This window comes from Eublepharis macularius, chromosome 5, assembly GCF_028583425.1.
Source record: "Eublepharis macularius isolate TG4126 chromosome 5, MPM_Emac_v1.0, whole genome shotgun sequence".
NCBI lineage: Eukaryota > Metazoa > Chordata > Lepidosauria > Squamata > Eublepharidae > Eublepharis > Eublepharis macularius.
Window position 1 is genome coordinate 175,454,422 of NC_072794.1, and position 63,691 is coordinate 175,518,112.

The 63,691-nt window shown below is 44.6% G+C and overlaps 1 long non-coding RNA gene across 1 annotated transcript; it reads right to left on the minus strand.

The window, feature by feature from the left end:
- Positions 1-42,923: 42,923 nt before the first annotated feature.
- On the minus strand, positions 42,924-59,630 carry LOC129330762 (uncharacterized). Its single transcript, XR_008597071.1, has 4 exons — positions 59,549-59,630; positions 57,534-57,653; positions 45,674-45,788; positions 42,924-44,263 (listed from the first exon to the last, which is right to left on the minus strand). It is a non-coding gene; the product is annotated as an uncharacterized LOC129330762 (long non-coding RNA).
- Positions 59,631-63,691: the final 4,061 nt, after the last annotated feature.

Genomic DNA, 63,691 nt, shown 5'->3' on the forward strand with positions numbered 1-63,691 from the left:
GCTAGACTGGTGATGCGATACTGCGGACAACCGTGGGGAAAAATTCCTCTGATGAACCGATCTCTCTGCAACGCCCTAAGAAGAGGATCTAGCGTCAAGACGTACAGGAGAGGACTGAGAGGGCATCCTTGTCTAACCCCCGTGGGTACTGGAAATGGCGACCCTCGACACCCTCCGACGTTTGGTGTAACCTGCGCGTTCATGTAAAGTGCCTGTAGGAGCTTGATCAGCTGTTCTGGCAATCCATGGAATTTTAAAACAGCCCACATGTAGCCTCTGTCAACCCGGTCAAACGCTTTACTCTGGTCCAGCTGCAATATGCATAGATGTTCCTTTTCTTGCTGTAACCGGTCAAAAATCTGTCTGAAAACACAGGTGGTATGCCCCATTCGCCTTCCGGGTACAGAGCTGGTTTGTCCAACCTGCACTAGTGCATTAGCCAGTTTTTTCAACCTATTATTGAGGACCCTTGCTAGTATCCTGTAATCGGTGTTGTTAACCGTGATGGGTCTCCAGTTGCCTATCAGAGTCGGATCTCCTCCTTTGTACAATAGACTCATTGATCCGTGTAAAAAACTCCGTCCCACCCTCGCCCTCTGCAGCATCTCATTAAAAACCTCCGTCAAGATGGGAACTAAGTGATCTTTAAAGTTCTTATAGAACCCATACGGTAACCCATCCGGTCCCGGCTTAGAGTTACGTTTACCCGCCTGAATGGCTCGCTGGATTTCTTCTTGCTCGAAGGGCCGAGAGAGTTCGCAAAGATCTTCTTCGTTTGGCGGTAACGGTTTCTGCCCAAAGGCACTTTCTAGATAGGACTGAATGCGTACTTCATCAGGAGAGGTTTCCGAAACCGCGTAAAATTCTCTATAAAATCTAGAGACCTCTTCTGCTATCTGGACCGGTTCTCGAAGTAGTCCATCTGACGGACCTCCTTTTAACGCGGACAGAGTCTGGTTGTATCGAGGCAGGCGATCTTTTTGCCATTCTCCCTTCTCAATTAACGGCCCCGATGCTCTAGCCACCCGTGCCATATGACGCCGTCGACGTTGGGTAAGGCGGTAAGTTTTAATAACTTCTTGATTGCGTCGAAGCCGTTCATTGTCAACGTCAAGGCCCTTGTTCATTCTCCATCTGCATGCAAGTACGTTCTGGATCGCTCTGTGATATTGTGACAGTTCATAACTGCCCTGCACTCTCCTGGCCCGAACCGAAGCATATCGTATGGCATCTTTCGTCCTTTCCCACCAATCGAGGACATCCATCCCAGACTTTATACGCTTCTGGCATTCAAGCGTCAGAACAATTTCCGGTTCCATCCGAAAGGTCCTGAGGTCCGCTTCACTGAGTCGCCAAGCTGGTTTGTGTTTCCTCCTATTGGGTTGTCCTGCAAATAATACTTGAAGAATAGCGTGGTCTGACCACGGCGTCAAAATAATCTTACATCCCGTAAGGGGGAGAGCCGCTGGGGCCCATATTCTGTCCAGCCTGCTTGTCGACAGAGGGTGATAATAAGTCATCTTACACCCTAAGGTTGCTGTGAATTTACGTCGGAACGTTGCCCGGTGATGCGTAGGGAGAAAATCTAATTCCCCATCATTCTGTAGCCCCGCATCCATCAAGCCAAGGCGATCTTTAAGAAGGGCTTTCAGTCTTTTTTCCTCCATTGTCAGCTGTTTAAATACAAGGGCAGACGTTCCCATTTGAGCACCGGCTCTCAAATTAATTCTATCCTCTCGCTCGGAGCGAACATTGAAATCTCCCGCCACGAGTAGAGCCCTCTTTGTACCAATATGATCCTCCAATGTTTGCCACAGTTGTCGTCTATGAATTGCCTTCACAGGAGCATAGAGGGCACACAACCTAAACTTGCTGTCTAACGCTTTTGCCGGGTTTTTAAGATTGAAGTCCACTATTATAAGATGACCCGGCATAGCATCGATGGTCCTCACAACTTTAAGATCAGGATTGCATAAGAGAACCGCGACACCTCCCGTTCCTTCCTCTTCTTTCAAAGACCAAATTGAAGGCCCCCAAGTCCAGGAATTCTGCGCTGCACTCCTCTCCCTAGGAGTACTAATATTAGTTTCTTGCAGGACCAAAACATCAGCCTTTAGCCTCCTAATGTGGTAATAAACATCTTCTCTCCTCACCGACTGCCGTAGCCCTCTACAATTCCAGGTAAGTATGTTCAACTCCATTGGTATTGTTAATGAATATAAGATAGCAGCAATAGCAATAAAACCATAAGCCATCTTAAATCCAGTTCCATTGAACTTATCGACTGTCATTTTATCTTTCCTCTTCCTATTCTTTTCCTACAAACCTCGCCGGTCTTCCTCCGTGCCTTCCACTACAGTTTCTAAACTCATCGTCTCCACCTCCTCCTGCGGATCAGGAGGCGTGGCCTTACATGGAAATGACGCGCACGGCGTCAAAATGTTTCCCCTTGAGTCGGGTAAGCTAACAGGAGGAGGATACTCGTGCTGTTGAGGAACCTTTTCCTGGTCAGGAGGAGAGTCAGACTGGTCGCCTGTCACAGGGTTCTTTTCCACCAATGATATTCCACTTATCCACTCCATCGATTCTGTCTTCCCTCCTTCAAGGTCCTCGCTTATCTCTGCAATTCGCTCTCTAATTTGTTCATGTCTTTGTCCATCTGTATACATAGGTATCTGTTCCTGGTTCTGTGTGTCTCCCTGGTTCAGCATCGCCTCCTGTTCTGGCGCTTCTTCCACCATCATCATCTGGGAGTCACTTAACGGTTCCTCGGTAAGGTTTGGGTCTCGGTCCCTTCTTCTAGCCAGTTCACGTTGTATGCAGGTAACCTCATCTCTCCAATAATGCTCCTTTTGACTTAAACGTAGTTGTACCTCCTCAGATGCACCTTCTGCAGCGGAAAGTGCTTGGGTCACCTTTTGGATCTTTTCGTTGAGTTCTTCAGAAATTACCTGGAGTTCCTTTTCTGTAAGGTTTTCGTATGTACGGAATATGGCTTTCTTCGACTCTTTCCTTGACTCTTTCCTTGACTCTTTCCTCATCTTAGGTTTCTCCGATCCCGCCTTTCTATCAGTCTGCATGTCATCTCTTTGTTTTTGTTCCGGGTTGATACATGATCCGGTAGTAAAGGAGGCCAGAGGCGTATCTTGCGTACCTTCCTCTTCTGTCACATTCAAGGCTTCAAATCGGTTGCTGACCATCGTTCGTATCGGGTTATACACTCCCCGTCTTACCCTGCCTCTAAGGACATCGTGCGAAGTCCTCTTTACCTCCTGCCAACCCCCTTCATGTAAACATTCGTTACTGTCCTTCTCCCCGTGTTTTGCAGTAGCACCCTCTGAAAATTGGCTAGTCGATGAATCCTCATCTGTTCGATTTAAATGAGGGTGACAGCGAACGAGTTTTGAGTACGAGTTTGGATACCACTTGTTATAATGCGCGTCGGGACACAGAAGGTACGTGTGGCCTTGGCGGCCACAAAGGTTACAGACCACTCCAGTTGTACATTGTGTGGAGTTATGGCCCCTCCTCCCACAGACAGAACACAAAGGTGTGGCACAGTGTTGCCTAATATGGTCAAACCCCCCACATTGGAAGCATGCTGGGGGTTGCCCACTGTACCTGGTGATCCCTCTATCTCCTCCCAGAAAAAAATATTTAGGAATATGTTGTAGTTTACTCCTGAAATCTCTTTGCAAAGAGACGACAGTCTTATATTCGCCTTTCCAAATGCCCCACGAATTGAGGGCCTTTTGGGGGGGTAACAACACCTTGCAAAATCTGCCCAGCCATTGTTCCACATCCTCTGCTGGAATATTTGTCGTTCTGAATGCCACCGTCAGAACCCTCGATTCTCCTCGGAAGAGGGGAATAATGTCATAGTCACCAAAGGGATTCGGGGTCGACCTCATGATTTCTCTCAACCTCCCCCAACCCTTCTGGTATCCTCGTTCTGACACAAAACAAACATCGGTTTCCCTAAGCCCCGGCGGCATGATAACTGCCAGTATGTCGCCTCGTGGAATTCCCATTATCCCTAAAAGCACCTCCTCTATCATGTATTCTTCTGTGAGCTTTTGTGGATCTGAGCCTTTATACCTGAACCGAATAACAAATCTTTGCCTCGGATCAAATTCTCCTTCATCTTCTCTCATATTGAAGAAATCCTCTAAGAATTCTTCATCCTCCAGTCTCTCCTTTTCAAAATCCGTCCGACGGCGGGGGGGTTCTCCATCCGTTTCCCCCTCCCTCCGTGATCCCGGGTCCCTTGGCCTCCTACCGGTTCCCCTCAACATGTCTGCATAAGACGTTCCTGCGCTCCCAACGGAAGGTGTGTGGGCTGGTAAGGATTCGCTAGAACCCGTTGTTAGAGGTTCCCTAGAATCTGTTGTTAAAGATTCTCTAAAACTTGCTGCTGAAACCTTAGGCATTGCGTCAGGAAGAGTATTACTCGTAGGTAACCTAGGTGTTGTTACAGTTACTCCCGGGTTTCTAGGAACCGGTAGGACCACATCCCTCTTAGGTTCTCCTTGGTTTCCCAATGCTATCCCCACTGGCGTACCTTGTGACACATCAGCATCTCCTACTCCAATTCCCAAACCTTGGGCTCCCTTTTCAACCCTAACCGTGCATACCGATATTTGTGTATCACGTTCCCGCTTTCCGTTTGTCTCTGATGTTACATGATTGGAAGGATCCTCCTGCAAGATCACTGAAGTTCCTGCAGAAGGATTTACATATGTCTCAAATGTCTCATGTATGTTTTCTTTACTCACAGGTCCTGTATTAAGTCGCAGTTCAATCAATTCCGAATCCGTGTCCATGACGAAGTTCCCTATCGAGATATCTTCAGTCGTCACAGGTAAGTTTCCTTGCACGGTGATCAGAAGGGAGTCCTGTTCTGATTGCATGTCTGTCTGCATCGGTAGAACTGTCTCGTTCATAGTCCTAGTCATTGAGGTCAAGCTAACAGCTTCTCCCTTCCCTTCAGATGACAGGCTGGTCTGTGCTGTATCGGGAAGAGAAAGAACACCCGAAGACCCAGTATCCACTTGCGAAACATTCCCCCGCAGGGGTGCCTTGTCCCTAAAGTTTAATTCCCTGCTCTCCTTCCTTCTCCCCTCCCTTCTCCCCTCCCTCTGCGGCTTCCCTCCACATCTCTCCGAAGAAACTACTTCCTTTCTCTTAATATCCCTATCTGATATACATCCACCTTCCTTAGTAGGGGCTAACTCCATCTCCTCTTCTTCCTCCTCTTCCCTTTCGGAACTAGAGAGAGATTCTATGCCAGATAAGCCAGATAACCCCCCGCTGTCCTCATCTCCTCCCTCTCCTTCCTTTTCAGTCCCCTTTTCATCTTTCATCCCTCTCTCTCCTTTCTTCCTACGTCCCTCTTCATCTTCTAGAAAGAGCCTCTTATCCACAGAACAGAAACGACCGTGACCCTCACCCGTTTGCGGGAGACTCTGCGAAGCAGAGTCTCCCTGGCGACACATTCGGGCATCTTGTGCTGCTATCATGGCAGATAATTCAGCATGCGATGGAATCGTCACAGGATTAGCCAGCTGAGTCGTATCCGTCATCATCTTAGACACAGTTTTCCGTTCAAGCCTTCCTTTCCTGGGCGCGACACTCCTTCCAGTCGACGTCTCCGCCTCTCCCTTTAGTCGTTGAACACGGACTTTGAAAACATGCAACACTTGGACGCACCAGTGTATCAAATCTTTTTGTGTCATTTCTGTCGCTCTCTTGCCAGGTTCGTCAAGAAATCCCGTGCCTTCCGCCGGCGGTCTTTCTTCAGCACGATGACAGATACCTTTGAGAAGTTTCGTAAGTCCCTCCTCCGTCAACCAGGAGGGATAGGTCTCCGTCGAAGTACGACTCCGACGTCCTATGACAAGCCTATCAACGATGTTGATCGATAGGGATCTGGCATAAAGAAGATTTTGCGGCGGCGGCTCTTGTCCGGTTTCCTCTCCATCAGTAAGATAGGTAAACAACACCTCCTTTTGTTTATCAAGCAAGTCTATCATCGAGTCCTTGCTTCTCTTAGTTAACGAAGGCGTGGGTACCATCACCCATCCCACATGAGTCAACAGAAAACCCCAGAACTTTGCCAAATCGAGCTTATTCATTTGTTCTGGAACCAAAAGGTCCAGACCCTTAGACATGGGACCAAACTTTATCTTCTCCCAGGCATTAGTCAATTGGATCTCTCTAACATTCCGGACAGCATTAGATTCTATCCCTGGGGTTCCACATTCCATAGACAGGGCCGGAGACAAGTCCCCGATTCCAACCCCCTGTTTTGCTATACTCGTATTTTGCTCCTCTGAGAGCTGTCCATAAATATGTGTAGAACAATCTTCTTGTTCAAGACTCTGGGAAGACTGTCGGTCTGCATGTTCTCGGGCACCCTGTGAAGTTTGGGCCGAGTGAGATTCTTGCCCTTGCTTCTGCTTCTTTTTAGCCGGTTGTTCCTCCGGGGACGAACTGTGGTCAATGACACCCTTAGAACATTTCGTTCGGGAGGAAGGGACGATGTTTGAAGAGTCTTCATCGACTTGTGCCAGTTTGAATAAGTCCTCATAAACGTGGACCTTGTGTGTCTCTTTCAGTATTATATCAAGAAATCTGTCCTTCTGTTTAAGGAGTTTAGCACGCCGTTCAAGGTCCAGACAATCCACTAGGTGTTTATCCACATTTTGAATGGAAATTTCCGTTTCTTTTAGCTGGTAACGAGCTTTACGTAGTCCCTCGGCCCATCTTTGCCTTTCCTCTTCGGGCTCTCGGGGTAAGTCTGTGTTAGAGGAGACGATGTCTTTCTCCACGGGGATCTCCGAAGGAACAGGTTCCGATTTTGCTCTACAAGCTATAGGGGACTTAGCTAAATCCATCACCTCGTCAAGATAACGGTCCATACGCCGCTGAGAAAAATCATCCCCCTTTCCCAGGACAAAGGAATCCTTCGATTGTTTATAAGCTGCTCTTTGGCGTTGGATAACAGCGACATCAATAGAGTCAACCCGGGAAACACGGCCAAGATCAAGGTCGGAGTCGGAGGTAAGAATAAATTCAACTTCACTCCCTTGGTCGGGGCAGAGTCTTGACCGCCGTATGTCTTCCTGAAATTTGATGCTGTGTGAGGGGCCCCCTGTCTGTTTAAGGGCCTGTCCTTGTTTCTCCATTTGCACAGCAGCTGTTATCGGAAGTCTATCTCGGCTTTTAATAGATTGCATATCTGGTTCAGCCGTGTCAACATCTGGGTCAGCAAGCGGGTCCATCACATCACAACACACTGGTGTGTCAGAATGAGGAATGGGAGTAGAGGTCTCCTCGGGAGTAAGGACCTGTGTGATAAAGTTCTCAGTCTTCTGGGCCTCCTGAGTTATAAAGGTCTCCTCATGAGTAAGTACATGTGTAACAGCGTCCCAAGCATTCAGGGTTTTCGTAGGAGCAAAGGTCTCCTCGTGAGTAAGGACACGTGTAACAGCCTTCCCAGCATTCAGGATTTGCATAGGAGTAAAGGTCTCCTCGTGAGTAAGGACACGTGTAAGCACCTCCCTAGCATTCAGGATTTGCATAGGAGCAAAGGTCTCCTCGTGAGTAAGGACACGTGTAACAGCCTCCCCAATATTCAGGTCTTGCTTAGGAGCAGAGGTCTCCTCATGAGTAAGGACAGGTGTAACAGCTTCCCCAGCATTCAATTTTTGCATAGGAGCAGAGGTCTCCTCGCGAGTAAGGACACGTGTAACGGTCTCCCCAGCATTCAGGATTTGAATAGGAGTGAAGGTCTCCTCGTGAGTAAGGGCAAGTGTAACGGCCTCCCCAGCATTCAAGTTTTGCTTAGGCGCAGAGGTCTCCTCGCGAGTAAGGACACATGTAACAGTCTCCCCCACATTCAGGCCTTGCATAGGAGGAAAGGTCTCCTCACGAGTAAGTACACGTGTAACAGCCTTCCCAGAGTCCAGGGCGTTCTTAGAAGAAAAGGTGTCCTCAAGAGTAGGGCCACGTGCAACGGGTTTCCGAATGCTCCGGGTCTCCTCAGGAGTAAAGGTGTCATTCAAACTCTCACCCACCACGTCCAGGGCCAGGTCATCCCCAGACCCCTCTAAGGTTACAGCGGCCTCTCCTGTTGCTTGTTCCATTGAAAGCAATAGGGAAAAGGAATCCTCCTTTAAAGCGGCAGGGGTCTTCTGGGAGGGGTCAAAACCCAAACTGGGGGTCTGGTCTATATTCCCCAGGGGCCCTCGAACATCCTTACTGTCCGTGACGTCAGAAGGCACGACTCCCAAAGCGGATGGCAGCAGATGAAGTTGGAAGCCTTTTTCTTGTAGGCCATGCTGGGAAGCATGGTCTCCATTGTCTCCATTGTCTTGTATAGGCAAAAATTCGATCTCAATTTGGGGGTCCCCCCCAGGAGGGGGGGCCTCCATATTCGGACCCCCTGATGGGGGTACCCTTAGGAACAAACTCTGACCAAAATTGAAATTTTTCTGAGAGATATAATAGGTAAAAAAAGCGAAAATCCAAACCAGGAAGTGAGAGCTCCTTGATCGCACGTCTGCTATTCAAGGTGGGTGGGGTTAGGGTTAGGGTTAGGGTTAGGGTTAGGGTTAGGGTTAGGGTTAGGGTTAGGGTTAGGAAAATAGATTTTTTTTTTTTTTTTTAGGAAAATAGATTTTTATTTAATAATAACCATTCTACAAGAAACTGTAAGCAACAAAATCCAAGATGCATAATTACGATTGAAACAATAAATACAGATAATATATACATACATATATACCTACGTACATATTACATATTAATATAGGCATCTAAATATTTCTAGCATTAAATATTAACATTAAGCATAAAGCATTAAGCATCAAGCATCGACATAAATGTAAGCCATCAACTTTCAGGCTGTTCATGTTTCAAACTTTATTAACTTTATTAACTTAATTAACTGTATTCACTTTATTAATTATTAACTATTAACTATGAACTATCAACTATTAACTATCAACGTTTCACTTTATACTAATTAAGAAAATAAAAGAAAAAGAAGAATTAAGTTATACAACAGATGTCTATCCAACTTGAGAGAGGTCAAGGTAGGAAGCAATTATATCTGACTTCAAGGAACTGGGGGGTTGATCTCATGAAACCACCTCCACCTGCTCAGCCACTTCACGCCCTTCATCCTCTTTTCTTCCCACCTTTTAATTTTCGCCAAATAATCTGTTACAGTATGTACCGTTTCAACTAAGGGTACTGCCTTTTTGGTATACACCTCCTCCCTTCTGTTTTTCATCACAGTACTAACAAAGATGAGATTCACTAACCTAACCAGTGCCCAAGGAACCTTAATACCAGCCTTCTCACCCGGACAGCCCCCCTGCTCCCTGGGATTCCCAAACCCTTCTGTCGGCTCCAATCCCGAGACAATCGTTTCCCAGTGTTGTGATATCAGAAAAGGCCATTGCAATGCTCTGGCTACTCCTGCCCACGACCTCCTTACAGCTACACACTCCTTCACAACATGGGGGATGGTCTCAGGAATGTTGGTATATGGATTCAAAGACCTACAAAGCACCCTGGGGCAACGCTGTTGATCTTCTGTCGCCCCAAACTTTTTACTTCCCACATATAATATCTGATGGTAAGTCCTCCAACGAAGATCCCGTAGGGCATAAGGTATGGTCCGGTCACCGAAGGTGGGGATAGGAAAGATCTGGTTCCTCAAATACGAAGAAAGCGTCTCCTTCTTCCGTCTCTCTTCATCATAGGGTACCAACCGACTTCGGTGCATAACAGTCCAGTACAACTTTCCGGTAACTCCTTTAGTTCCCGGGCTAGTTCCCTTGACTTCTGAGGCTTCGATGCCATGTTTCTGTATCCCCTTTGCTACCTCAACCATAAAGTCAGGAAGCTGTACTTTCATCGAAGCCGTCAAGCGGGTCGGCAGAGAGCCTTCTTTCCACCATCGTTTTGCCCATCTGGTGTCTACCCAACTGTCCATAAAGAACTGTCTGGTGTACATTTCTTGCGTAATCAAGCCTGTCGCATTCTGCTGCCAAGTTCCACAGTTAAAAACTAGAAAGATGGATAGGAACCACAGTCCAATCTCCGGTAACCCAAGACCTCCTTCTCCGTGTCCTCTCTGAACGACTACTCTCGCAAGCGGTAAGTGGAGCGTCCCGAAAATCCACTTAAAAACCGCTCTGGTGATGATGGTTACTGTAGATTCCGGCGGAGGGTAAACTGTCGCTAGGTAATTGCCAGCTGGAATGCAATATATGGCAAAATATTGAACTTTTTGTGCTGTGGATAATCTCCATGTCTTCCACTTGTCCAGTCTTTCCAACACTCGCTGTTGCCATACAATCCAATTATCCCTCCAGCCATCAGCTCTCAAAGAAAAGGTGACTCCCAGGATCTTCAGAGACAGCATCCCCGTTCCTGTCCCGCTCGCTCCTTCGTCGTCATGCTGTCTGTTCTCCTTTCCTTCTACCTGTCCTTCCAGCTCCTCACGGTCTCTATGATCCTTCTCTGTAGGCACCATGGGAGTCACTTCCATTCTTCCCGTCCGCCCGTCGAGATCGTAAATCTGACTTTTAAGCTCGTTCACCTTTGCTCCGGAAACAATTTCGTAGCGCCGTAAATGTTCTCGCACCTTTAGCAGTTCCTCTGTGTTCCGGAGGATGACGTAACAATCGTCAGCGTGGGCTAGACTGGTGATGCGATACTCCGGACAACCGTGGGGAAAAATTCCTCTGATGAACCGATCTCTCTGCAACGCCCTAAGAAGAGGATCTAGTGTCAAGACGTACAGGAGAGGACTGAGAGGGCATCCTTGTCTAACCCCCGTGGGTACTGGAAATGGCGACCCTCGACACCCTCCGACGTTTGGTGTAACCTGCGCGTTCATGTAAAGTGCCTGTAGGAGCTTGATCAGCTGTTCTGGCAATCCATGGAATTTTAAAACAGCCCACATGTAGCCTCTGTCAACCCGGTCAAACGCTTTACTCTGGTCCAGCTGCAATATGCATAGATGTTCCTTTTCTTGCTGTAACCGGTCAAAAATCTGTCTGAAAACACAGGTGGTATGCGCCATTCTCCTTCCGGGTACAGAGCTGGTTTGTCCAACCTGCACTAGTGCATTAGCCAGTTTTTTCAACCTATTATTGAGGACCCTTGCTAGTATCCTGTAATCGGTGTTGTTAACCGTGATGGGTCTCCAGTTGCCTATCAGAGTCGGATCTCCTCCTTTGTACAATAGACTCATTGATCCGTGTAAAAAACTCCGTCCCACCCTCGCCCTCTGCAGCATCTCATTAAAAACCTCCGTCAAGATGGGAACTAAGTGATCTTTAAAGTTCTTATAGAACCCATACGGTAACCCATCCGGTCCCGGCTTAGAGTTACGTTTACCCGCCTGAATGGCTCGCTGGATTTCTTCTTGCTCGAAGGGCCGAGAGAGTTCGCAAAGATCTTCTTCGTTTGGCGGTAACGGTTTCTGCCCAAAGGCACTTTCTAGATAGGACTGAATGAGTACTTCATCAGGAGAGGTTTCCGAAACCGCGTAAAATTCTCTATAAAATCTAGAGACCTCTTCTGCTATCTCGACCGGTTCTTGAAGTAGTCCATCTGACGGACCTCCTTTTAACGCGGACAGAGTCTGGTTGTATCGAGGCAGGCGATCTTTTTGCCATTCTCCCTTCTCGATTAACGGCCCCGACGCTCTAGCCACCCGTGCCATATGACGCCGTCGACGTTGGGTAAGGCGGTAAGTTTTAATAACTTCTTGATTGCGTCGAAGCCGTTCATCGTCAACGTCAAAGCCCTTGTTCATTCTCCATCTGCATGCAAGTACGTTCTGGATCGCTCTGTGATATTGTGACAGTTCATAACTGCCCTGCACTCTCCTGGCCCGAACCGAAGCATATCGTATGGCATCTTTCGTCCTTTCCCACCAATCGAGGACATCCATCCCAGACTTTATACGCTTCTGGCATTCAAGCGTCAGAACAATTTCCGGTTCCATCCGAAAGGTCCTGAGGTCCGCTTCACTGAGTCGCCAAGCTGGTTTGTGTTTCCTCCTATTGGGTTGTCCTGCAAATAATACTTGAAGAATAGCGTGGTCTGACCACGGCGTCAAAATAATCTTACATCCCGTAAGGGGGAGAGCCGCTGGGGCCCATATTCTGTCCAGCCTGCTTGTCGACAGAGGGTGATAATAAGTCATCTTACACCCTAAGGTTGCTGTGAATTTACGTCGGAACGTTGCCCGGTGATGCGTAGGGAGAAAATCTAATTCCCCATCATTCTGTAGCCCCGCATCCATCAAGCCAAGGCGATCTTTAAGAAGGGCTTTCAGTCTTTTTTCCTCCATTGTCAGCTGTTTAAATACAGGGGCAGACGTTCCCATTTGAGCACCGGCTCTCAAATTAATTCTATCCTCTCGCTCGGAGCGAACATTGAAATCTCCCGCCACGAGTAGAGCCCTCTTTGTACCAATATGATCCTCCAATGTTTGCCACAGTTGTCGTCTATGAATTGCCTTCACAGGAGCATAGAGAGCACACAACCTAGACTTGCTGTCTAACGCTTTTGCCGGGTTTTTAAGATTGAAGTCCACTATTAAAAGATGACCCGGCATAGCATCGATGGTCCTCACAACTTTAAGATCAGGATTGCATAAGAAGAGAACCGCGACACCTCCCGTTCCTTCCTCTTCTTTCAAAGACCAAATTGAAGGCCCCCAAGTCCAGGAATTCTGCGCTGCACTCCTCTCCCTAGGAGTACTAATATTAGTTTCTTGCAGGACCAAAACATCAGCCTTTAGCCTCCTAATGTGGTAATAAACATCTTCTCTCCTCACCGACTGCCGTAGCCCTCTACAATTCCAGGTAAGTATGTTCAACTCCATTGGTATTGTTAATGAATATAAGATAGCAGCAATAGCAATAAAACCATAAGCCATCTTAAATCCAGTTCCATTGAACTTATCGACTGTCATTTTATCTTTCCTCTTCCTATTCTTTTCCTACAAACCTCGCCGGTCTTCCTCCGTGCCTTCCACTACAGTTTCTAAACTCATCGTCTCCACCTCCTCCTGCGGATCAGGAGGCGTGGCCTTACACGGAAATGACGCGCACGGCGTCAAAATGTTTCCCCTTGAGTCGGGTAAGCTAACAGGAGGAGGATACTCGTGCTGTTGAGGAACCTTTTCCTGGTCAGGAGGAGAGTCAGACTGGTCGCCTGTCACAGGGTTCTTTTCCACCAATGATATTCCACTTATCCACTCCATCGATTCCGTCTTCCCTCCTTCAAGGTCCCCGCTTATCTCTGCAATTCGCTCTCTAATTTGTTCATGTCTTTGTCCATCTGTATACATAGGTATCTGTTCCTGGTTCTGTGTGTCTCCCTGGTTCAGCATCGCCTCCTGTTCTGGCGCTTCTTCCACCATCATCATCTGGGAGTCACTTAACGGTTCCTCGGTAAGGTTTGGGTCTCTGTCCCTTCTTCTAGCCAGTTCACGTTGTATGCAGGTAACCTCATCTCTCCAATAATGCTCCTTTTGACTTAAACGTAGTTGTACCTCCTCAGATGCACCTTCTGCAGCGGAAAGTGCTTGGGTCACCTTTTGGATCTTTTCGTTGAGTTCTTCAGAAATTACCTGGAGTTCCTTTTCTGTAAGGTTTTCATATGTACGGAATATGGCTTTCTTCGACTCTTTCCTTGACTCTTTCCTTGACTCTTTCCTCATCTTAGGTTTCTCCGATCCCGCCTTTCTATCAGTCTGCATGTCATCTCTTTGTTTTTGTTCCGGGTTGATCCATGATCCGGTAGTAAAGGAGGCCAGAGGCGTATCTTGCGTACCTTCCTCTTCTGTCACATTCAAGGCTTCAAATCGGTTGCTGACCATCGTTCGTATCGGGTTATACACTCCCCGTCTTACCCTGCCTCTAAGGACATCGTGCGAAGTCCTCTTTACCTCCTGCCAACCCCCTTCATGTAAACATTCGTTACTGTCCTTCTCCCCGTGTTTTGCAGTAACACCCTCTGAAAATTGGCTAGTCGATGAATCCTCATCTGTTCGATTTAAATGAGGGTGACAGCGAACGAGTTTTGAGTACGAGTTTGGATACCACTTGTTATAATGCGCGTCGGGACACAGAAGGTACGTGTGGCCTTGGCGGCCACAAAGGTTACAGACCACTCCAGTTGTACATTGTGTGGAGTTATGGCCCCTCCTCCCACAGACAGAACACAAAGGTGTGGCACAGTGTTGCCTAATATGGTCAAACCCCCCACATTGGAAGCATGCTGGGGGTTGCCCACTGTACCTGGTGATCCCTCTATCTCCTCCCCACTGTACCTGGTGATCCCTCTATCTCCTCCCAGAAAAAAATATTTAGGAATATGTTGTAGTTTACTCCTGAAATCTCTTTGCAAAGAGACGACAGTCTTATATTCGCCTTTCCAAATGCCCCACGAATTGAGGGCCTTTTGGGGGGGTAACAACACCTTGCAAAATCTGCCCAGCCATTGTTCCACATCCTCTGCTGGAATATTTGTCGTTCTGAACGCCACCGTCAGAACCCTCGATTCTCCTCGGAAGAGGGGAATAATGTCATAGTCACCAAAGGGATTCGGGGTCGACCTCATGATTTCTCTCAACCTCCCCCAACCCTTCTGGTATCCTCGTTCTGACACAAAACAAACATCGGTTTCCCTAAGCCCCGGCGGCATGATAACTGCCAGTATGTCGCCTCGTGGAATTCCCATTATCCCTAAAAGCACCTCCTCTATCATGTATTCTTCTGTGAGCTTTTGTGGATCTGAGCCTTTATACCTGAACCGAATAACAAATCTTTGCCTCGGATCAAATTCTCCTTCATCTTCTCTCATATTGAAGAAATCCTCTAAGAATTCTTCATCCTCCAGTCTCTCCTTTTCAAAATCCGTCCGACGGCGGGGGGGTTCTCCATCCGTTTCCCCCTCCCTCCGTGATCCCGGGTCCCTTGGCCTCCTACCGGTTCCCCTCAACATGTCTGCATAAGACGTTCCTGCGCTCCCAACGGAAGGTGTGTGGGCTGGTAAGGATTCGCTAGAACCCGTTGTTAGAGGTTCCCTAGAATCTGTTGTTAAAGATTCTCTAAAACTTGCTGCTGAAACCTTAGGCATTGCGTCAGGAAGAGTATTACTCGTAGGTAACCTAGGTGTTGTTACAGTTACTCCCGGGTTTCTAGGAACCGGTAGGACCACATCCCTCTTAGGTTCTCCTTGGTTTCCCAATGCTATCCCCACTGGCGTACCTTGTGACACATCAGCATCTCCTACTCCAATTCCCAAACCTTGGGCTCCCTTTTCAACCCTAACCGTGCATACCGATATTTGTGTATCACGTTCCCGCTTTCCGTTTGTCTCTGATGTTACATGATTGGAAGGATCCTCCTGCAAGATCACTGAAGTTCCTGCAGAAGGATTTACATATGTCTCAAATGTCTCATGTATGTTTTCTTTACTCACAGGTCCTGTATTAAGTCGCAGTTCAATCAATTCCGAATCCGTGTCCATGACGAAGTTCCCTATCGAGATATCTTCAGTCGTCACAGGTAAGTTTCCTTGCACGGTGATCAGAAGGGAGTCCTGTTCTGATTGCATGTCTGTCTGCATCGGTAGAACTGTCTCGTTCATAGTCCTAGTCATTGAGGTCAAGCTAACAGCTTCTCCCTTCCCTTCAGATGACAGTCTGGTCTGTGCTGTATCGGGAAGAGAAAGAACACCCGAAGAACCAGTATCCACTTGCAAAACATTCCCCCGCAGGGGTGCCTTGTCCCTAAAGTTTAATTCCCTGCTCTCCTTCCTTCTCCCCTCCCTTCTCCCCTCCCTCTGCGGCTTCCCTTCACATCTCTCCGAAGAAACTACTTCCTTTCTCTTAATATCCCTATCTGATATACATCCACCTTCCTTAGTAGGGGCTAACTCCATCTCCTCTTCTTCCTCCTCTTCCCTTTCGGAACTAGAGAGAGATTCTATGCCAGATAAGCCAGATAACCCCCCGCTGTCCTCATCTCCTCCCTCTCCTTCCTTTTCAGTCCCCTTTTCATCTTTCATCCCTCTCTCTCCTTTCTTCCTACGTCCCTCTTCATCTTCTAGAAAGAGCCTCTTATCCACAGAACAGAAACGACCGTGACCCTCACCCGTTTGCGGGAGACTCTGCGAAGCAGAGTCTCCCTGGCGACACATTCGGGCATCTTGTGCTGCTATCATGGCAGATAATTCAGCATGCGATGGAATCGTCACAGGATTAGCCAGCTGAGTCGTATCCGTCATCATCTTAGACACAGTTTTCCGTTCAAGCCTTCCTTTCCTGGGCGCGACACTCCTTCCAGTCAACGTCTCCGCCTCTCCCTTTAGTCGTTGAACACGGACTTTGAAAACATGCAACACTTGGACGCACCAGTGTATCAAATCTTTTTGTGTCATTTCTGTCGCTCTCTTGCCAGGTTCGTCAAGAAATCCCGTGCCTTCCGCCGGCGGTCTTTCTTCAGCACGACGACAGATACCTTTGAGAAGTTTCGTAAGTCCCTCCTCCGTCAACCAGGAGGGATAGGTCTCCGTCGAAGTACGACTCCGACGTCCTATGACAAGCCTATCAACGATGTTGATCGATAGGGATCTGGCATAAAGAAGATTTTGCGGCAGCGGCTCTTGTCCGGTTTCCTCTCCATCAGTAAGATAGGTAAACAACACCTCCTTTTGTTTATCAAGCAAGTCTATCATCGAGTCCTTGCTTCTCTTAGTTAACGAAGGCGTGGGTACCATCACCCATCCCACATGAGTCAACAGAAAACCCCAGAACTTTGCCAAATCGAGCTTATTCATTTGTTCTGGAACCAAAAGGTCCAGACCCTTAGACATGGGACCAAACTTTATCTTCTCCCAGGCATTAGTCAATTGGATCTCTCTAACATTCCGGACAGCATTAGATTCTATCCCTGGGGTTCCACATTCCATAGACAGGGCCGGAGACAAGTCCCCGATTCAAACCCCCTGTTTTGCTATACTCGTATTTTGCTCCTCTGAGAGCTGTCCATAAATATGTGTAGAACAATCTTCTTGTTCAAGACTCTGGGAAGACTGTCGGTCTGCATGTTCTCGGGCACCCTGTGAAGTTCGGGCCGAGTGAGATTCTTGCCCTTGCTTCTGTTTCTTTTTAGCAGGTTGTTCCTCCGGGGACGAACTGTGGTCAATGACACCCTTAGAACATTTCGTTCGGGAGGAAGGGACGATGTTTGAAGAGTCTTCATCGACTTGTGCCAGTTTGAATAAGTCCTCATAAACGTGGACCTTGTGTGTCTCTTTCAGTATTATATCAAGAAATCTGTCCTTCTGTTTAAGGAGTTTAGCACGCCGTTCAAGGTCCAGACAATCCACTAGGTGTTTATCCACATTTTGAATGGAAATTTCCGTTTCTTTTAGCTGGTAACGAGCTTTACGTAGTCCCTCGGCCCATCTTTGCCTTTCCTCTTCGGGCTCTCGGGGTAAGTCTGTGTTAGAGGAGACGATGTCTTTCTCCACGGGGATCTCCGAAGGAACAGGTTCCGATTTTGCTCTACAAGCTATAGGGGACTTAGCTAAATCCATCACCTCGTCAAGATAACGGTCCATACGCCGCTGAGAAAAATCATCCCCCTTTCCCAGGACAAAGGAATCCTTCGATTGTTTATAAGCTGCTCTTTGGCGTTGGATAACAGCGACATCAATAGAGTCAACCCGGGAAACACGGCCAAGATCAAGGTCGGAGTCAGAGGTAAGAATAAATTCAACTTCACTCCCTTGGTCGGGGCAGAGTCTTGACCGCCGTATGTCTCCCTGAAATTTGGTGCTGTGGGAGGGGCCCCCTGTCTGTTTAAGGGCCTGTCCTTGTTTCTCCATTTGCACAGCAGCTGTTATCGGAAGTCTATCGCGGCTTTTAATAGATTGCATATCTGGTTCAGCCGTGTCAACATCTGGGTCAGCAAGCGGGTCCATCACATCACAACACACTGGTGTGTCAGAATGAGGAATGGGAGTAGAGGTCTCCTCGGGAGTAAGGACCTGTGTAATAAAGTTCTCAGTCTTCTGGGCCTCCTGAGTTATAAAGGTCTCCTCATGAGTAAGTACATGTGTAACAGCATCCCCAGCATTCAGGGTTTTCGTAGGAGCAAAGGTCTCCTCGTGAGTAAGGACACGTGTAACAGCCTTCCCAGCATTCAGGATTTGCATAGGAGTAAAGGTCTCCTCGTGAGTAAGGACACGTGTAAGCACCTCCCTAGCATTCAGGATTTGCATAGGAGCAAAGGTCTCCTCGTGAGTAAGGACACGTGTAACAGCCTCCCCAATATTCAGGTCTTGCTTAGGATCAGAGGTCTCCTCATGAGTAAGGACAGGTGTAACAGCTTCCCAAGCATTCAATTTTTGCATAGGAGCAGAGGTCTCCTCGCGAGTAAGGACACGTGTAACGGCCTCCCCAGCATTCAGGATTTGAATAGGAGTGAAGGTCTCCTCGTGAGTAAGGGCAAGTGTAACGGCCTCCCCAGCATTCAAGTTTTGCTTAGGCGCAGAGGTCTCCTCGCGAGTAAGGACACATGTAACAGTCTCCCCCACATTCAGGCCTTGCATAGGAGGAAAGGTCTCCTCACGAGTAAGTACACGTGTAACAGCCTTCCCAGAGTCCAGGGCGTTCTTAGAAGAAAAGGTCTCCTCAAGAGTAGGGCCACGTGCAACGGGTTTCCGAATGCTCCGGGTCTCCTCAGGAGTAAAGGTGTCATTCAAACTCTCACCCACCACGTCCAGGGCCAGGTCATCCCCAGACCCCTCTAAGGTTACAGCGGCCTCTCCTGTTGCTTGATCCATTGAAAGCAATAGGGAAAAGGAATCCTCCTTTAAAGCGGCAGGGGTCTTCTGGGAGGGGTCAAAACCCAAACTGGGGGTCTGGTCTATATTCCCCAGGGGCCCTCGAACATCCTTACTGTCCGTGACGTCAGAAGGCACGACTCCCAAAGCGGATGGCAGCAGATGAAGTTGGAAGCCTTTTTCTTGTAGGCCATGCTGGGAAGCATAGTCTCCATTGTCTCCATTGTCTTGTATAGGCAAAAATTCGATCTCAATTTGGGGGTCCCCCCCAGGAGGGGGGGCCTCCATATTCGGACCCCCTGATGGGGGTACCCTTAGGAACAAACTCTGACCAAGATTGAAATTTTTCTGAGAGATATAATAGGTAAAAAAAGCGAAAATCCAAACCAGGAAGTGAGAGCTCCTTGATCGCACGTCTGCTATTCAAGGTGGGTGGGGTTAGGGTTAGGGTTAGGAAAATATTTTTTTTTTTTTTAGGAAAATAATTTTTATTTAAAGTATCACCATTCTACAAACAAACAATAAGGTACAATTTAAAACATTCAAAAGCTTACAAAATCAGTTTAAAAACTTTTAAATCTATAAACATCTCATCTTAAACATAAAACTTTAAATCTTATAAACTTTTAAACTTATAAACTTTTAAACTTTTAAACTTTTAAACTTTTAAACTTTTAAATTTTCATAATATTTTCATAATATCACACATAATGTTACAACAAAGAAAGAAAGAACATAATGCCATCAACATTCTGGCAAAGAACAAAGAACAACAAAAAAGTTACATAAACTACAAATAGTACAAGTAGTACAAATAGTCGAAAATAACACCAATTATTCAGATAATACAGATAAGGTAATTGAGGTAATTAAGATAATTAAGGAATTAAGGAACCGGAGGATTAACCTCCTTGAACCACCTCCATCTGTTCAGCCAAACTGAATTCTTAGAACCTCTTCCCTCCCATCTTTTGACCTTTGTCAAATAGTCAGTGATATAAGATACGGTTTTTTCAAGGGAAACCTTCATACCAGTATAAATCTCCTGTTTCCTATTTATCATTGCAGAATTAACGAAAATAAGATTTACCAACCTAACTATGGACCACGGAAACCTAGTTCCTGTATTTCGATGTTTATTCACTGGATCACAAGCAGTTTTGGGACCTTCATATCCTTCCGTAGGTTCTAATCCCGATACGATAGTCTCCCACGATTGTCTAATCAAAAACGGCCACCGAAGTGCTCTTCCTACGCCCGCCCATTCCTTCTTAACGGCCACACACTCTTTAACAGCATGAGCGATAGTTTCAGGCACATGTTTTTGAGGATACAGATCCTTACATTGCACTCTCGGACATCGTTGTTCAGCTTCTGAGGCTCCAAATTTCTTCGTTCCAACATGAAGTACTTGATGGTACAGCCTCCATCTCAGATCCCAAAGCGCATAAGGGATGGTACAATCCTTAAAAGTTGGAACAGGGAAGATCTGATCCTTGAGATAAGATGATAATGAGTCTTTATATTGTCGTTCTCGATCATAAGGAACCATTTTGGCACGATGTAGAATAGCCCAATAAATTCTTCCAGTCGTACCTTTAACCCCAGGAACACAGGCTCTAACTTCGGTCGCAGTAATCTGAAACTTTTGTATTCCCATTGCTACCTCTATCATAAAATCCGGAAGTTCTCTTTTCAAAAATACTGTAAGACGAGTTGGAAAAATACCTTCTATCCACCATTTTTGAGCCCACTTAGTCTTCTCCCAACTACTCATGAAGAAACAGGTGGTAAAAATTCCTTGCGTGATGACACCAGGCAACGGTTGTGGCCACGTTCCACAGTTGAAAACTAAAAAAATGGAAAGAAACCAAAGACCGATATTGGGCAATCCCAGACCACCTTCACTATGTTTTCGCTGACTAACTAATCTCGATAAGGGAAAATGAAGAGTTCCAAAAATCCATTTATAAAGTACTTTCGTTACAGCAGACATGATCGACTCAGGTGGAGGATAAACAGTTGCAAGATAATTGCCTGCTGGAACACAATAAGTAGTAAAATATTTGATCTTTTTAGCTGTCGACAACTTCCAAAACTTCCACCTCTCCAGTAACTCACAAACACGTCGTTGCCAACCTTCCCAGTTAGTCTTCCAACCCCCATTCTTCAAACTAAACGTCACTCCTAAGATCTTCAAATCAACAATCTCCTTGAATTTCCGCACATCATCATCACCACCGTCATCCACCTCTTTATCGCCATCTTTTCGTCGTTCACCATCACTTTCTCTTCTTTCACTTTCAGTTTCCCTTTCACTCTCATCAGTCCCAAACTCCATCGATCTCATCTTCATCATTCCCATCCGACCATCCAACGCATAAAGTTTACTCTTGTCTTTATTGATTTTTGCTCCCGAAACCACTTCATAATGATGTAAATGGTCTTGTGCCCTCACAAGTTCCTGTTCGTTTCCAAAAAGAATATAACAATCATCAGCATGAGCAAGAGCAGCAAGACGATAATCAGAATCCAATTCCGGTAGAATCCCTTTAATAAACCGATCTCCATGCACTGCTCTGAGGAAAGGATCCAACGTTAAAACATATAGAAGAGGGCTGAGGGGACACCCTTGACGAACTCCTGTTGGAACCGGAAAAGCAGGACCCTGGCACCCTCGAACGTTCGGAGTTACTGTAGCTCCTGTATATAACGCCTGCAAAAAAACAATAAACAACTCGGGTAGTCCATGTTGTCGTAAAACAGCCCACATATATCTTCGCTCCACTCTATCAAATGCTTTGCTCTGATCGAGCTGAAGAAGGTATAAATGTTCTTTCTCTCTTTGTAAACGATCGAAGACTTGCCGAAAAATACAAGTGGTGTGAGCCATCCGCCTTCCAGGAACTGAACTGGTCTGCCCGACACAGACAAGTTGATCAGCTATTTTCTTCAACCTATTATTTAATACCCTTGTAAGTATACGATAGTCAGAATTATTTACAGTCAAAGGTCTCCAATTTCCAAGCACAGTCGGGTCGCCACCTTTGTATAACAGACTCATCGCTCCGTGCAAAAAGCTCTTACCTACACGAGACGTCTCCAGCATTTTATTAAAGACCTCTGTTAAGATGGGAATCAGATGATCTTTAAAATCTTTATAAAAGCCATAAGGTAGGCCATCAAGTCCCGGAATAGATTTACGTCGACCAGCTTGCAAAGCTATTCGCACCTCCTCTTCTGTAAAAGGTTCAGACAATTCCCAAAAATCCTCTCTACACGTTGGTTTCTTTCCAAAAATATGCTCTAAATACCGACTAATAAAAACTTCCTCTGTTGGACAATCGGAAAGGGCATAAAATTTTTCATAATACCTGGAAACTTCCTCCGCTATATCAACTGGATCTTGAACAAAGTCATCCACCGAATCTGCTTTCCGCAACGAGAGTAAAGACTGACCGTATCGAGGTAAACGATCTTTTTGCCATTCTCCTCTCTCGATAAGTGGTCCCGATGACCTGACCACACGTGACAATTTCCTCCGTTGCCGTAGAGCCAAGCGATAACCCTTAATAATCTCTTGATTCCTATGAAGACGATCACGATCTACAGCTAAGCCCTTAGACATCCTCCATTTAGTCACCAATACATTCTGTATTGCCCGATGATAGGAAAGCAATTCACGTGTTCCATGTCTCTTCTTGGCTCGCATGGCAGCATATTTAATAGCTATTTTCGTTTTCTCCCACCAGTCCAATAGATCCATTCCAGGTTTCAGCCGCTTTTGATGTTCCAGTACCATGATTATGTCCGGTACCATATTAAAAGTCTTTAAATCCACTTCTCGAAGCCTCCACACAAATCTCTGTTTCCTTCTGATTGGCGATCCCGCAAAGGTAGCACAAAACATAGCATGATCTGACCATAAAGTAATAATAAGTTTACAAGATGTGATAGGCAAATCCGCAGGGGCCCAAATTCGATCTATTCTGCTAACCGTCAGCGGGTGATAATACGTCATTTTTGAAGTCAGCTGAGAAGGATATTTACATAAAAAACTCTCTCTGTGATGTGTAGGAAAATAATCTATCTCTCCATCCATCTGCATCCCGGTATCAACTAAAGTCAAACGGTCTTTCAAAAGAAATTTCAAATTTTTTTCTTCAATAGTCAATTGCTTCGGAACAGAAGAAGTCTTTGTAGTAACGAGGTTGCCCCTCAAATTAACCCTATCAGTCAACTCTGATCTTACGTTAAAATCCCTGATGACAAAAATGGACCGGCCAGTGTTAAGATGATCTTCGAGCAATCCCCAAAGTTCTCGTCGATGTACAGAATTCACGGGAGCGTACAAAGCACATAACCTAAATCTACTTTCAGGAACATTCATCGTCATGTTCTTTAAATTAAAATCCACAACAAGTAAATGTCCAGGTAACGGTTCGATAGTCTGCACTACCCTCAAATTAGGTTTGGATGTAAAAAGAACTGCTACACCTCCCTTCCCTTCTTCTGTTTTCAAAGACCAGCTCGATGGTCCCCACGTCCATTCCCTCTGTGCCGCGCTCTGATCTTTCGGTGTAGAAATATTCGTCTCTTGCAAAACTAAAATATCAAATTCCAGTTTAGCCAAATGATAATAAATATCCTCTCGTCTCCCCGACTGACGTAAACCCCTGCAGTTCCACGTTAGTATTTTAAAAGCCATCACAAAAATTATTAAAAAAGTAAAGGAAGACTCCACAAAATAAACGATGAAGAACTTAAACTCCTACTTTCGGTTGAACCATTGCTAGATCATCCATTTTATCCACCGCCTCCTGACATTCCGGAGGCGTGGCCATACGAGAAGGCGACTGATCAGTCATCGCCGTGATCATTTCTGAATCTTGTAAATTTACCGGAGGGTGATACTCATGTGTCTGCAAAAAAAGTTCTTGATTCGGAGGGATACCCGAAGAGTCACTCGATAAGGATATCCCTCCCGATCCCGATTGCATAGTTGTTTCTCCCTGAACAGATCCCGTACTCAACCATTCCATCCCCTCCATTCCTTCTTTACGAATTTCTGCAACATTTTTCTGACTCTCTTTATCCATATTTCCAGATGATTGCTGTTGTTCTTCCTCCATCGCAGACTGTTGTTCCCCCGTCAATTTGTGTTGTTGTTGTTGTTCCTCTTCTTCCATCATCTGCTGTGCCTCCTGTTCCCTCCTATGGTCTAATTCACAACTCACTATCGCCACCTCATCTCTCCAATAATGAAGTTTATGGTTCAAACGTTCTCGTGCGTCCTCCGAAATCGCTTTGGACCCCGAAACCTCTTGAGTAAAAAGCTGTACTTTCTCTCTTGCGGCATCCAAACGTACTTGAAGTTCATTAACAGAGAGGTCTGCTAAAGTCTTCATTTGAGCTTTTAATGATTTATTTTTTACTTTATGCTCTCCTGTCTGCTTCTTCTTAGAGACTTGCATCTTATCCTTATACTTCCGTATCGAAACACTCTGTTGTTGTGAGACGGTAGATGTCAAAACCGAGTCCTGTAAATTCTCTATCGTTCCCTCTGTCGTTCCCTCACGAAGTTCCGCTTCTCTAGTCATCGTCAATACCTGAAACCTATTAACTCCCATAATAGTTTGCAACACGGGATTATACACTCCTTGACTCACCATTCCCCTTGGACCAGTTCGGGACACCTTCTTTGCTTCTCTCCATACCCCTTCTCCATCGGTTAACTGTCTACCATTCTCATCTTGCTGTCGACTTTCTTGAGATGTTTCAGTTCCAATTCCAATTCCAAATCTGGTTTCAGGTACAGTCACTTCCATCGAAGTATCATCCATAGTGGAATCATCCATAGTAGAGTCTTGTGTCGATCGACGTAAATGAGGGTGCGAATTAATAAGTCTCTGATAAGCATCTGGGTAAAGCCGATTATAATAAGCTTCTGAGCAAAGCAAATACGAGTGCCCTTGCTGCCCACATAAATTACAAACTATCCCCACGCTACAATGAATCGCACTATGTCCTCGTTTTCCACAAGCAGAACAGAGCGGGGTAGAACAATGCTGTCTGATATGATCATACCCCCCACATTGAAAACAAGCAGGGGGTTGACCACTGTATCTTGTAATTCCCCTATCTGACCCTAAGAAAAAATACTTCGGAATATGTTTCAAATTACTCCTAGAATCTCTCTGTAAAGCAATAACTGCCTTATACTCGCCTTTCCAAATGCCCCACGCGTTAAATGACTTTTGGGGGGGCAGCAACACTTTACAATAATTACTAAGCCACCGTTCCACATCTTGTTCGGGAACATTGGTTGTTCTGAAAGCTACAGTAAGAACTCTAGATTCTCCCCGAAATAAAGGAATGACATCATAATCCCGAAGAGGATTATATTCGGACCTTACAACCTGTCGTAATTTGCCCCAAAACTTTTGATATGCCCTTTCTGAAATAAAGCAAATATCAGTCTCCTTAAAGCCCGGAGGCATTATGACCGCCAAAATATCTTCTTTTTTCACAGCTAAAAAACCCAACAAAATCTCTCCCATCATATACTCTTCAGATATTTTCTGAAAGTCAGTCCCTTTATATCGGAATCGTACAACATATCTTTGACGAGGGTCAAAATCAGCCTCTTCCTCTCTCATATCAAAGAAACTTTCTAAAAACTCCTCATCTTCTTCTCGTTCCCTTTCAAAATTAAAAGGACGACGAAGAGGCTCCTGTTGCTGCCCTCCTTCTCCCTGTTGTCGAAAGGCTTCAGCTCTACTTCTAGTGTTTTGCAATATTGAAGCATAAGACGGTCCCGGAGTTGCAGACATAGGGTTATGCATAAGAGAAGAATCTTGCTCTTGCATCTGCAGATTGTGTGTCGCACTTGCTGAAGAATTGGATGAAAGTGGTTGCGACTGTAACTGTACTTGTGACTGCAGTTGTGACTGCAACTGGGACCGGGACTGGGACTGTAACCGTGTCTGTGACCGGGACCGAGACCGAGACCGTAACTGTGACCGTAACTGCGGTTGTGGCTGCGACTGCGATTGCGACTGCGACTGTGACTGTGACTGTGATTGTAGTAGAGATTGAGATTGAGATTGAGATTGAGATTGAGATTGAGATTGAGATTGTAATTGTAAGTGCTGTTGCATTGGATGTGCCTGTGTTCGTGTTCGTGTTTGTGTTTGTAAAAATGTATCTAAATCTGTTTGTGAACCAGAACGTAATTGCGTATCTAAAGCAGCTACATCCCTTACATTACTCTCTCTAGATTGTACACCAGAAACTTGTGTAAATTCCATATTCCCATTTTCTTCAGTCCTAGAACCTCCCTGAACCTCAAATTCCATTACTTTGGAAGTTTCTCCTCTCAGGTTGGTTACTGGGGAATCCCCAGATACAGACGATCGAGATTCAACAGAATGTACAATTCCCTCTTCAGAAATAACAATAATAGATTCTTTCTGCAAGATCACTGAAGGCCTTGAAGAAAGTTCTACAGTATCAGCATTTACAACAAGAGCAGGATTTATAACATTTGTATTAATATTTGTATTTGTATTTGTCTGTATAGTTGTCGTTGTACCTGTACTTATGTCTATGTTTGTTGTCCCGTCAGAGACAAGAAATACGTCTTTTTCCTGTAAATTTCCTGTACTCACAGTTTGAACATGTCCCAGTTCAGTTTGTAAATGAATGACTGATGGTAACGAATGTCCCACTTCTGTACACAATCCTTTCATCGGAAGCGAAGATGAAGAGGAACTGAGGGACGAATCTTTTTTCCTCTTTTGTCCATGTCTCTGAGGCTTAGGCAGTAATTGTTGACCGCTAGCACCCTGAAAAGATTCTGCAGACTGCGGAGTCAATCGCCTTCGCTCTTCCGATTGCACTGCAGTAAAAGGAAAAGGACCAGAGACCCCAGTATCTACTCGACAAGTTTTTTCCTGACCTAACTTTCCCTGTATTCCACTCGATCCCTTTCCAACCCCCCCTCTATCAGTGACATTCTTAGTTTTCCCTCTCATCCTCCTCTTCCCCTGTTTCCGAATAAGATCATCATCTAAATCACTCCCCATACCTTTATCGTTCTCTGACCCAGTTAAAGAATCCACTCCTGACAAAACTTTATCACTCTCTTCTCCCTCTTCCCCCTTCCTTTCTTCCTGCCTCTTCCCTTTCTCACCCTGACTTTGACTATCAATAAAAAGTTTACGACTGACATTCTTGGAACGACTTAAACCCTCACCCATTAGCGGGAGACTCTGCAAAGCAGGGTCTCCCTGTTGAAGTAAACGAGCCTGTCGTGCCTCCGGCACCTCCGCCGTCGAAGAAACAGATAAGGGACACATCTCCGGATCACTAGCAGTCGATGAGGTCGTCATCTCAGACTCCGTCCCCACAGCAGACAATGTCCGTAATAAATATCTTCCAGCGGTCTTTCCTTGCCCAGAGGGAACCGTTTTCTGACTCGATCGATCCTGCTCCGTCTTTAACTGTTGAATTCGAACTTTCATGACGTGTATGGCCTGAGAAAGCCAAGTTACCATTTGTGCTCTCGTTAACTCCGTTTCCACCTTTCCCGTCTGATCATAAAATCCAGAAAGTCCTGTTTGCGATCCCCCTTCCAGAAAACGAAGAATATCTTTAAGTATAATCACGAATCCTTGCTCCTTTAACCAATCCGGATAAAGTTCCGTAGAAGTACGAGCCTTCCTCCCAATAACCAGTCTATCCACGATATTAAGCGATAGACTTCTAGCATAAAGGACCTTCTTGTAGAACTTGGATTTGATTGGGGTATCCCCAGTAAGATACGCCAATAAGATATCCTTCTTCTGATCCAACATACTGATAATAGCATCCTTACTCCGCTTGTCCAAAGCAATGGTAGGTACCATCGTAAGTCCCATATGGCTCACCAGAAAAGCCCAAAACTTAACTAAGTCCATCTTACAAAGTTGTTCCGACACTAAAATTCCAAAGCCTTCAGACATAGGGCCAAACTTAAGCGTCTCCCAATCTTGCCTCAAATGAAACTCTCTAGCATTTTTCGAAGGAAGAGATGGTCCATCCAGTCCCCCAAAGGAAGATTTACTATCCACGGAACCAGCGGGAGACGCCCGATGTTCAACAGAACGCCCTTTGGCATGACCTTCAGCATGATCTTGAAACAACAACTCCAGCTCTTCCTGTGAAAGTCCATCAAAAGGTTGAGAAGGTTGAGAAAATTGCAAAGCGTCTTCCTTTTCTTCCAACAAAGGAAGTTGAGCTTGAGATTGATCTTGCCTTTCTCTTTTCTTTTTCTTTTTCCTCACCGGTTGGTCCTCAGGAGACGAAGCGACGGTTATATATTCCTCAACTTGGGTATCCTGGGTATCCTGGGCATGCTTAGATACAGACGTTAACATCTCCGCCCCATCTGACTCCTTCTTAGAATCACGGGGAGATTTGCCCAAACCCATTTGCACTTCCAAAAATTTTTCGTAATGACGACCCTCCTCTTTTCCCGACCGTCTTAAATCATGCATTTGTAGAGTTGTTTTTGAACAAAAAGGAAACACAGGTGACAAAGCATCGTCCTTCATCAAAGGCCCCTCTGAAAAACCAGAACTAACTGACTCGCCAGATGTGGAAACCTGAAAAACAGCCGGCGACACGCCAACGGAGTCAACATCTGGATGTCCAGATGTTGGAACAGCCGGATCAGCGGACGAGGGTGTCACATCTGGGTGGCCAGATGTGCGAACATCTGGATCAGCGGACGAGGGTGCGACATCTGGAACATCTGGATGGCCAGATGTTGGAACATCCGGATCTCCGGGTGGGCCCACAACATCTGGATGGACAGATGTTGGAACATCTGGATCTTCGGGTGGGGCCACAACATCTGGAACATCTGGACGGCCAGATGTGAAAGTGCCATCTGGGCCCCCACAGCGCCTCCCGGCACCCTTATCTTCATCCAAAACAATCCTAGCACTAAAACAGGCAGTGGTAACATCTGTATTCCTATCTTCAACTATCGCAACATCTGGAACATCATCAGCACCCGACAGCATCGGAGAGCTACTCACCGCCCTTCCATGGATGCCTCCTGTCTGCAAGATACCTTCTAATACTTGAGTTGCTTGAAGGGATTCCATTTCAGACGATGCGAGCAGCAATTCTTTTTCTGACGATGCGAGCAAGAGTTCTTTTTCTGACGATGCGATAGGCTTCACTTTCAGGCCTTCTTCTTGCAGGCCTCTGTTGAAATGTTCCATAGACACTGAAGAAAAACGATCTTCTGGGTCCCCCCCAGCCGGGGGGGCCTCCATCCCAGACTCTTTTCGAGGGGGCCGCTCTCCTCTACAAAGATCCAGTCAAAAATCCAAAAAAGAAAAACTTTAAACTTGCCAAAGCAAGGAAAAAGTAAAAAGTTTTCAGGAGCCTCCAACAAACACAACCTCTCCCTCCAACTGTTAGGTTTAGGTTTAGGTTTAGGTTTAGGTTTAGGTTTAGGTTTAGGAAAATAGATTTTTTTTTTTTTTTTTAGGAAAATAGATTTTTTATTTAATAATAACCATTCTACAACAAACTGTAAGCAAGAAATTCCAAGATGCATAATTACGATTGAAACAATAAATACAGTTAATACATACATACATACCTACATACGTACATATTACATATTAATATAGGCATCTAAATATTTCTAGCATTAAATATCACCATTAAATATTAACATTAAGCATAAAGCATTAAGCATCAAGCATCGACATAAATGTAAGCCATCAACATTCAGGCTGTTCATGTTTCAAACTTTATTAACTTTATTAACTTTATTAACTGTATTAACTTTATTAACTTTATTCATTATTAACTATTAACTATGAACTATGAACTATCAACTATTAACTATCAACTTTTCACTTTTTACTAATTAAGGAAATAAAAGAAAAAGAAAAAGAAGAATTAAGTTATACAACAGATGTCTATCCAACTTGAGAGAAGTCAAGGTAGGAAGCAATTATATCTGACTTCAAGGAACTGGGGGGTTGATCTCATGAAACCACCTCCACCTGCTCAGCCACTTCACGCCCTTCATCCTCTTTTCTTCCCACCTTTTAATTTTCGCCAAATAATCTGTTACAGTATGTACCGTTTCAACTAAGGGTACCGCCTTTTTGGTATACACCTCCTCCCTTCTGTTTTTCATCACAGTACTAACAAAGATGAGATTCACTAACCTAACCAGTGCCCAAGGAACCTTAATACCAGCCTTCTCACCCGGACAGCCCCCCTGCTCCCTGGGATTCCCAAACCCTTCTGTCGGCTCCAATCCCGAGACAATCGTTTCCCAGTGTTGTGATATCAGAAAAGGCCATTGCAATGCTCTGGCTACTCCTGCCCACGACCTCCTTACAGCTACACACTCCTTCACAACATGGGGGATGGTCTCAGGAATGTTGGTATGTGGATTCAAAGACCTACAAAGCACCCTGGGGCAACGCTGTTGATCTTCTGTCGCCCCAAACTTTTTACTTCCCACATATAATATCTGATGGTAAGTCCTCCAACGAAGATCCCGTAGGGCATAAGGTATGGTCCGGTTAGGGTTAGGGTTAGGGTTAGGGTTAGGGTTAGGGTTAGGGTTAGGGTTAGGGTTAGGGTTAGGGTTAGGGTTAGGGTTAGGGTTAGGGTTAGGGTTAGGGTTAGGGTTAGGGTTAGGGTTAGGGTTAGGGTTAGGGTTAGGGTTAGGGTTAGGGTTAGGGTTAGGGTTAGGGTTAGGGTTAGGGTTAGGGTTAGGGTTAGGGTTAGGGTTAGGGTTAGGGTTAGGGTTAGGGTTAGGGTTAGGGTTAGGGTTAGGGTTAGGGTTAGGGTTAGGGTTAGGGTTAGGGTTAGGGTTAGGGTTAGGGTTAGGGTTAGGGTTAGGGTTAGGGTTAGGGTTAGGGTTAGGGTTAGGGTTAGGGTTAGGGTTAGGGTTAGGGTTAGGGTTAGGGTTAGGGTTAGGGTTAGGGTTAGGGTTAGGGTTAGGGTTAGGGTTAGGGTTAGGGTTAGGGTTAGGGTTAGGGTTAGGGTTAGGGTCTGGGGATGATTTACGTGATGTCCCTTGGCTGGATGTCTCCAAACAGCGAACGAGCCGCCCTTAGGGTGGGCGAGCGAGGGAGTTAGAGTTCCTCCCATTACCTCCCTGCCCAGCATTTAGGGTTTGATAAGGGTTCTATCCAGTCTTCGGAGGAGGGGTAAGGATGTAGATTAGAGTTTAAAAGAATTCTATACCTAGGGCGAGATGCAGACAGGGTTCTGTATTCAGTGTTTGTCTTTTTCGTAATGGTCTGGGGATGATTTACGGGATGTCCCTTTGCTGGATGTCTCCAAATGGAGAACGAAGCACCCAGAGGGCGAGCGAGCGAGGGAATTAGAGATTCTCCCATTACCTCCCTGCCCGGCATTGAGGGTTTGATATAGGGTTCTATCCAGTCTTCGGAGGAGGGGTAAGGCTGTAGTTTAGAGTTTTAAAGAGTTCTATACCTAGGGTGAGATGCAAACAGGGTTCCGTATTCAGTTTTTGTCTTTTTCGTAATGGTCTGGGGATGATTTACGGGATGTCCCTTTGCTGAATGTCTCCAAACGGAGAACAAATCGCCCTGAGGGTGGGCGAGCGAGGGAGTGAGAGTTCCTCCCATTACCTCCCTGCCCGGCATTGAGCGTTTGATATAGGGTTCTATCCAGTCTTTGGAGGAGGGGTGTGGCTGGAGTTTAGAGTTTGGAAGTGTTCTATACCTAGGGTGAGATGCAGACAGGGTTCTGTATTCAGTGTTTGTCTTTTTCGTAATGGTCTGGGGATGATTTACGTGATGTCCCTCGGCTGGATGTCTCCAAACAGAGAACGAGTCGACTGAGGGCGGGCAAGCGAGGGAGTGAGAGCATATCCCCTCCCCTCCCTGCCCGGCATTGAGGGTTTGATATAGGCTTCTATCCAGTCTTTGGAGGAGGGGTGGGGCTGTGGTTTAGAGTTTAAAAGAGTTCTATACCTAGGGTGAGATGCAGACAGTGTTCCGTATTCAGTTTTTGTCTTTTTCGTAATGGTCTGGGGATGATTTACGTGATGTCCCTTGGCTGGATGTCTCCAAACAGCGAATGAGCCGCCCTTAGGGTGGGCGAGCGAGGGAGTTAGAGTTCCTCCCATTACCTCCCTGCCCAGCATTTAGGGTTTGATAAAGGGTTCTATCCAGTCTTCGGAGGAGGGGTAAGGATGTAGATTAGAGTTTAAAAGAGTTCTATACCTAGGGTGAGATGCAGACAGGGTTCTGTATTCAGTGTTTGTCTTTTTCGTAATGGTCTGGGGATAATTTACGGGATGTCCCGTTGATGGATGTCTCCAATGGAGAGCGAATCACCCAGAGGGCGAACGAGCGAGGGTTAGGGTTAGGGTTAGGGTTAGGGTTAGGGTTAGGGTTAGGGTTAGGGTTAGGGTTAGGGTTAGGGTTAGGGTTAGGGTTAGGGTTAGGGTTAGGGTTAGGGTTAGGGTTAGGGTTAGGGTTAGGGTTAGGGTTAGGGTTAGGGTTAGGGTTAGGGTTAGGGTTAGGGTTAGGGTTAGGGTTAGGGTTAGGGTTAGGGTCTGGGGATGATTTACGTGATGTCCCTCGGCTGGATGTCTCCAAACAGAGAACGAGTCGACTGAGGGTGGGCAAGCGAGGGAGTGAGAGCATATCCCCTCCCCTCCCTGCCCGGCATTGAGGGTTTGATATAGGGTTCTATCCAGTCTTTGGAGGAGGCGTGGGGCTGTAGTTTAGAGTTTAAAAGAGTTCTATACCTAGGGTGAGATGCAGACAGGGTTCCGTATTCAGTTTTTGTCTTTTTCGTAATGGTCTGGGGATGATTTACGTGATGTCCCTTGGCTGGATGTCTCCAAACAGCGAACGAGTCGCCCTTAGGGCGGGTGAGTGAGGGAGTTAGAGTTCCTCCCATTACCTCCCTGCCCAGCATTGAGCATTTGATATAGGGTTCTATCCAGTCTTCGGAGGAGGGGTAAGGCTGTAGTTTAGAGTTTAAAAGAGTTCTATACCTAGTGTGAGATGCAGACAGGGTTCTGTATTCAGTGTTTGTCTTTTTCGTAATGGTCTGGGGATGATTTACGGGATGTCCCTTTGCTGGATGTCTCCAAACAGAGAACGAGTCGCCCTGACGGCGGGCGAGCGAGGGAGTTAGAGTTCCTCCCATTACCTCCCTGCCCGGCATTGAGCGTTTGATATAGGGTTCTATCCAGTCTTTGGAGGAGGGGTGTGGCTGGAGTTTAGAGTTTGGAAGTGTTCTATACCAAGGGTGAGATGCAGACAGGGTTCTGTATTCAGTGTTTGTCTTTTTCGTAATGGTCTGGGGATGATTTACGTGATGTCCCTCAGCTGGATGTCTCCAAACAGAGAACGAGTTGATTGAGGGTGGGCAAGCGAGGGAGTGAGAGCATATCCCCTCCCCTCCCTGCCCGGCATTGAGGGTTTGATATAGGCTTCTATCCAGTCTTTGGAGGAGGGGTGGGGCTGTGGTTTAGAGTTTAAAAGAGTTCTATACCTAGGGTGAGATGCAGACAGTGTTCCGTATTTAGTTTTTGTCTTTTTCGTAATGGTCTGGGGATGATTTACGTGATGTCCCTTGGCTGGATGTCTCTAAACAGCGAATGAGCCGCCCTTAGGGTGGGCGAGCGAGGGAGTTAGAGTTCCTCCCATTACCTCCCTGCCCAGCATTTAGGGTTTGATAAAGGGTTCTATCCAGTCTTCGGAGGAGGGGTAAGGATGTAGATTAGAGTTTAAAAGAGTTCTATACCTAGGGTGAGATGCAGACAGGGTTCTGTATTCAGTGTTTGTCTTTTTCGTAATGGTCTGGGGATGATTTACGGGATGTCCCTTTCCTGGATGTCTCCAAATGGAGAACGAATCACCCAGAGGGCGAGCGAGCGAGGGAATTAGAGTTTCTCCCATTACCTCCCTGCCCGGCATTGAGGGTTTGATATAGGGTTCTATCCAGTCTTCGGAGGAGGGGTAAGGCTGTAGTTTAGAGTTTTAAAGAGTTCTATACCTAGGGAGAGATGCAGACAGGGTTCTGTATTCAGTGTTTGTCTTTTTCGTAATGGTCTGGGGATGATTTACGTGATGTCCCTCGGCTGGATGTCTCCAAACAGAGAACGAGTCGACTGAGGGCGGGCAAGCGAGGGAGTGAGAGCATATCCCCTCCCCTCCCTGCCCGGCATTGAGGGTTTGATATAGGGTTCTATCCAGTCTTCGGAGGAGGGTTAAGGCTGTAATTTAGAGTTTTAAAGAGTTCTATACCTAGGGTGAGATGCAAACAGGGTTCCGTATTCAGTTTTTGTCTTTTTCGTAATGGTCTGGGGATGATTTACGGGATGTCCCTTTGCTGAATGTCTCCAATCGGAGAACAAATCGCCCTGAGGGTGGGCGAGCGAGGGAGTGAGAGCTCGTCCCCTCCCCTCCCTGCCCGGCATTGAGAGTTTGATATAGGGTTCTATCCAGTCTTTGGAGGAGGGGTGTGGCTGGAGTTTAGAGTTTGGAAGTGTTCTATATCTAGGGTGAGATGCAGACAGGGTTCTGTATTCAGTTTTTGTCTTTTTCGTAACGGTCTGGGGATGATTTACGTGATGTCCCTCGGCTGGATGTCTCCAAACAGAGAACGAGTTGCCCTGAGGGTGGGCGAGCAAGGGGGGGAGAGTTCCTCCCCTCCCCTTCCTTCCCGGCATTGAGGGTTTGATATAGGGTTCTATCCTGTCTTTGGAGAAGGGGTGGGGCTGTAGTTTCGAGTTTGGAAGAGTTCTATACCTAAGGTGAGATGCAGACAGGGTTCCGTATTCAGTGTTTGTTTTTTTCGTAATGTTCTGGGGATGATTTTCGGGATGTCCCTTGGCTGGATGTCTCCAAACAGCGAACGAGTCGCCCTTAGGGTGGGCGAGCGAGGGAGTGAGAGTTCCTCCCCTCCCCTCCCTGCCCGGCATTGAGGGTTTGATATAGGGTTCTATCCAGTCTTTGGAGGAGGCGTGGGGCTGTAGTTTAGAGTTTGGAAGTGTTCTATACCAAGGGTGAGATGCAGACAGGGTTCTGTATTCAGTGTTTATCTTTTTCGTAATGGTCTGGGGATGATTTACGTGATGTCCCTCGGCTGGATGTCTCCAAACAGAGAACGAGTTGCCTGAGGGCGGGCAAGCGAGGGAGTGAGAGCATATCCCCTCCCCTCCCTGCCCGGCATTGAGGGTTTGATATAGGGTTCTATCCAGTCTTTGGAGGAGGGGTGGGGCTGTAGTTTAGAGTTTAAAAGAGTTCTATACCTAGGGTGAGATGCAGACAGTGTTCCGTATTCAGTTTTTGTCTTTTTCGTAATGGTCTGGGGATGATTTACGTGATGTCCCTTGGCTGGATGTCTCCAAACAGCGAACGAGCCGCCCTTAGGGTGGGCGAGCGAGGGAGTTAGAGTTCCTCCCATTACCTCCCTGCCCAGCATTTAGGGTTTGATAAGGGTTCTATCCAGTCTTCGGAGGAGGGGTAAGGATGTAGATTAGAGTTTAAAAGAATTCTATACCTAGGGCGAGATGCAGACAGGGTTCTGTATTCAGTGTTTGTCTTTTTCGTAATGGTCTGGGGATGATTTACGGGATGTCCCTTTGCTGGATGTCTCCAAATGGAGAACGAAGCACCCAGAGGGCGAGCGAGCGAGGGAATTAGAGATTCTCCCATTACCTCCCTGCCCGGCATTGAGGGTTTGATATAGGGTTCTATCCAGTCTTCGGAGGAGGGGTAAGGCTGTAGTTTAGAGTTTTAAAGAGTTCTATACCTAGGGTGAGATGCAAACAGGGTTCCGTATTCAGTTTTTGTCTTTTTCGTAATGGTCTGGGGATGATTTACGGGATGTCCCTTTGCTGAATGTCTCCAAACGGAGAACAAATCGCCCTGAGGGTGGGCGAGCGAGGGAGTGAGAGTTCCTCCCATTACCTCCCTGCCCGGCATTGAGCGTTTGATATAGGGTTCTATCCAGTCTTTGGAGGAGGGGTGTGGCTGGAGTTTAGAGTTTGGAAGTGTTCTATACCTAGGGTGAGATGCAGACAGGGTTCTGTATTCAGTGTTTGTCTTTTTCGTAATGGTCTGGGGATGATTTACGTGATGTCCCTCGGCTGGATGTCTCCAAACAGAGAACGAGTCGACTGAGGGCGGGCAAGCGAGGGAGTGAGAGCATATCCCCTCCCCTCCCTGCCCGGCATTGAGGGTTTGATATAGGCTTCTATCCAGTCTTTGGAGGAGGGGTGGGGCTGTGGTTTAGAGTTTAAAAGAGTTCTATACCTAGGGTGAGATGCAGACAGTGTTCCGTATTCAGTTTTTGTCTTTTTCGTAATGGTCTGGGGATGATTTACGTGATGTCCCTTGGCTGGATGTCTCCAAACAGCGAATGAGCCGCCCTTAGGGTGGGCGAGCGAGGGAGTTAGAGTTCCTCCCATTACCTCCCTGCCCAGCATTTAGGGTTTGATAAAGGGTTCTATCCAGTCTTCGGAGGAGGGGTAAGGATGTAGATTAGAGTTTAAAAGAGTTCTATACCTAGGGTGAGATGCAGACAGGGTTCTGTATTCAGTGTTTGTCTTTTTCGTAATGGTCTGGGGATAATTTACGGGATGTCCCGTTGATGGATGTCTCCAATGGAGAGCGAATCACCCAGAGGGCGAACGAGCGAGGGTTAGGGTTAGGGTTAGGGTTAGGGTTAGGGTTAGGGTTAGGGTTAGGGTTAGGGTTAGGGTTAGGGTTAGGGTTAGGGTTAGGGTTAGGGTTAGGGTTAGGGTCTGGGGATGATTTACAGGATGTCCCTTTGCTGGATGTCTCCAAACAGAGAACGAGTCGCCCTGAGGGCGGGCGAGCGAGGGAGTTAGAGTTCCTCCCATTACCTCCCTGCCCGGCATTGAGCGTTTGATATAGGGTTCTATCCAGTCTTTGGAGGAGGGGTGTGGCTGGAGTTTAGAGTTTGGAAGTGTTCTATACCAAGGGTGAGATGCAGACAGGGTTCTGTATTCAGTGTTTGTCTTTTTCGTAATGGTCTGGGGATGATTTACGTGATGTCCCTCAGCTGGATGTCTCCAAACAGAGAACGAGTCGACTGAGGGTGGGCAAGCGAGGGAGTGAGAGCATATCCTCTCCCCTCCCTGCCCGGCATTGAGGGTTTGATATAGGCTTCTATCCAGTCTTTGGAGGAGGGGTGGGGCTGTGGTTTAGAGTTTAAAAGAGTTCTATACCTAGGGTGAGATGCAGACAGTGTTCCGTATTCAGTTTTTGTCTTTTTCGTAATGGTCTGGGGATGATTTACGTGATGTCCCTTGGCTGGATGTCTCTAAACAGCGAATGAGCCGCCCTTAGGGTGGGCGAGCAAGGGAGTTAGAGTTCCTCCCATTACCTCCCTGCCCAGCATTTAGGGTTTGATAAAGGGTTCTATCCAGTCTTCGGAGGAGGGGTAAGGATGTAGATTAGAGTTTAAAAGAGTTCTATACCTAGGGTGAGATGCAGACAGGGTTCTGTATTCAGTGTTTGTCTTTTTCGTAATGGTCTGGGGATGATTTACGGGATGTCCCTTTCCTGGATGTCTCCAAATGGAGAACGAATCACCCAGAGGTCGAGCGAGCGAGGGAATTAGAGTTTCTCCCATTACCTCCCTGCCCGGCATTGAGGGTTTGATATAGGGTTCTATCCAGTCTTCGGAGGAGGGGTAAGGCTGTAGTTTAGAGTTTTAAAGAGTTCTATACCTAGGGAGAGATGCAGACAGGGTTCTGTATTCAGTGTTTGTCTTTTTCGTAATGGTCTGGGGATGATTTACGTGATGTCCCTCGGCTGGATGTCTCCAAACAGAGAACGAGTCGACTGAGGGCGGGCAAGCGAGGGAGTGAGAGCATATCCCCTCCCCTCCCTGCCCGGCATTGAGGGTTTGATATAGGGTTCTATCCAGTCTTTGGAGGAGGGGTGGGGCTGTGGTTTAGAGTTTAAAAGGGTTAGGGTTAGGGTTAGGGTTAGGGTTAGGGTTAGGGTTAGGGTCTGGGGATGATTTACGTGATGTCCCTCGGCTGGATGTCTCCAAACAGAGAACGAGTCGGCTGAGGGCGGGCAAGCGAGGGAGTGAGAGCATATCCCCTCCGCTCCCTGCCCGGCATTGAGGGTTTGATATAGGGTTCTATCCAGTCTTCGGAGGAGGGGTAAGGCTGTAGTTTAGAGTTTAAAAGAGTTCTATACCTAGTGTGAGATGCAGACAGTGTTCCGTATTCAGTTTTTGTCTTTTTCGTAATGGTCTGGGGATGATTTATGTGATGTCCCTTGGCTGGATGTCTCCAAACAGCGAATGAGCCGCCCTTAGGGTGGGCGAGCGAGGGAGTTAGAGTTCCTCCCATTACCTCTCTGCCCAGCATTTAGGGTTTGATAAAGGGTTCTATCCAGTCTTCGGAGGAGGGGTAAGGATGTAGATTAGAGTTTAAAAGAGTTCTATACCTAGGGTGAGATGCAGACAGGGTTCTGTATTCAGTGTTTGTCTTTTTCGTAATGGTCTGGGGATGATTTACGGGATGTCCCTTTGCTGGATGTCTCCAAATGGAGAACGAATCACCCAGAGGGCGAGCGAGCGAGGGAATTAGAGTTTCTCCAATTACCTCCCTGCCCGGCATTGAGAGTTTGATATAGGGTTCTATCCTGTCTTTGGAGAAAAGGTGGGGCTGTAGTTTCGAGTTTGGAAGAATTCTATACCTAAGGTGAGATGCAGACAGGGTTCCGTATTCAGTGTTTGTCTTTTTCGTAATGTTCTGGGGATGATTTACGGGATGTCCCTTGGCTGGATGTCTCCAAACAGCGAACGAGTCGCCCTTAGGGTGGGCGAGCGAGGGAGTGAGAGTTCATCCCCTCCCCTCCCTGCCCGGCATTGAGGGTTTGATATAGGGTTCTATCCAGTCTTTGGAGGAGGCGTGGGGCTGTAGTTTGGAGTTTAAAAGAGTTCTATACCTAGGGTGAGATGCAGACAGGGTTCCGTATTCAGTGTTTGTCTTTTTCGTAATGGTCTGGGGATGATTTACGGGATGTCCCTTTGCTGGATGTCTCCAAACAGAGAACGAGTCGCCCTGAGGGCGGGCGAGCGAGGGAGTTAGAGTTCCTCCCATTACCTCCCTGCCCGGCATTGAGCGTTTGATATAGGGTTCTATCCAGTCTTTGGAGGAGGGGTGTGGCTGGAGTTTAGAGTTTGGAAGTGTTCTATACCAAGGGTGAGATGCAGACAGGGTTCTGTATTCAGTTTTTGTCTTTTTCGTAATGTTCTGGGGATGATTTACGGGATGTCCCTTGGCTGGATGTCTCCAAACAGAGAAAGAGTCGCCTGAGGGCGGGCAAGCGAGGGAGTGAGAGCATATCCCCTCCCCTCCCTGCCCGGCATTGAGGGTTTGATATAGGGTTCTATCCAGTCTTCGGAGGAGGGGTAAGGATGTAGATTAGAGTTTAAAATAGTTCTATACCTAGGGTGAGATGCAGACAGGGTTCTGTATTCAGTGTTTGTCTTTTTCGTAATGGTCTGGGGATGATTTACGGGATGTCACTTGGCTGGATGTCTCCAAACAGTGAACGAATCGCCCTTAGGGTGGGCGAGCGAGGGAGTGAGAGTTCCTCCCCTCCCCTCCCTGCCCGGCATTGAGGGTTTGATATAGGGTTCTATCCAGTCTTTGGAGGAGGCGTGGGGCTGTAGTTTAGAATTTAAAAGAGTTCCATACCTAGGGTGAGATGCAGACAGGGTTCCCTATTCAGTTTTTGTCTTTTTCGTAATGGTCTGGGGATGATTTACGTGATGTCCCTTGGCTGGATGTCTCCAAACAGCGAACGAGTCGCCCTTAGGGCGGGTGAGCGAGGGAGTTAGAGTTCCTCCCATTACCTCCCTGCCCAACATTGAGCGTTTGATATAGGGTTCTATCCAGTCTTAGGAGGAGGGGTAAGGCTGTAGTTTAGAGTTTAAAAGAGTTCTATACCTAGTGTGAGATGCAGACAGGGTTCCGTATTCAGTGTTTGTCTTTTTCGTAATGGTCTGGGGATGATTTACGGGATGTCCCTTTGCTGGATGTCTCCAAACAGAGAACGAGTCGCCCTGAGGGCGGGCGAGCGAGGGAGTTAGAGTTCCTCCCATTACCTCCCTGCCCGGCATTGAGCGTTTGATATAGGGTTCTATCCAGTCTTTGGAGGAGGGGTGTGGCTGGAGTTTAGAGTTTGGAAGTGTTCTATACCAAGGGTGAGATGCAGACAGGGTTCTGTATTCAGTGTTTGTCTTTTTCGTAATGGTCTGGGGATGATTTACGTGATGTCCCTCGGCTGGATGTCTCCAAACAGAGAACGAGTCGATTGAGGGTGGGCAAGCGAGGGAGTGAGAGCATATCCCCTCCCCTCCCTGCCCGGCATTGAGGGTTTGATATAGGGTTCTATCCAGTCTTTGGAGGAGGGGTGGGGCTGTGGTTTAGAGTTTAAAAGACTTCTATACCTAGGGTGAGATGCAGACAGTGTTCCGTATTCAGTTTTTGTCTTTTTCGTAATGGTCTGGGGATGATTTACGTGATGTCCCTTGGCTGGATGTCTCCAAACAGCGAATGAGCCGCCCTTAGGGCGGGCGAGCGAGGGAGTGAGAGTTCCTCCCCTCCCCTCCCTGCCCGGCATTGAGGGTTTGATATAGGGTTCTATCCAGTCTTTGGAGGAGGCGTGGGGCTGTAGTTTAGAATTTAAAAGAGTTCCATACCTAGGGTGAGATGCAGACAGGGTCTCGTCTTCAGTGTTTGTCTTTTCGTAATGGTCTGGGGATGATTTACGGGATGTCCCTTTCCTGGATTTTTGGTTATGCTCAGGTTTCCTGTGGGTGGGCTGCAGCTACTTTCCTGTGTCCCCCCTCTAATCAACAAGAGTGACTTGTTGATTAGCCGTTCTGAACTCATCTTGCTCCTGCTTCCGGTTACGATCATCTTGGGCACCCTTAGAGATGAAGAGCTAGCTTTCAACTCCCTACTGCGACCAGGACATCAGTGGGCTAGGTCCTTTGCGGAACACAGCGGAGCCACTCCCAGACTCTCTCCCCAGTCGAACAGGCACAACTGTCTATCCTCCGTAAGAGACTGGCCCTGCAGCTCCTCTCACAGTCGACCTTTGCGGTACAGATTGGACAGCTGCCGGAGTTTGAATCGTTACAGAACGGTGTGGTGCATAGAATCGAAAACGAGCCGGAGCTCCTTACCAGTGTCGACTTTTTCCGCTTTTGTCTTTATGCTTCTGTTTTTTCTGAATTGCCATGCAGATCACACACATGGGGGTTATTTTGTAGGTCCTGGCTGCAAAGCAGAAAATCCTTTTGAACTGACAGAACTTTTCATCCGTAGGTGAAGTATGTTTTACAATATTGGCTCTAAAATTTTTTCCTTCAATATTTAATTGTATTGATACTGTTCTCTCTCAATAGTGGTATCAATAGGGATCTACCTTTGGTTTCCGATTTGTTTTCTCTCTGTGAAGCTTCCTTGTAGAGATTTCTCATTTTTTAAGACTAGAGGCCTGTTTGCTTAGGAGATAATTTTATGTCTTGCAGATCCTCTTTCAGAGTCACTTTCCCACAGGTTACTTTGACAATTATACACAGCACAGTCTGCTTTTTAAGGGAGCAGCGGCAAAAACACTTGACCGTGGTGGTTTAACGATCCCTTTCAGAAAAGCCAGTGGTTGAAGTAGAATCTGAAAAACCAGGATTTGCATCCATGCTTTGTCCAGAAGCTCGCTAGTTGACCTCTGGCCACCCTCTAGCAGGCCACCTCATCAACAGGGTATGTTTGAGAATAAAAAGGAGGCTAGAAGTGGAGAATACATTCCTTTGGATGCTATCTGAGGAGAAATGTTTGGCATAAATACCGAATCCGATGTGGCGGTGCTTGAGAAGTGCAGGCTTTTCACTCGGTCATCTTTAGTTCGCTCACTATCCTTTCAATCTACTGAACCCAAAGTGGACTGCTGTCAATTCTGAAACTTATGTAGTACAAGAGGTTTCCTATCCCATGACTAAATAAGGTCAGCCCTGTTTATCTTCTGAGATCTGATCTTGTCAGATATCAACTCTTCAGCAGGGCTGATCTTGTTAAGTCATCGGATGGGAGACCAGAGTTACAGAGGGAGGAGATGGCAAGCCGCCTCCGTTAGCCTCTTGCCACAAAAACCCTACAAGGGGTCGCCCTAAGTCAAGTAGGATTCTAAAGCAGGATTTGGTTTTTTAAACTATTCAGTAATTATGTTACGATGCTCACAATTGCAGATAAGATTTAAATGGATACTGCCTAGTCATTGTGGTCTTTAACACCCTTCCTCTTTCCACTTTGATCGAGGGATCTTGAACAGTGGCAGGAACTGAATGCAGGCCCAAGATTTGTAGTTTGCTGATCAGCTCAGCCTTGCTCTCAGAGCGGAAAAGTTTACCGAGCTCAGCCTTCTATGTTTGGAATCTTCTTGGCATTGTGCTTCAGCATTGCCTGCATAAGTACAGTCCCCTTTAATAATAACATTTGATTTATATACTGCCTTTAGGATGCCTTATCGCCCACTCGGAATGGTTTACAAAGTACGCTATCTTTATCCCCACAATGATCACCCTATGAGGTGGATTGGGCTGAGAGAGTGCCTGTTAACTGACTGACCCAAAGTCACCCGACTGGCTTCAAGTGGAGAAGTGGGAAAATCCAACCCAGTTCTCCAGATTAGAGTCGTGCCCTCTTAACCGCTACACCAAACTGGCTTTCTTTCACCATAGGATACGTTCTCTTGCGCTGGTGCTTCTTTACCACAGGAAGAGAAAAGATCTGAAGAGTTTCCTTCCAGGAGGTAAAGAAGTGGCGTGTTCCTCAATCTCTGCACATGACATTGCTGTCAAGGACACAGGAAGCATGAGTGTCAATAGAGAGTATGTTTTATTTGCGGTGGCACAGTAACATCATTAAATTTCTCCCTGTAACTAGAGCTCGATGTCCTAATGACAAGGATGAAATGCCTGAAGGATCACCATCCACATTATACGCTACTTGCGCCTGTTTCACTCGGGAGATGTTGTGCCGGTGGAAAGCATAAAGTGAAGCCTTGGACTAATCTGCATCACACGACGAGGCTGCTGTCGCTCTGGAGCATATCACACCCTCAGATGTGGTTTCTATGTGGAGAAAGAGATTAAGTTAAAGCCAAAATGTTTAGCGTTTAATAAGCGCTTTCTTCATCAAATCAATCCCGCTGACCGTTATCAAGACATGCTTGTTTCTCAAGGAGAAACCTGGTTTTAAAGGCCAACATCACTCAATTAGTGCTCTGAAAGACCACTATAAACCCAGCGTGCAAAGTCTGGGTTTGAGGCCAGTAGCGAGACTTGTTCACATACTCGTTCCATACTCGTTCACATTTCGTGTCAAGGCCAGCTCACTCTTTAAAGAGGAAAGCTGATTCTTAGAATTCAATTGAACAGATTTTACAAAAAACAGAGAACAGCAACATGACAAGAGCACCACGTATGTACAAACATGTTAGCGTAAGGCCAGGAAATGCAGGGAAGTACAGTATATTTTTATCATCACATCATTCCTGTGAGGTAAGTTAGGCCGAGAGAGTGGGATCTGTCCAAGATCAGCCAGGGCAGAGCAGGAATTTAAGCCTGTTTTCCCAGATTCTTCCTCAGTATTCTGACCACTGCACTACACTGGCACTCTATGATTTATTATATTTCTTAAAAACAAAACAGAAGTCTTTGTCAGGTTGTAGATGTCAGGGCGTCACAGAAATTTTGGGTTTCTGAGAATTGTAATTAAACATAGAGTACTACATAAATGTACTGATATGTGAGCATAAGGCCAAGGAATGCAGGGAAGCACAATATATTTTAGTCACCTAAACATCCCTGTGAGGAAGGTTAGGCTGAGAGAGTCCAAGGCCAGCCAGGGCAGAAATTTAAGCCTGCTTTCACAGGGCCTTCCTCAATATTCTGAGCACCACACTACACTGGCACTCTACGAAACATTTTATTTCTTTACAGTGTCTACATGCTGCCTTGCTCCTTGGAAATGGTGCCCAATGCAAAATTTAGTGAAGTGTATCGAGAATTGGTAGGCTTGGAAACAATGAAAAGGACTACATAACGTGCGTCCTTTCAACCCTCCTGTAGCTGAAAAAATGGATTGGGGTGAGTGGAAAACATCTCACGGCACGGTTTCCAGGGGGTAGCTGAGTTCAGACTTCAAATGCCACACGCTCTGGTGTCAAACAAGCTGGTGACACAAAGAAGATGCACTGCCGTACACAGTCCTCTTCTCACCTGCAGGATCCTGACAGAGAAGTTTCAAGGAAAGAAAACAAAACTTGCTTATACCTATACTAGACCAGGATCGCGATCAAACACCAAAGAGTGTTTCGTATTTATCTTTTTATAACTAAAAAAGATACCACATTGTGTGCAAGCTTCTGAGAAAAACAGAAGCCTTTCTCATGTTCAATCAGAAGATCCTACACCGGGATCTTCTACATCCTTTATTAGCGCAACTTTCAGAGTTTTCTGATGATTTTAATATTCGGTTCCTGCTTGATAATCCAGATGGGAAAATAACGGAAATGGTACCTAAGTTCCTCTACAGTGCCATGGCTATACGCCCAGACAAGTGATATTCTGCACTGCTTTTGCTGCACTGTTGCCCTGCTCTTATCTGTATTTTAATTTCATTTTGTATGGAGTCTCTGTATTTAAATTTTTTTACATGCCAATAAAGGATCTCATGATCAAGAACAATTCAGCTTTATTTTTAGTAAAAGATGTAACTGTTGAATTCTCTTTATGCTGTTTACTCTTCACCAGTCTTCTAATTATGGTACCCTCTGTCTGGTATTATTATTTTCTTAAAGCAGTAAAGTAAGTTGTCTTTTTCGTTGTCCACTTTAAGGCACACCTTTATTTTGGGTAGTTAAAAAGTTGGCCAAGCCTGAAAAATCAGAAAAAGACTCACAAGTTCCCACATCTTGCTCTTCTGCTACAGACCAACGCAGGTATCCATCCACCTGAAACAAGCCTTTAGGGAGTCACTCACAATTCTGTGATGCCCCTCTTGGGCGACTCCCCCTTTAAAAATAAGGCTGGCTATAGGCCTTGGCAAGAAACAGTCTGAATTTTCAGGAGCTTAACTGTATGTCAATGCAAAAGTTACTCCAGGTGTTTTGGAAATATTACCTTCGATGCCTTATAGCATACAGAACATTAATGTCTAAATTTCAGCTAAAATATATTTTCAGTTCAGGAAGAACTGAAGCGTTCCTACGTCTAGGTTACATCTGCTCGATTACCCTTTTAAGGTATTCAATTACTTGTCTAGAAGACGCTTAGTAAAGAAAAAGAATGGCAACAGTTAGCTGCTAACCATGAGATTCTCTTGCAATTTTACCTTAAAGATTCCTGCTTTTATTTGCTTAACACATGTAATACTGAAGTGCATGAAGTTTTCCATAGATAAACCTTTAAACACTGACCAGATGATAACTCAAATAAAACAAACATTATGCATCAACTGCACAATCTGTTATTAATCTATTGCAAATTTAAACTCCAACATAGCAGTACATTCTGAAAAGTTATGTGGGATAAGTTGCAGCAATTATGAACAAATAACAAATACAAGCATGAACTTTCAAGGTACACTTGTGCACGGGGGAGGGACATCTACGGGATGTGTGTGTATTGTTATTCTTACCCATAGGAGCAGCAGGAGTTAAAGCCATGCTTTGAAGCAAGGCTTCTGCTTCCCTTCTCTTCTTTTCAAGGTCAGGCTTTTCTTGTACAGCAAGAGCTTCTTTCCTCTGATCCATCTGCAAGTTTTAAAATGAAAATATTTATGTGGCAGCAGATAGTTTCAATCTCTCTCCTGAGTAAAAATAGATCCAGCCATGTTAGATGCATCTGACGAGAACTGTGATTCGCGAAAACCTAACCTACCTGACAAGGTTGGTGTGGGGACAATTTCCACCCATGGCATAACAGCAAGGTAGTGTTGTACAGTTGTTAGTGTCTTTCCCTCAGTTCTGCCAGGCTGCAAATCTTCCCCCCCCACACACACACAGGAGCTTTGGACATACTAAAAACTTGTTGCAGGCAGGATTGTAGGAGGGACAGTTTTAGTGTGCAAGGACACACTGAAACTTAAACTCTCTGCTGTTCTAGCATTCTGGAAGAAAAGCAGCACTAAGAAATTCTTCCTCCATTAATGGCTGAATGAGGAGGCAGCTTGATATAATGGTTAGCGTCCAAGGACACATTGAAAATATTCTCAGTGTTCTGCATGAAAAAGAGCATTACAAAAAGAATTTTCCTGCTCATGGCATAACAGAGAGGCAGTGTAGTACAGTGGTTAGTGTCCTTCCCTCAGTCCTGCCAGGCTGCAATTATCCCCCCCCCCACACACACATAGGGGATTTGCACACACTAAAAACATACTGAAGGCAGGATTTTAGGGGGGAAAGTTTTAGTTTGCAAGGACACAAGGAACCTTAACTCACTGCTGCTCTAGCATTCTGAAAGAAAAGCAGCATTTATAAATGCTCCCTCCACTCATGGCTTAAAGACGAGGCAGGGTGGTCTAGTGGTTAGTGCCCAAGGACACGCTGAAAATTCTCACTGTTCTACTAGCATTCTGCATGAAAAGGAAGCATTGCAAAAGGGCTTCTTCCACGCATAGCATAACAGAGAGCCAGTGCGCTACATTGGTTAGTGTCCTTCCCTCAGTTCTGCAAGGGTGTAAATCTCTGCCCGCCCCCCCACACACAGTGGCTTTGAATATACTCAGAACTTGTTGCAGGCAGGATTGTAGGAGGGACAGTTTTAGTGCGCAAGAACACACAGAACCTTAACTCACTGCTGCTCTAACATTCTGCAAGAAAAGCAACACTAATAAATGCTTCCTCCATTTATGGCTTAATGAAGAGGCAGGGTGGTATAATGGTTGGTGTTCAAGGACACTTTCAAAATTTCTCACTTTTCTACTAGCATTCTTTTTTTTTTTTGATTTTTTAAACTTTTATTGCAGATAAACCATTACAACATACAAACGTACACATATAAATCAAAACATTAACCAGTACAGAACTATTGTGATACAGGAGGGAGTTAAGTACATACAGTTAAGAGCTATATAGTTCAACAAAACATATAAGCTATAATGTAAAGGTTCTAGAGAGAGTAATTGAAGTATTTTTGATCTAGGCTGGATATTATTTTTATCAACATATTCAAAGAATGGAAGCCATTTTTCCATGAACTTGGAATTCACAGGAAACTGTTCAGCTATGTAAAGGTCATTATGGGTTTTTTCCATTATGAAGTGATTCCACACTTTTTCAAGCCATGAATCTACAGAGGGTGCATGATCTTTCTTCCAGACCAACGCTATCTCATTCTTTGCTACTACGAAAAGGGTTGCAAACAATTCTTTTCTAATCATAGGTATAGCTAAGTCATCCCATTGATCTAAAAAAATGATTTTGGGATCCAAAGGGACTTCATATCCTGTAATTGTTCTGATTGATTCAGTCACTTTCTCCCAATAGCTTTTAATAAAAGGGCAGCCCCACCAACAATGGGCAAACGTGCCCGTCTCTCCACAGTTTTTCCAGCATTTTGGGGAAGCTGATGGATATATATAGGATAGTCTCTTAGGCGTAAAATACCACCTGTGAATAATCTTAAATGTTTGCAGCTTAGTTAGGGTAACGTTTGATCTAAATATAGTTGAAGTCCAAATCTTATTCCATGTCTCAAGAGATTGATCTATATTACAATCTTTGGCCCAGCTGGATTGGCAAAGAATTTGCTTTTTGTTCAGTGTGTTCAGTAATGTAGTGTAAAGTATGGAGATCATTCCTTTTTTTTGAACTGTATAAGATCGTATTATCATTTCAAATTCCGTCAGGGGAGTTTTCATTATTGATTTTATGCCTATTTGTTCCATCATATTTTTAATCTGTAAGTATCTAAACCATAACAGTTTTTGCATTAATTTGTCTTCTATTTCTGATTTCTCCATCAGGCCTGAATTTGTAGCTATATCAATTAATCTTGTCATCTTAGCCTGTTGAAATATATTTATGAAATCTGATTCTTGACCTGGAGGGAACCAAGACTAACAAATGAGGAGAATCTGGATTTTTCTGGAATAAGTTTAGCTTTAAATTTGTCCCATGTCTGCAAAATTGCTAATAAAAACGTATTTTTGTTAATGCTTTTGGGTCTATTTATTTGTTTGTTCCATATTAAATCATTGAAGGAGGATTTGTCCAATTGAGTATTGAAAAGGGTAATCCATTCTGCTGTAGTTTCCACAGAGATGAGTTGGAGTAAGTTTAGAAGTCTAATTGCTGCTTGGTATAAATTGAGATCTGGGTAATTAAAACCTCCGTCTCTAGATTTTCGTCTCAATGTGGAATAAGAAATTCTTGGGTGTTTGTTTTGCCATAAGAAACTATTGATCATTGTTTGCCATTGAGTAATTAGCGTTATGGGAATTGTTATTGGGATTGCTCTGAAAACGAAAAGAAACTTAGGTAATATAAATGATTTTATTAGATGAAATCTATCGAACCAGCTAAGTTTTAGTTTATTCCAATTGACGATTTCTGCTTTAATTTGGTTAGCTATTCTTTGGTGATTCAATTTGATAAGGTCGTTTAATTTGGAAGTAATATTAATGCCGAGGTAAGTTAAATGATTTGAGGCCCATTGATATTTATACTGTTTACAAATTATGTTTTCAGTACTTTTAGAGAGATTGATAGGAAGGATTTGTGATTTTGATTGATTAACAATCAGGCCAGATATAGCACCAAATTCAGTTAACAAGGGGTGGAGATATGTCATTGAGGTTGTTGGGTTAGTTAAATAAATTAGCATGTCATCAGCGAAAAGTGAGATTTTAAAGGAACTATCTTTAATAGGGATTCCAAGTATATTTTCATTTTCCCTTAAAGCTACTGCGAAGAGTTCCAAAGCTATAGCAAAGAGCATGGGAGATAGCGGACAGCCCTGTCTAGTGCCTCTATTAATTACAATTTTTTCTGAATGTAGACCATTAAGTCTAATATTAGCTGTAGGTTGCGAATATATTGCTCCAATAGTGTTTAGGAATTTCTCACCAAAGCCTAGAAATTGAAGGGTGCTACATAAGTATTTTTTCTCAACCGAATCAAATGCTTTTTGGATATCTAAAGAAAGAAACAATGCTTCAGTCCTGTTATTTTTGCAATACTCAATCAAATTTAAAGTTTTATAAATATTGTCTGTAATTTCTCTTTTGGGTATAAAACCTGCCTGATTATTATGGATATAATTGCTTATGAATGAGTTTAAACGTCGGACCAATATAGATGTAAATAATTTATAATCATGATTGAGAAGTGATATTGGTCTATATGAATCAGCTTTTGTTGGGTCTTTTCCTTGTTTATGTATAACTACTATATCGGCCATATTCCAGGTAGGGGGTAATTTACATTCATCCAAAACTAAATTGCAAGTATTAGTTAGATATTGAGCTAGCAATGTAGCATATTTTTTATAGAACTCTGATGGGTATCCATCAGGTCCCGTGGCTTTGTTATTTCTGGCTAACTTAATTGCTTCTAGGGTTTCCTGTAAGGAGATAGGTTTTTCTAAAATTAATCTATGGTTCTCTTCCAATTTCTTTACATTTTTAAGTGAGTGTAGAAAATCCATAATCTTAGTTTGTTTGGGGTTTATTGATGAATACAAATTCGTGTAAAATTCTCTAAATACTTGCAAAATTGATTTGGAATCATGGCGATTTACTTTGTTTTCGTCTTGGAGTAGGTGAATGTTATTTTTCAAATTTTTTTGTTTTATTTTATTCGATAGAGTTCTTAGGGCTTTTGGGGTATTAAACCAATATCTTTGCTTAGACTTAATTAAACTTCTATGTACACTGTTACTGTCAAGCGTTTCTAAAATTTTACGTTGGGCAGTTAATGTTTGGTACGTTTTTTTGCTCCCTGTCATTTTATGTTCTTCCTCCAAACTTTTAATGGATTCTGCTAAATCCTGTCTATATTTTAATTTTTCTTTGTTTATATTCGCTGAAAGCGCTATAATATGTCCTCTTGATACTGTCTTAATCGTATCCCAGAGTATATTAGCCTTTATTTCTTCAGAGTTATTATCAGCTATGGCTCTTTCTAGGATTCTTTCTATTTCTTTAGCTGCTTGGTGATTATAAAGTAAATGTTTCGGTAAACACCATTGTTTGGAGCACTGTTTTGGTATTTCTGAAGCTATTAAAACATTGACCCAAGAGTGATCAGAGATTAGACACGATCCTATTTGGGAATCAATCGCTTGCTCAAGCATTGAATCAGAGACTAAAATAAAGTCAATCCTAGTATATGAGTTGTGCCTTTGAGAGTAATAAGTATAATCCTTTCCCCCTACATGTAGATGTCTCCATATGTCAATAAGGTTGTGTCTTTGTAAGATGGGTGGCAACTTTGTCTTTCTATCTTTTTGAGTGGTTCTTTTCTCAAAGTGTGATCTGTCCCATTTGTAATCCATTATGTAGTTTAGGTCCCCCCCTACTATGAGATGACCTTCCTGAAATTTCTCCAGTTTTCCTAGTGTTTCTTCAATGAAATTTAATTGTTGATTATTAGGGGCATAAATGGATGCGAAGGTGTAGATTTGTTCTTGAATTAAACCTTTAACAAAGATGAATCTTCCTTTAGGATCTTTGAGGGTTTTTTTATGTTGAAATAGAAGATCCTTTGTAAATAGTATTGCCACCCCCCTCGATTTGGAGTTACCTGCTGCATAGTATTGTGAATGAATCCAGCTTGCCTTTAAAATATCTGTATCATTATTTTTAGCATGAGTTTCCTGTAGAAAAATTACCTGAGATTTAGTTTTGGCCAACAATGAAATAACTCTTCTCCGCTTTATAGGATTTCCCAAACCTCTTACATTTAGAGTGGTCATTTTAAATTTAGAAGCCATGATTTGGTATATATAATACTGCTTCTCTTATATAACACAAGTACCAATCTACTACAATAATATCAAACAGTAAAAGACATACAATTTAGCACTCTATTTTAATTCCACTCTCTTCTTTCACAAACACATAACTAATCCCTATATCCTAACTATGGGTATTTTTTTTTGTTTATTTGTTTTGTTTTGTTTTTCTGAAGTTTTTCCTTATGGTTTTCCCTATTTTAATATTTTTTTTAATTTTTTTTTATTAATTTTATTTTTTTTAAAGATATAATTAAGTAAATATATGAATTTTGTGAGCTTCCTTATAAACTTGTTACCTCCTGTACTATACTAAACTATACAACCTTTCCCTTCCTTCCCCTAGTTCTTGAGATTTGTGTTATTAATAAGCTTAAATCCCTAAATCTCCCCCACCCTCCCCTCCCTTTACCCCTAGGATATCAAATATCTTTATAAACTCTCTTAACTCAATAATCTTTTAACAATCAAGTTACATGCTACCAGCTATTTCGTAGAACTTTCAAACTGGGTCGTTGACTGCACGCCACAGTTTTGGAAAGTAATTTTCCAAATGAAAAGTTCTAATACCACGGAGCTGTGTTGAAGCCCTCCCTCTCCCCCCCCACCCCCAATCTCCATTTGTCTTAATTATAATATATAAGACACAACAATAGCTGATTAATTCAATTAAAAGTTCTTGTCCTCCAAGGACTGCTAGGCATTTCTTATCGGGATCTTACTTCCCTTCTGTGGAGAAAACATGTCCGTCGATTTTCTCTTCTGATTTTGCTTGCTTGTCTCCATGGGTATCTCCACGCCGATGTTATTCAAGAGTTCTGTTCCATTCCTTAAGTTCGTAGCAACATGATGTTTCCCGTTCAAAATCACTAATATCTTGACATGATTTATCCACTTATATCTGATGTTAGCTTTCCTCAGCGCGTCTGTGATAGGTTTCAGTTCTTTCCTTATTAATAATGCTTCTCTCGGTAAATCAGTATATATTTGCACTGGGGTTCCATTGAACAATATTGAGCCTGATATTTTAGCTGTTTTCATCTTTATTTTTTGATCAGGTATCTCTATGATTATGTCTCTTGGCACAGGTCTGTTCTTATATTGCTTAGGAGTTCCGATTCGGTAGGCTTTTGTAATTAGGGTGTTTACCCCTTCTTCTAGTTCCAGATGCTTTACAAGCCATCTTGAGATTACAGGTATTAAATCTTCCTTTGGTAACAAAAGTTCATCAATTCCCCTCAGCTTCAAGTGATTCTGTCTCATATTAACTTCTAGGTTAATCAGTCTTTCTTGCTGGTTTTCAAAAGCCTCACGCAGTAAGCTCACTTCTCTCTGTGTCGAGGAACTTGCATCTAAAGCTTTATCTGCTTTTAGACTTGTTGCTTGCAAGTCCACTTTTATTTCAGCCAGTTGTGCCGTTAGTGGGGCAATCAGTTTAGCGATTTGTTCTAGGATTTCATTCTTTAGTTTATTGAGCTGAGGATCTAGGGTTATATTAGCATTGTGTACCTTTTCGCTCGCATGAGAAGGTAGTCCGTCCGCCATTTTGGATCTCTCCATTTTTACTTCCTCGCTCTGCATTCTCTCCTTAGGCGCCGAAAAAAGCGGCTGTAAGTTTTTAGCTGCTTTCACTATGTTCTTTCTCTTCTTAGCGTTGTTATTTTTCATAATATAGCAATCAAAAGTAATGTTGTGTAGCTTTATATGGAGAATTGGGGGCTGGGAGGAGCGGAGATCTTTCAGCACGCGTCCATCCCGGAGTCAGCGACGCCACGCCCCCCTCTACTAGCATTCTTAATGAAAAAGCTTTCCAAATAGACTTCTCCTGCTCATAGCATGACAGAGAGGCAGTGTAGTACAGTGGTTAGTGTCCTTCCTCAGTCCTGCCAGGCTGCAATTACCCATCCAGTAGGGGATGAAGAAAAGCAGCATTAGTAAATGCTCCCTCCACTCATGCCTGCGTGAAGAAGAAGTGTGGTATATTAGTGTCCCAGGACAGACACTAATGCAGAATGCTAGTAGAGCAGTGAGAGAGTGTTCAGTGTCTCCTTGGACACTAACCAATATACCACCCTGCCTTTTCACAAAGTTTTGCCTGCAATAAGTTCGGAGGGTGTCCAAAGGCATACTCATGAGTGGAGGGAGCATTAATTAATGCTGCCTCTCTTACAGATTGCTAGAGCAGCAGTGAGATAAGTTTCAGTGTGCCCCTGCACACTAAAACTGTCTCTCACGGCTCTACTAGCATTCAGCATGAAAAAGAAGCATTGCAAAAAGGCTTCTCCCGCTCATGGCATGAGAGAGAGGCAGTGTGGTACAGTGGTTAGTGTCCTTCCCTCACTGTCCCTCCTACAATCCTGCCTGCAGTAAGTTTTCAGTATATCCAAAGCCCCTGTGTGGGGCCGTAGAGATTCACACCCTTGCAGAACTGAGGAAAGGACACTAACCAATGAACCACACTGCCCCTGTTATACTATGAGCAGGAGAAGCCTTTTTGCAATGTTCTTTTTCATGCAGAAAGCTAGTAGAGGAGTGAGAAAATTTTCACTCTGTCCTTGGACACTAACCATTATACCACCCTGCCTCTTCACCAAGCCATCAGTAGAGTGAGCATTTATTAATACTACTTTGCTTGCAGAATGCTAGAGCTGCAGTGAGTATCTCCAAAGCCCCTATGGAGGGGGAGAGAATTGCACCGTGGCAGAACTGAGGGAAGGACACTAACCACTGTACTACACTGCCTCTCTGTTATGCCCTGAGCGCGAAAAGCCTTTTTGCGATGCTCTTTTTCATGCAGAATGCTAGTAGAGCAGTGAGAAAATGTTCAGTGTCACCTTGGACACTAACCACTATACCACACTGCCTCTTCATGGAGCCCTGAGTGGAGGGAGCATTTATTAATGCTGCTTTTCTTGCAGAATTCTAGAACATTGGTGAACTTAAACTTTACTCACTGCTGCTCTAACAATCTGCCAAAAAAGCAGCATTTATAAATGCTCCCTCCACTCATGGCTTAAAGAAGAGGCAGGGCGGTATAGTGGTTAGTGTCCAAGGACACACTGAAAATTCTCACTGTTCTACCAGCATTCTGCTTGAAAAAGAACATTGCACAAAGGCTTCTCCCACTCATGGCATAACAGAGAGGCAGTGTGGTACAGTGGTTAGTGTCCTTCCCTCAGTACTGCCAGGCTACAAATCGCCCCCCACCACCACCAATAGGGGAAGTGGACATACTACAAACTTGTTGCAGGCAGGATTGTAGGAGGGACAGTTTTAGTGTGCAAGGACACACGGGAACTTAACTCTCTGCTGTTCTAGCATTCTGGAAGAAAAGCAGCATCAATAAACGCTCCCTCCACTCATGGCTTAATGAGGAGGCAGGTTTGTATAATGGTTAGCGTCCAAAGACGCATTCAAAATTTTCTCACTGCTCTACTAGCATTCAGCATGAAAAAGATCACTGCAAAAGGGCTTCCCCCACGCGTGGTGTAACAGAGAGGCACTGTGCTACAGTGGTTAGTGTCCTTCCCTCAGTCCTGCCAGGCTGCAATTATCCCCCCCCCCCACACACATAGGGGATTTGCACACACTAAAAACATACTGAAGGCAGGATTTTAGGGGGGAAAGTTTTAGTTTGCAAGGACACAAGGAACCTTAACTCACTGCTGCTCTAGCATTCTGAAAGAAAAGCAGCATTTATAAATGCTCCCTCCACTCATGGCTTAAAGACGAGGCAGGGTGGTCTAGTGGTTAGTGCCCAAGGACACGCTGAAAATTCTCACTGTTCTACTAGCATTCTGCATGAAAAGGAAGCATTGCAAAAGGGCTTCTTCCACGCATAGCATAACAGAGAGCCAGTGCGCTACATTGGTTAGTGTCCTTCCCTCAGTTCTGCAAGGGTGTAAATCTCTGCCCGCCCCCCCACACACAGTGGCTTTGAATATACTCAGAACTTGTTGCAGGCAGGATTGTAGGAGGGACAGTTTTAGTGCGCAAGAACACACAGAACCTTAACTCACTGCTGCTCTAACATTCTGCAAGAAAAGCAACACTAATAAATGCTTCCTCCATTTATGGCTTAATGAAGAGGCAGGGTGGTATAATGGTTGGTGTTCAAGGACACTTTCAAAATTTCTCACTTTTCTACTAGCATTCTTAATGAAAAAGCTTTCCAAATAGACTTCTCCTGCTCATAGCATGACAGAGAGGCAGTGTAGTACAGTGGTTGGTGTCCTTCCTCAGTCCTGCCAGGCTGCAATTACCCATCCAGTAGGGGATGAAGAAAAGCAGCATTAGTAAATGCTCCCTCCACTCATGGCTGCATGAAGAAGAAGTGTGGTATATTAGTGTCCCAGGACAGACACTAATGCAGAATGCTAGTAGAGCAGTGAGAGAGTGTTCAGTGTCTCCTTGGACACTAACCAATATACCACCCTGCCTCTTCACAAAGTTGGGCCTGCAATAAGTTCGGAGGGTGTCCAAAGGCATACTCATGAGTGGAGGGAGCACTGATTAATGCTGCCTCTCTTACAGATTGCTAGAGCAGCAGTGAGATAAGTTTCAGTGTGCCCCTGCACACTAAAACTGTCTCTCACTGCTCTACTAGCATTCAGCATGAAAAAGAAGCATTGCAAAAAGGCTTCTCCCGCTCATGGCATAAGAGACAGGCAGTGTGGTACAGTGGTTAGTGTCCTTCCCTCACTGTCCCTCCCACAATCCTGCCTGCAGTAAGTTTTCAGCATGTCCAAAGCCCCTGTGTGGGGCCGCAGAGATTCACACCCTTGCAGAACTGAGGAAAGGACACTAACCAATGAGCCACACTGCCCCTGTTATGCCATATTCTGAGCTCTACATCTAGAGGTATGTTCCTGGATGCGTAATCGCAGGGGGCATGTGGTGCAGCCAACATAAAATTGGTCGCAGTCACATATCAGGAGATAGATGACACTAGAGGTGCTGCAGGTGGAAAAAGATCTTGAACGTCGGTGAACTTAAAGTTAACTCGCTGCTGCTCTAGCAATCTGCAAGAAAAGCAGCATTAATAAATCCTCCCTCCACTCATGGCTTAAAGAAGAGGCAGGGCGGTATAGTGGTTAGTGCCCAAGGACACACTGAACATATTCTCACTGCTCTACCAGCATTCTGCTTGAAAAAGAAGCATTGCAAAAAGGCTTCTCCCACTCATGGCATAACAGAGAGGCAGTGTGGTACAGTGGTTAGTGCCCTTCCCTCAGTACTGCCAGGCTACAAATCTCCCCCCACCACCACCAATAGGGGAAGTGGATGCACTAAAAACTTATTGCAGGCAGGATTGTAGGAGGGACAGTTTTAGCGTGCAAGGACACACGGAAACTTAACTCACTGATGTTCTAGCATTCAGTAAGAAAAGCAGCATCAATAAACGCTCCCTCCACTCATGGCTTAATGAAAAGTCCAGGTGGTATAATGGTTAGTGTCCAAAGACAAACTGAAACTTAACTCACTGTTGCTCTAGAATTCTCCAAGAGAAGCATAATTAAATGCTCCCTCCAGTCATAGATTAATGAAGGGGCAGGATGGTACAGTGGTTAGTGTCCAAGTACACACTGAAAACTATCTCACTGTTGTCCTAGGATTCTGCATGAAAAAGAGTGCTGCAAAAAGTCTTTCCCCACTCACGGCATAACAGAGAGGCAGTGTTGCAAGTGGTTACTGTCCTTCCCTCATTTCTGCAAGGCTGCCAGTCTCCCCCCCCACACACACACAAAATTACAGGCAGGATTGTAGGAGGGACAGTTTTGGTGTGTAAAGACACATGGGAACTTCTCAATGCTGTTCAGGCATTCTTCAAGAAAAGCAAAATCAAAAAGAGTCCAGTAGCACCTTTAAGACTAACCAATTTTATTGTAGCATAAGCTTTCGAATATCAAGTTTTCTTCGTCAGGTGTCAGGTATATTGTAGCTTATGCCACAATAAAATTGATTAGTCTTAAAGGTGCTACTGGACTCTTTTTGATTTTGCCACCACAGACTAACACGGCTAACTGCATCTATGACCATTCAAAAAAAGCAGCATTAACAAACGGTCCCTCCACTCATGGCTTAATGAAGAGGCTGGGTGGTATAACGGATAGTGTCCAAGGACACACTGAACATGCTCTCACTGCTCTACTAGCATTCTGCATGAAAAAGAGCATTGCAAAAAGGCTTCTCCTGCTCATGGCATAACAGAGAGGCAGTGTCGTAAACTGGCTAGTGGTTATAGTGCTTAGTGTCCAAGGATACACTGAAAATTTTCTCCCTGTTCTACGAGCATTCTGCATGAAAACGAGCACACGATAACTCAAATAAAACAAACATTACAGATCAACGGTACAATCTGCATTTCATCTACTGCAAATTTAAAGCACAACTTAGAAGTACATTCTGAAAAGTTATGCTGGATAAGTTGAATCAATTATGAACAAATATCAAATAAGCATGAATTAACAACCCAACTTTCAAGGTTCACTTGTGCATGGGTGAGGGACGTTTATGGGATATGTGTTCATTGTAATTCTTACCCGTAGGAGCAGCAGGAGTTAAAGCCATGCTTTGAAGCAAGGCTTCCGCTTCCCTTCTCTTCTCTTCTTTTCAAGGTCAGGCTTTTCTTGTACAGCAAGAGCTTCTTTCTTCTGATCCATCTGGAAGTTTTAAAATGAAAATATTTATGTGGCAGTAGACAGTTTCAAAGTTCACTTCCAAGCAAAAAAGTGGAAACAGAAAGAAGAACATCATCTGTATTTCACGGAGAAAGGCCTGTTCTTGAGAGACTGAGTAACTCCAGCATCCTTTCAATTATCTAGCAAGAGAAACTGGGGAGGAGGTGGAAATAGGAGACAAATGGCCTGTCCCGCCCAGATCTTGACCTCACTCGAGGGTGGAGGGATTGAGAGTAAAGACTGGACCTTAGTAGCACCAAGGCTCTAGAAATGACCTTAAAACTAAAAAGGGAAGGAACAGACATTCTTTTCTATGCCTCCCGGCTTCCTTGCTTTCCCTGTCATCCCTTATAACACCCATTCAACTCTGAGAGAGAGCAAGGGATAGCACTTTAGTCTACGGTCCCTATCCTTTTTCCAAAGTATCTCTCAGAACCGTTTGGGTACATTACAGCCTTCATAGCCACAGAAAAACCCTCCTCCTAGATAATTCACTTTCGTACAGTTTGTGGAAAGCCAGGAGAACGGGAGACCCAGTGGGGTAGAGCGTTTACAGGATCTGAGAGACCCAAGTTTGAATCTTCTCTCTACCATGGAAGCTTTCTGAATGACTTTGGGCCTGGCACACTCTCAGCTTAACCTGCCTCACAGGGTTGCTGTGAGGATAAAACAAGAGTCAACGAGAACACCTTGGGGAGGAAGGCAGGGTATAAATGAAATAAAGCTATAAGGATTGCTGTACAAGGACTGCAGGCTAGTTGACTGTGCATGAGGAGTTGACTGTGCATGAGGACAGTCACAGGCTGATCTCAAAGCTACCCGCATGGCTCGGCCACTTTACTATTAAATATTGTGACCCCATGTGATATTCACATGTTCCCCCAATGCCTTCGGAATGATCTCAAGTGTAAAGCTTATTTTAAAATAAGCAGGACCTTTAAAGACAGAGTCATATCCTCCTATAGATTCTCTGCCAATGTAAGCGAAATGGGACAATCTGCTTAAAAAGGTACATGTAGAAATGGCATCTGAGACTGTGAGAGTGGGGAGACAAAAGAAGGCAAAGGAATAGAGTTGTGTAGAAAACGAAAGACTCTTTGCAGGGGGCCTGTCTCTGGCTTCAAAATTAATACCTTTGAAACTGCCGGTATGAGGTATGGGGAGGTGCCGAGAGAGAGGGAGGGAGGGAGGGAGGGAGGGAGAGATTCATTCCTGAGAAAAATGCAAGGAGGTGAGTTGCCACCATGCCATGCCGCATGATAAGTTTCCAACACTATTTTCCTCTGGTTCAGAAATAAAGATCTTGGCTGCACAACAAAAGGTTTTTTCAAAGGAAAAGGACCTGGGGTGGGGGTGGCTAGGAGATATAATAAACAAAGCCATTACAATCTGTGCACATGGCAACCTCTGAACATGTACTTAAATCAGCCCCTTTTCAATTTTCAGCAAAAACCAGCCTGCAATAGGAGACACCCCCCCTCCATTGGACACAGTTAGTATTAGATTATGAAAACATTACAATGTAAAGCCCCACAAAAAGAGAAACTGAGCAGGAGAAAGCAGGCATGAGGATCTTAACATGCCTTTCTCCCTCTTACTATGAGAAATGTAAGGAGCAGCTTCTCATGCCAGGGGGAGGCTGAGCTTTCAGATGCCCAAAGCCTGCCGAGAGAGCAGTGCCCATCCTGTTGTAGCCACTCCAGATGAGAGAGAGGCAAAGGCAGGAGAAAAGCTTCCCATGCCAGGGGGTGAGTTTTCAGATGCCCCAAGCCTGCAGAGCCAGCACTGATCCGTCTGCCATTGCCCCTCTTCCTGGTCCCAAGTGACCCCTGCCCTCTCCAGCCCTGCCCCTGCACACCCTGTGCTTGAGCTCCTACCTCCAGACAGGCTCACATGTAGCCCAGCAATTCAAACCGCATTCAAAAGGCAAACGGCTCTAAGGCAGGGAGACAAACGTCCCAGAGAAAGCCCAGGCCCCGCCTCTCCTCTCCTACGGAGCCTGAGAGGAACCAAACTGCCTCCAGATGTGGGCGGGGCCTGCTAAGCCCACCAACTAGCAGGGAGAGAGAAAAGCTCAAACCACGTGCAGCTGCTGCTTCAGGAATTAAAGGGACAGTTTAGTGCGGTGCGGGGCTGGGAAAGCTCTTTAGCTTCTTGCCACAGCCCTGTTTCAAAAGACTGAAGGAACTGCTGCCCTCAACTTCCAGAGATCATCGCTGGCATTTTTAGACAAGCCCAATTTTACCCTAGAAAAAACTTTCAGAAGCCTGTGGAGGGTGTGAGTATGTGCTGTGCCTTCCTCCCCTGGAAGGGGGAATGCTGGAATAGATTTGCTATGTTTTGAAGGAGCCCTGTCACGTCCATCATTTTGATCATGTTTCTTTACACTCCAAAGAGGCATTAAATAGCATGTCAGGCTAGGATCTGGGACTCCCAAGCGGAATTCCTGGGCCAGCCACACCATCTCAGCCTAACCTACCTGACAAGGTTGGGGCGGGGACAATGGAGGACAGGCAGGGTGGTATAGTGGTTAGTGTCATAGGACACACTGAACATTTTCTCACTGCTCTACTAGCATTCTGCATGAAAAAGAGCATTGCAAAAAGACTTCTCCCACTCAAGGCATGACAGAGAGGCAGTGTGGTACAGTAGTTAGTGTCCATTCCTCAGTTCTGCCAGGCTGCAAATCGCCCCCCCCCACAGGGGCTTTGGACATAATAAAAACTTATTGCATTAATAAATTCTCCCTCCACTCATGGCTTAATGAAGAGGCAGGGTTGTATAGTGGTTATTGTCCAAGGAAACGTTGAAAATTCTCTCACAGTTCTACTAGCATTCTGCATGCAAAAAAACTTTTCCACCCATGGCATAACAGAAAGGTAGTGTTGTACAGTGGTTAGTGTCCTTCCCTCAGTTCTGCCAGGCTGCAAATCTCCCCCCCACACACACAGGAGCTTTGGACATACTACAAACTTGTTGCAGGCAGGATTGTAGGAGGGACAGTTTTAGTGTGCAAGGACACACTGAAACTTAAACTCTCTGCTGTTCTAGCATTCTGTTTTTTTTTTGAAAAATTTTTTTATTGGGTTAGAATCCATTATTTTTACATTACATTCAATTTTCCCCAAATTTTTCATTCCTAACCCCCTCCCTTTCCCCCCCTTTTATTGACTTCCAACAGCTTTCCCACCCTTTGTCCCTTTTCCCTTACTTCTGTTAAATTCCTCTATCTAAAACAGATATACATTCTCTATTATATTAAGCAGTACATCCTTAACTACTTTTCTTGTTATATACCCAAACTGTAAGTCTTTATTTCCATCTTAGATAAACAATTTATCCCATTTTCCAGTTTTAAATATTTCTATATACCATAAAAATCTTACATTTAAATCAAACAATTTGACTTATTCTCTATATATTCCTCATTCTATCTTTTTATGGTAATTCTATATAGCACATCACATAATCAATCAATTTAACTCTTCTATACATTCAGTTTGGTGCATATAAATCTTATCAAAGAAAGAAAATATTGTTAGTTATTCAATCCTTATATTTAAACCTTATCATTAATTATTTTCTATCAATATTCTATCTATTAACCTATATATATCTATTTATATATCAATCTGTTAACTGCTTATTAATTCACATTTATCTCTTCCTCCCTCGGTAAAGTCACCCCCCTCTATTATACTTTTATTATACTTCAGTAGTTCTCAAACTGCCACAGTTTTCCTCCCACCTCCCATTTCTTCTCCAGATATTGTTTCAGCTTCTCCCAGTCTGTGTTAAACTGCCCTGAGTCCAGATTTCTCAGTTTTCTTGTCATCTTATCCATTTCTGCCATGTACAGCAATTTGTAGATCCAATCTTCAATAGTTGGCACTTCTTGTACTTTCCATTTTTGCGCATACAAAAGTCTGGCTGCTGCTGTCATATAGAATATCAACGTCCTATGATGGGCTGGAATTCCCTCCATTCCCAAGTTTAGTAGCAGGAGTTCTGGGTTCTTATTTATTTGAAATTGTAAAATTTCACTCATTTCTCTTATTACTTCCCCCCAGTACTGCCTAGCTACCTCACACGACCACCACATGTGATAGAGGGAGCCCTCATGCTTCTTACATTTCCAACATTTATTAGAAGTATTCAGATTCCCTAGCGCAATCTTCTTTGGTGTCATGTACCAACGATAAATCATTTTGTAAATGTTCTCTTTAATATTAGTACATGTCGTTATCTTCATTGTAGTTTTCCACAAGTATTCCCATGCCTCCATTGTTATTTCTTTATTAAAATTAATAGCCCATTTCACCATTTGTGTTTTAACTGTCTCATCCTCGGTATACCATTTCAACAGTACTTGGTATACCTTGGATATTCTTTTCTTATCTTCTTTAAGAAGAGTCTGCTCTAGTTCCGAATTCTCTATTCGTATACCTCCCTTTGCAGAGTCCGAGTTATATAAGTCTCTGATCTGTCTGTACTGGAACCAATCGTAGTTAGGTGATAGTTCCTCTTGTGTCTTTATTCTAAGTTTGGATGCCTCAGTTTTAGTTATTTCTTTATACGTTAAACATTGTTGTTCATTATCAACAGCTCTCGGGTCTATCACCTCATATGGAACCACCCACAAAGGGGTTCCTTCTTGTAGATAAATTCTGTACTTCTTCCAGATTATGTATAGACTTCTCCGAACAAAGTGATGCAGGAACATCGAGTTGACCTTTACTTTGTCATGCCATAAATATGCGTGCCATCCAAATATTTTTTTATATCCCTCTAGGGCTAATAGTTTCTTGTTCTTTAATGTCATCCATTCTTTCAACCAAACTAGGCAGATTGCATCATGATAAAGTCTCAGATTGGGCAGTTGCATTCCGCCTCTTTCCTTTGCATCTTGTAAAACTTTCACTTTCACTCGAGGCTTCTTGCCTGCCCAAACAAAATCTGATATTTTCCTCTGCCATTTTTCAAATTGTTTGGAATCTCTGATGATTGGTATTGTCTGTAGCAAAAACATTACTCTTGGTAACACATTCATCTTAACTGCTGCAATCCTGCCCAACCATGACAAATTCAATCTATTCCATTTAATCAAGTCTCTCTCTATCTGAGTCCATAGTTTTTCATAATTGTTTTTGAATAGATCTATGTTCTTTGCAGTTAATTCAACTCCCAAATATTTCACTTTACTTGTTACTTCACAATCCGTTGTTTCCATTAACAATTGTTGTTTCTGCTTAGTCATATTTTTGCATAATATCTTTGACTTCTTTTTGTTAATGAAGAAACCTGCCAAGTCTCCAAACTCCTTGATCTTATCTATCACTCTTGGCATGTTCTCCAATGGGTCCTCTACAATTAACATTATGTCATCCGCAAATGCTCTGACCTTGTATGAATAGTCCTTTATTTTTATTCCACGAATTTCATCATCTTGACGTATTTGTATCATCAGAATCTCCAATACTAAAATGAACAACAATGGAGATAACGGGCAACCTTGTCTTGTTCCTTTACTTATCGTCAATTTCTTGGTCAATTCATCATTCACCACGATTGCTGCAGTCTGGTCTCTATAAATTTCCTTAATTGCTCTGATGAATCTTTCTCCCAATTGTAGCTTTTCCATAGTGGCAAACATAAAGTCCCAGTTTAAATTGTCAAACGCTTTTTCAGCGTCTACAAAGAAGAAACCAACCTCTTTGTCACAACGCTTATCATAATATTCAATAGCATTGATCACTGTCCTTAAGTTGTCTCTTATTTGTCTGTCTGGCAAAAAGCCTGCTTGTTCCTCCTCTATGACTTCCGAGAGCCACCCCTTCAATCTCTCCGCCAATATCTTCGCAAAATTTTTATAGTCATTGTTGAGTAGCGATATAGGTCTATAATTTTTCACATTAGTCAGGTCTTGGCCCTCTTTTGGGATCAATGATATATTCGCTTCACTCCAAGTTTCTGGAATCCTTTGATCCCTTAAAACCCCATTCATCACTTCTTTTAGGAAT